At 40.8% G+C, this 56,053-nt stretch overlaps 5 protein-coding genes and 1 long non-coding RNA gene across 9 annotated transcripts; 2 read left to right on the top strand and 4 right to left on the bottom strand.

Moving 5' to 3' along the window:
• Positions 1 to 10,167: 10,167 nt before the first annotated feature.
• On the top strand, positions 10,168 to 11,998 carry LOC104426310. The gene is made up of 3 exons (XM_010039310.3): positions 10,168 to 10,430; positions 10,571 to 10,637; positions 10,810 to 11,998. The coding sequence occupies exons 1-3, from the start codon at positions 10,353 to 10,355 to the stop codon at positions 11,682 to 11,684; spliced, it is 1,020 nt and encodes a 339-aa protein (XP_010037612.2). The 5' UTR covers positions 10,168 to 10,352; the 3' UTR covers positions 11,685 to 11,998.
• Positions 11,999 to 16,245: 4,247 nt separating this feature from the next.
• On the bottom strand, positions 16,246 to 18,739 carry LOC104426311 (protein EDS1L). 4 transcript variants are annotated; one of them, XR_005547749.1, is made up of 4 exons: positions 18,358 to 18,739; positions 17,517 to 18,000; positions 17,242 to 17,427; positions 16,246 to 17,115 (listed from the first exon to the last, which is right to left on the bottom strand). XR_005547749.1 is itself a non-coding variant. In XM_010039311.3 (3 exons), the coding sequence occupies exons 1-3, from the start codon at positions 18,482 to 18,484 to the stop codon at positions 17,023 to 17,025; spliced, it is 996 nt and encodes a 331-aa protein (XP_010037613.2). In that variant the 5' UTR covers positions 18,485 to 18,739; the 3' UTR covers positions 16,246 to 17,022. The 4 variants fall into 3 exon arrangements, 3 of the variants coding, with proteins under 3 accessions (XP_010037613.2, XP_039160813.1, XP_039160812.1); XM_010039311.3 differs by having other exon boundaries at positions 17,242 to 18,000; positions 18,341 to 18,739; XM_039304878.1 differs by having other exon boundaries at positions 17,242 to 18,000.
• An 8,335-nt stretch (positions 18,740 to 27,074) lies between these two features.
• LOC104426309 (protein EDS1L) lies at positions 27,075 to 30,041 on the bottom strand. The gene is made up of 3 exons (XM_010039309.3): positions 29,629 to 30,041; positions 28,137 to 28,913; positions 27,075 to 28,031 (listed from the first exon to the last, which is right to left on the bottom strand). Exons 1-3 carry the CDS (start codon positions 29,962 to 29,964, stop codon positions 27,315 to 27,317), a joined length of 1,830 nt encoding a protein of 609 aa, XP_010037611.2. The 5' UTR covers positions 29,965 to 30,041; the 3' UTR covers positions 27,075 to 27,314.
• A 6,858-nt stretch (positions 30,042 to 36,899) lies between these two features.
• On the top strand, positions 36,900 to 38,137 carry LOC104426308. The gene is made up of 3 exons (XR_721836.3): positions 36,900 to 37,091; positions 37,226 to 37,476; positions 37,601 to 38,137. It is a non-coding gene; the product is annotated as an uncharacterized LOC104426308 (long non-coding RNA).
• A 1,057-nt stretch (positions 38,138 to 39,194) lies between these two features.
• On the bottom strand, positions 39,195 to 42,130 carry LOC104426306 (protein EDS1L). Its single transcript, XM_010039305.3, has 3 exons — positions 41,688 to 42,130; positions 40,376 to 41,122; positions 39,195 to 40,255 (listed from the first exon to the last, which is right to left on the bottom strand). The coding sequence occupies exons 1-3, from the start codon at positions 41,994 to 41,996 to the stop codon at positions 39,524 to 39,526; spliced, it is 1,788 nt and encodes a 595-aa protein (XP_010037607.2). The 5' UTR covers positions 41,997 to 42,130; the 3' UTR covers positions 39,195 to 39,523.
• Positions 42,131 to 52,085: 9,955 nt separating this feature from the next.
• Positions 52,086 to 55,192, bottom strand: LOC108956299 (protein EDS1). Its single transcript, XM_018865520.2, has 3 exons — positions 54,782 to 55,192; positions 53,416 to 54,162; positions 52,086 to 52,981 (listed from the first exon to the last, which is right to left on the bottom strand). The coding sequence occupies exons 1-3, from the start codon at positions 55,100 to 55,102 to the stop codon at positions 52,247 to 52,249; spliced, it is 1,803 nt and encodes a 600-aa protein (XP_018721065.2). The 5' UTR covers positions 55,103 to 55,192; the 3' UTR covers positions 52,086 to 52,246.
• Between the last annotated feature and the right edge of the window lie 861 nt (positions 55,193 to 56,053).

Below are 56,053 nucleotides of genomic sequence, written 5' to 3'. Positions count from 1 at the left end.
TTCTCTTTTCCATCGGTGATGGTAGCGGCGCGCATATAAGAAGAAGGATCGATTCTTCCTTAAGGTGGGAATCGACTGTCTAGTCAATATCTTGGCAACCCAGAACTCATTTTCGCTTACCTTTTTCCACCTTTCTCGTCTCTCCAAGGGATGAATGATTTCTCTTGACTTAGGATTCAAGAAAAGGCGCAGAAGATACCGCCTCGTCGCAGCTGGAACGGGGACCATCGCGCCATGTGGTGGACCCTCGTCATCAAGCACGGAGAGTAAATAAAACGCCGCATGTACACGGCTCCGTCGAAGCTGCGATCAGATCGTGTGGGCTGTTAGAAATTTGTGGAAAACCAAAATCCCAATTATCAGGATCAACTATGAAAACGTGTAAGTATTGACTTCCAATTTTTGATGAAGTCGAGAATGGATATGTTGAGCTAAAATAGACACTTCTAACCAATTACCCTCTCAATGTTGATGATGTGTTCTCTGATTACTAACTAATCATAATAATCATAAGGTTTAGCTTTGATTACAAATTTATATCCCTATTCGAATTCTTGCAGATAATGTCTCACATCAAGATAGTTATCTTTAATTGGACGATCACCATAGTTATTAGAATTTGATTAGAATAATAAAATGTCAATGAAATTTCATGTGGGCAATATTACACTAGATGTGGGATCATATTAATAATATTTTAACCTGGGTCCCACTTGAAGTTTTCGCTATTTAATAATTAAGATGGAGGGAGCTGACATATCTTAATGTCTTCTACTATTGCGAAATTGGGACCTTAATCTTTTTTTCTTTTTTTTTTGGGTTCTAGATCAGAACTTAATTTTATCAATTTAGTCCCGCTCTTACTCTTTTTTTATTCTCATTCTTCGTCACGACGCTATAGTCTTCCCATGTTGAGCATCGTGGTTGGTGTGTCGCATGCTAATTAGTCTTTTGATCGTCCTCCATAATTCCCACATGCAAGCCTCAAGAGGCTGAAAGCAATTTTTGTCTCATTGGTCCCGTCTCCCCTCCAATCGTATTTTGTCGTTTTTGTAATTTTCAATCCTTTCGTGCATCTAACAGAATTCGGTTTAAACTAAGCATTTTCATGGATTTCACCAAATTTGACCTAACCATCATTCTCCAAGTTTTCTTACCAATCTCTTTCTCGTTTCAACTTTAGTCCTCGTTGAAGCGATTGCTACGTTAATTCCACCATTTTCAAGGTCACCATATGTTAGAATCGAGGTCTAATGATGGGGTAAGTGATTAGTCATGGTGAAGATAGCTACTCTTTTCCAAATAAGTCACCTTTCATTCCTAATTATTTCCACGTAAAATCACTCTCATGTATAGATGTAGTCTGTCCTTGTTAGCTAGGGATGGTAATTGATCCAGTTATATGGAATTTGGGGCTAGCTTATTTTATATAGACTAATAATAGGTTTTGATTTACAAACAAATCTAGGGTACTAAAACCCAAAATGCAACCGAGCACGTCAGCATTGTATCGTCTTTTGTCTTACACTTACCTAGATTATTGAAGTCATTATAACATTTATGTGTCTATTTTTTTATTTTTTTTTCTGAAGCATAAAGCTTTTGGGGTTCGAGTTCTCATTCACTTAATCGGGTTCGGTAGAAGACTCGATTTAGATATTCCTTTCAGGGTTTTGGATGCATTCGGGATTTGGCGCGAACGAACTCGACCCTGCATTCATGGCACCTGTTCGGGGAGGGAGCTCCTTGAACTCTCTCCTCGGATACCAAAGGAAACGAACCAAAAGAAACTTCCAACAGACAAAGCAAAAGAACGACACGGAAAAACAAGAATTCAAATTTCAAGCACGAAACCTGCAAGTTGCGGAAGACAAAGAAAGAGGAATATCGACCAAAGCTAACGAGAAGTTGGCGCGCAGCAGATCTGGTGGGGTTGGTCGTCCGCCTGCTGCCGCTGAGCGCCACGGCATTGCAAGTCAATGAGGCTCTTTTGAAGTTTCAAATTTGGGAAAGTGACATTTCCGGGTCCATTCCCTTCTTTCGTCTTTTGCATTTATGGCCCTCAGATTCATTCCCGAACCGTGTTTCTTTACGTGTTGTCAGCGTACCATCCGCATACGTTAGTATATATTACATGAACTATTAAATCATGTGAGTCCCACGTGGATCCCACCTGATCTAACGATTCATGTAAAGCGACCTAACACAAAAGCCGTCGCCATCTGATAATTTACTCATTTCTAAATGTCTTGACCGTGCTAGTCAGAGCTATTAGGTTAGCACATTCTACATTAATCTATTTTCATCAAGAGAGATGAGAGAATAGTTCAGTGAAGAAACACACGGTGGGGGAGACATCTCCTCCTATGTCTCTATGGTTGGTGGAGCAGTTCTTTCTTCTTGCCTTCTCTTTTCTCACGCAAGCCCCGCTGGTCGCACACGAAACGCATGTCTTGCGACCAATGTCCCTGTGCAGAAATCGTCGCGTGACGCGTTGGATCTAAATACGAACCCATCAAGGATGGTAGGTGAAGGCAACATGGTGAGTCTTTGAGGGCTCTAGTGGGGGATGAGAGGCATGACCTTTCGTTCGGGCACGTATTGGATGAGCTCTCCTGGACCAAAGCATGAAGTGATGGCCCAAAAGTTGAAACTGGGCCTGTTAACGCGTGGCCTGTTTGTGAACTTTTTTTCGGTCGTAGTATTATTATAACTTGATGAGGCAAGAAATTTTCTCTTTTGGTTTAATACCCTATAAAACCACCTAAAATTAAGGGTTTTTTATGTGACAAAAAAATTGTGGTAGAATTGGGACTGGACCTAGAGTTGGAGGTTTTTTATGAGACAAAAGGTAAAATTGAGACAAAAGCTAAAGTTTAAGGTTTTTTAAGGGTATTAAGGCTCCATTATTTCACAAAAATAACTCTTAGGAAAATGTTTTTTGAATTTTCTGGTGTTCATTTTATGGAAAATGAATTAGTTGATGAGAACATTTTTCATGAAAAGAAAAATGTTTTCTAAGATAGGGGAAAATGTTTTGCACTTTTGAAAAAGAGGAAAACATTCTCCTCAATTACTTTCTCTTATCTCACACATATATTAACCTTTTTATGTGTCTTTTTCTTTAAAAAAAAGAATTTTTAATTCTTTTTCTTTTTCTTTTTTCACCTTTTCTTTCTTCTTCTTCTTTTTTTTTTTTTTTTTTTTTAGTCTATCTTGGTCGGTCGCCAGTGATAGGCCACAGGTGAGACTCAAGCTCACCGGCCTAGGGGCAAGCTCAAGGCTTGTTGTTCACTCGATTGATGGTGAGCCAAGCGAGTGGTAAGCTCGAGCCCTAGCTCACTGCTTACTTGATTGGCAATGAGCTCAAGCTCTAGCTCACTACTCACTTGATTGATGACGAGCTAGGGCTCCAAGCTTGTTGATCTAGCTTACCGATCTAGCAAGCGACGAGCTCAAGCTCGCTCACTAGTGTAGGGCAAGCTCGAGCTTGCCTTCGGCTGGTCGCCAATGTCACCATAGCCGGCGACCGGCTGAAGAAGAAGAAGAAGACGAACAAAGAAAAGGAAAGGAAAAAGAAAACTATAAAATAAAAAATAAAAAATCAATTTTAAAAATAAAATAATAAAAAAATATTGAAAAAGAGTGTATGAAAGAGAAAATTATCCCTACTTGATAGTGGAAAATATTTTCTGCTTTATTTTTTTATTAGATTTTGGCCGAATACCAAAAAGAATTAAATTTTCCTAAAAATGGCTTCCTAAAAATATTTTCCGTAAACGTCACATTTTTTGCAAAATGAACGGAAAGCCTTTTTATATTTATGAAAAAGACTAAAGTTGAGTAAAAAAAAAATTAATGTCGTAAATTTACTATCTCTATTTTATCATTTAATAAAACAAGAAGTGACTTGTCCTTTTCCATCTTGGCACCCTTCCACTTGCTATGGCGTGTTGTCATTTTTAGTGTAAGTTTTGGTGCCGAGATCTCTTTTTGTATAGTTGGTTAAAGCTCAAATATTTCTTACTTTACCCAAAAATAAAAATAAATGAAGCAACTTTATAGGAGGTAATGAAAAGAAATTAGTATCCAAGCATTTGTCAATTCCAAGATTAGCCTGCTAGCTAGTAGTGTGATTTCCTTCCCAAAAGTTATGTTGCACTTTAAATGTGAGAGTGCATCAATCTTATGATATCTTTAAGCAAAGTTAAGGACTAAAAAGATCAGTGATGATGGCTATAGAGTCGATTCAATAAGCCCATTCGTTTCTTAATAAATTTCTTTTTAACGCCTCATCAGTAATTAGTCTAATCCACCTGGAATGTGGAGGACCTCACCTCATCTAACCAAAATTGGAGAAATACAAGAAATTTAAAGAGCAAGAAACGTTGTTTTCTATAAGTTGACGGATTTCACATGCAACAAAGCTAGATCTATGGTAGGAAAAAAAAGTACTTGCAGTGACAGATTCAACATCGAAAGTCCAAAATCAAAGGATAAAAATCTGCGCTAAGTGTACTGATCCGTGATGTCATGGAAACAATCATGAGAAAGAAACTTCGACGACTTCCTCAGACCCATTTCGCTTAGCCGTGATCTCCATGGGGATTGGCCACGAACGAACGAAAGGTTTCCAAGATCAATGGGTCGTCATGAAACAGCTTCTTCGTCTGCGGCAAAGCGAAGCATGCAGAATTTGAATGAATTGCACAGATCGATACAGTAGGACGACTAGAGTTTAACTGGGTTTCATCGTAAAATTACCTCGTCTTCGAACTCTTCGAAGGTTATTGATTCATTCTGATAGCAGCAGAATACACAGAGAAAGCGATCCTTAACCTCGTCCTTGCACCGTCTCTGATGCACCCAGAAATGAAGCAATGAGGGGATTAAGTTTAGATTGAGGTCTAAGAAACCGAAGTGCGGATACTGAAAGAAGGATTCTCATGTGAGACTCCAGACTATAACCTTAACGATGTCGGCGAATTTGGTAGCCCAAAGCTCGCGGTTTCTTTCTTGAATTGCCTTCGCCGCTGCATGTTGCATTATGGTCCGGAGCTTGGGTCCGATATCGTCGTTCCATCGCCTGAAAAATTGAGGTTTCTCCTCCAACGATTCCGCAACCTTCGAAAGTCTCTCTTCGATATAATTACTGCACATGATTCAGAATCCGGGGTAAAATTAGAGGAACAGGTATATACACTTTTCTTCCCGAAGAAGGAAACGATGTATTGCTCATCGTATAATTCTATGTATATTACTCCCTTAAACCCTAGAGCATCGTGAACATGTTAATCCAAAATGATGGATACGCACGAGCTTAAACCCTAGAGACACGCCAGGAAAGCAATAGACGTAAGAAGTTCAAGAACTCACGGTGCATTCTCGTCACCGACGCGATTCGCCTCCAAGAACGCGGCGAAGAACCTGTTGTACCTGTCTGGTTCGTTCTTGAACGCACTGCGCGCTTCATCGTCGACGAATCTGATGACATCCTTGCTCATCGAGTCTGGACCTCCCTCGCCGGATTCACCGGACCTAACAAATAAGGCGACAAACTCGAGCCATCAATCCAACTGCACTCGCGGGTGAACTTGGACTGAGAGAACGATAGATTACTGACCTCGGGTCGCAGAGATCTGGATTGGGGTTGTGCATGATGGGATTCCTTCTCTTGGCGATGAGCGATGCTCAAGAATGCGCAGTGATCAAGAAGAAAGTTTCAGGAAGAAGAAGAAGAAGATAACGGATATATATACATCCATGCAGTTTAGTTTGAAGAGGCGGTCGATGCACTGTTTGGATGCAGAAGTATCCATTTTCCGGAATCGCTGTAAATAATTTTTTTTTTTTTTTTGGTCAGAGCTGTAAATAATAAAAAATCCACTTGAAATTTCTCTTTACCTGCACATATTATGCAATATATCTATCTAATGATTTTTATGACTAGCATATGAATTTTTAACTGTGGTACGTAAAAAAAAAAAAGCATTGAAATCAGAGCATTTAGATTCGGAAACTAGCAGGTGCAAGCTATATTTTAGAGAAAATTTCGAGAATGGTTTTTTTGATTATCATATGAGTTTTTTTAGTCTAGTTCAAACAAAGAGTATTTTCACGACACCTTCTTATTCCGTAATATTTTCTTATGACGATCCCCTCAATTCAAACAAATAATTCATTCAAGGTGTCAGATTTTTCCAAAAAATTATGCCTAAGGTAATCTGTGAGAATTTTATGTGTCGCAATATTTGAACGTAAGTCTCTCTAGAACCTTCCTTATTCCCCCGTGAGAAACCTTCTATCTCATAGAAACTTTGATAAAGATTATCGTACCAACTTGATATATACTACTCAAAGTCTAATTAAACAAAACATGTTTGGTACTTGAATCAAATAGAATGCTAAATATATTTATCAAAGTAGGATTTTAACATGAATTTAATTTAAGATCCAAATGGTTTGCGTGGAATCCATTGGAAAAACTTTGAGATTGATACGATCTTTGAGTTTTGCTTTTGGAAAAATCTCAAATAAGGATTCGAAGTGGCATTTTTTCTTAAAAGATAATCTGAAATGGAGTCTGTCTCAAATAGGGACCCAAATGAATCATTTAGTCTCAAAAAATGACCTGACTTGCTAGCTAGTGAACTAATGTGTCTCCAATGCATATTCCCATGGCCTGGTTAGAGGTATTTTCTTCCAAAAAACTATTCTCTTTTCGTTTTTCTTTTCACATGTTCATCTTCTCCATATCCGAGTAAACCTCCAATATTTCACTGGTGAAGTAATTGCCAGCGAGGTCAAGTGGCTTCACCTTCTTTAGCCCCGCTACCCCTGGTGATAGTAGCCTCGTTAACTTGTTGTTGCCCAAGTCAAGTTCTTCGAGCTAGGTCATCGCTTGCAAGACTCCGTTGAGGAAGACCTTGAAGAGGAGGTCGATGGAGAGGTTAAGGAACCGGAGGGAGGTGAGGTTCTCGAGCTTTGGCGAGAGGGTCTCAGTGAGGTTGTCAATGGCAAACTTGAGGTTGACGAGGTCGCGGAGAAGGCCGATTTCAGGTGGGATGTAGCTTGAGAGGCTGAAGAAGGTGATGTTGAGAGAGACGACCCGTAAGCCAGTCTCGCATGTGACTCCGGTGAAGAAGCAATGGTGAAAAGGGCGGTGGTGATGAGGAGGAGGAGTCAACCCAGTTGTTGAGGGCGGCAGAGGGAGGCCTGACCATGGTGGTTTTTAGCTTTAGGAGCACATCCTGATCGCCCTATGCGAGGGAAGCCGAGACAAGGAGGCGGAAGAAGAAGACACCATTACAAGGTGGTTTCGTCTATAGCGAGCCATTTTGTCTATAATGAGGGTGGCCTCACCCACTATCAGCAAGGGCTTGTTGACCTCGCCGACCATTGGTAAGGGTGGGCGAGGGCTTGCAGGCCTATGCTTGCTACCAGCGATGGGTGTCGAGCCTTCACTGGCCCTAGGTAAAGCCAACCCTCACCATATTTGATTGCTGACCTTGCCAGCCACTGGTAAGGGTGGGTGAGGGCTTGCAGGCCTTCGCCTGCTACCAGCGATGGGCGTTGAGCCCTCGCTGGCCCTAGGTAAAGCCAACCCTCACCATTTTGGTGGCCTCGCTAGGCCTGCAATCTTCATTGGCCCTTCCTCACTTTTCGGTGTTCTTGATTTAGGCAATGCCTATCTTCAACATTGATGAAGAAGATGATGAATTGGGACAACCATGAGAGGATCAAGAAAGAAGATGAACAAGAGAAGGAAAAAAAAAAAGAATTTATTTTAGACGAAAGTACCCCTATTAGGCCATCGGAATACACATCGAAAATGTATCAATTCGCCAGCTGGCGAGTTAGGTCCTTCTTTGATACTAGATGACTATTTTGGGTCCTAAGACAGACTCCACTTTAAGTTCTCTTTTGAGAAAAGAAGATCACTTCGGGTTTCTATTTGAAATTTTCCCTTAGCTTTATTCCACAGAGATTTATGAGGTGTTCATTAAATCACTCGAATTTAAATACGCGTTCAATTTCATTTTGGACCAATGGCAAATCGGACGCATGCGAAAAGATTGCTTTCATGGGCCTCTTCTATGGGCTTAATTAGCTCAAATTGCTTGCAATAATTGCTCCCGTCTTGGGCCTGGGAGTGGGATCCATGAGTGAAGCCCCATCCACCTGGACTTTTCAAACTCTCTTTCTCTCTCCCCTCCTCCAACTACTTTTCTTAAAATTTTAGTTCAAAAATTTTAATTTTTTATAAATTTTCATATTTTGCAGAAAAATGAACAAGTTTGTGTAATTCTTAAATCACTTATGCTTCATTTGTTTTGTGAAAAAAAATTCCGAAAAACATTTTACGACATTCGATTAGCATAGAAGAATAGTCAATGGAAATGGTTTTCCTATAAAAGCTTAAATTTAGGAAAATAATTTTCTTTTTCAAAATCGGAAATCATTTTTCAAAATATAACTAGATATCGGTGTTTGGACCAAAAACTCCGTGCAAAGGCACAAGAACATCAACGCTCATTCTAGGGCCCTTGGCAAAGGGCCAAGTCCATCAAGGCCGAGCTCAAGACTGTAGTGCCCTGGTCTAGGTCCATCTAGGTTGTGCCCGAGACCCCAACAACCTCTTTTTCCTTAATTAAGGCTGGGCCCAAGACATTGGTGCTTGCGCTCAGAAGCCAAACCTAGTAATATTGAGGTCGAGTTCAGATCCATCGAGGCCAAAAATTTTTAAAACATTCTTGATTTTTTTTTTATGTTATTGTTTCCTTTTAAATTTCATTCATTCATTCATTTTTTTCCTTCTTCTAGTGCCGTTGGTTCTCAACTATGATCGGTGACCGGCCATAGGCATAGGGTAGCAGGCTCAAGCTTCGAGGCTTGACAATTGGCGATGAAGAGGGAAAAAGAAAAGAAAAGAATAAAATAAAGAATTATTAAAAAATCAATTAAAAAAATAAATTGTTCATGTTGGCACAACCATATCGAGTAAGATGGCCAATGTTCACGCCAATAATTTTCGACCGAATAAGATTTTCTTTGCCAAACAATGAGAAATATTTTTCTATTCATTTTTAGGTTTCAGCCAAATATCGAATTTTTTTTTACATTTTTCTAAAAAATGACCTATATGGAGAAAAAAAAAATCGCAAAACAAAGAAAGCCTTAATTTAGTTTTGGCGCACCATTACTTGCCTATAGCTGTCTAGATCGGTTTCATGGGAAAACAAGGATTTTTCATTAATGTAAACTTAAATTCTGTGGTTTCCCTTGTGTTGCATCCTCGGGGAAGTATTTAATACGATAACTCTAAGCATGCAATTGCAATTCAATGCCCTTGCCCTTTATTTCGTAACAATCGCCCTAACAAATCTTATATTTAATAAGGTGTAATTGGATTAGGACGAAGATTAAAAGAATAGATAAAATAAATCACACAGCCTAAATGCTAGCCAATAAATGCGCTAAACGTAACCATGATTGCACGGGTTTCACGTGCCTCGAAAACGCTTCCCCTCGATAATCCGACCGTGTTAACGCAATTAACTAGTATTTCGGGTAATTTATTCTTGCTAAATTCAAAAGTGTACGAAGATTTTAATGGAACCTAACAATTTTGGAAAAGAAAAAGAACAAAATGCAATCTACATCTAGAAAATGCATAATCATCACCATAATTACAAATGTACTGAAAAAAAAATTCTTGATTTTCTAGTTGAAAGAGTCAAGAAGAAAATTCGCCGATATAAATATTAAAGTCGTCGTTCGATAGGAACAAATGCGAATTACTTTTAGCTTATTGTGTGAACGATGCACGGATTTTCTTTTTTAAGTCGAACAAGTATAAACATTAAAAATTTAGAATTTTACGAAAGTCAAACCAAACAAGCATTTTCGTGCACTTATTTTGCAGAACCGAAATCCACCCCAGAAATCTTCGTCCGGCCACGCGGGAAAACGACAGCGTTCGATGGGCACGAATGCGATGTATGTCGCTAGGGAGGGGCCGCGTCAGCCGGCGGTACCGAGAAATAAAAATCAGCGCTGCAGGAGCAGCTCGCGTTACGCCTCTCCCGGGGCAGGACCGTAAATAAAGAGAGTGGGGCGGGGCATTTCCGTAAAACAAGGGGGCGGCTGCCATATAATCTCCACCCTCACCTCCTCGTGGATGGGGGTCTGAAAAAACCGAGCGAGCGAAGCAGAGGAGTTTCCGTTATCCTATCCCTCTCTCTCTCTAACCAATTTCTCTCTCTAGAAATCTCCTCTCCCTCTCCGTGCGTGCGCGAGGACGAGTTAGGGTTCTTCTGCGGGATCGATTCGGGCGAGGGGAGCGAGCGGCCATGGTTTCGGATTCGATCGCCAATGCCTCCGCCGCCAATTCGGCGCCGAACGCGAGGGATTTCGCCAAGAAGAAGCGGGTACGGTCGCCCCGTTTCCTGTGTCCGAGAGCGTTCCGCCCCGCTCGTCCTTCCGCGACAATGCGCGGCGGGGCGTGGGATGGCTCGATTTGGCGATTCCTATTCGCTTTCCTCTAAGAATCCCTGGTTGTTTTGTGCAGGCCAACAGGTCGGCGAAGCTGAAGCAGTGCAAGCTGGACGCCCGCCGCGAGCAGTGGCTTTCGCAGGGTACGCGATCGATTTGTTCTCGTGTGTTATTAATCAGCGTCCCGCGCTTTTGTTGTGATGATTGCGCTTGTTGTTTTCGGTTGTGTTTATTGATTTTTTTTTTTTTTTGCTTTTAATATGGATGATCTGCGTTTCCTGTGTTGATTTTTGGTTCTGCTGTGAATATATCCAGTCAAGAATAAGGGGAGCGGGGAGGATTCGAGAGGCGAGAGTCGGCAGCGGAGCGGGGGCGGCCACCAGTCGCTGGAGAATTTGGAGACGAGGAGGCGGAGGGATGACGAGAACGGATCTGTCCACCAGGACAGTGATTCCGAGTCTCCGTCGGTCAGTCCGATTGGTCTCACCGGCGTGTTGAGCGGCAATCATTCGAGTGGCAATTGTACTGGTAGCAGCAGCAGCTGTAGCAGCGGTAGCAGCACCGGGTGCTTCTCAGGGAGTACTACGGAAGAAGAGGAGGGAGGAGATGATGGGTGCTTGGATGATTGGGAAGCCGTGGCTGATGCCTTGGCCGCCGATGAAGAGCCCCAGAATCCGCCTTTTGATCCTCCTCCTGAGGGCGAAATGGTTGGCGGGGTACAGTCTCGAGGAGAGCACGGGAAACAGTCGGTGGTTCCAGATAATTCGAGATCCGAGTGCGTTAAAAGGCCTCCAAGAACTGCCAGTGCGAACAACCAAGCATGGAGGCCCGACGATGCTTTTCGCCCCCAAAGTCTGCCCAATTTGTCTAAGCAGTACAGTTTCCCCAACACAAACCGGCATTATGGTGGTGGAGCCATCCCTTGGGGGTGTAGTAAGGCTATATCCGTGCCCTCATCATGCCCCATATGCTTTGAGGATTTGGACAAGACAGATTCTAGCTTCTTGCCATGCCTGTGTGGGTTCAGGCTCTGCCTTTTCTGCCACAAGAGGATCCTTGAGGAAGATGGACGCTGCCCTGGTTGCAGAAAGCCATATGAACATGAGTGCAGCGAGGCAGAGCCAAGTCTGCTTGAAGGGAGTCTGACATTCCGGCTGACTCGCTCTCACAGCATGATAACCAGGGCATAGGATGTCTTATGTTGCAAAGAGTTCTGTATGTCTGGTCTCTCTCTTTTTGACGTTTGTGTGGAGGGTCTTGCTCGTTTTGATGGAGTCATATGTGATCATAGGACAATGTTTTACAGCACCTGATTTGAACTGTTTCTCTGATGAGTCTGGTTCTGAACAGTGTGAATTCTTAGCCAATGTAGAGAACTCCTGTTGCTATGTGAATAGATAAATGGTATAGAATCTACTATTGAGAAAGAATAAGATGACAAGTTTCCTGTCTTTCTTTCCTCGTGCCCTCTTGGACCAGCTTAATACCAGAAATAGCTTTGTCATGGCTTTCATCTTGTCTTTTCTATGATGCGTAAACTCAAATTCATTTGTCCAATTAGTGGACTGCCCTACTGGAATATGTCCTTATCAATTCTTCTGAAATTGGATATATGAGTTATATCTCCAAGGTTTATCTGGTTAATTCCTTGACTTGTATATGTGATGAGTTTCCTGGGTAACAAAGTAATCGAATGGCAAATGACCTTTTTCAAGGGAGAATTTTAAGTATTGAAGAACATCTTCCTGCTAACTATTCACAAATGCTTTGACACAATTTTGGGGTTGAGGGCAGTATCTGGACTTGCTCATTGAGGGTTATACAGAAATTGGTCTTGAGGGAATATTCCGGAATTTCTTACTGAGACAAGCAGAGAAGCTATCATCAAGTATTTTCTATGTATCAATGTGTATGATTGTGGACACGATCTCAGATTTTACCTTCCCCTAACTTTTACTTAATTCAGAGTCAATTACCCCGAGATAATCTGGAACTTGGCTTTGCTTGATGCCTATACTGCACCAAGGAATACTTTTAGTTATAGACTTGCTCTTAGGGAGATCTGTCCATCCATTGTTTTGAAGTTGGGTGAATGAATCATGATAAAGGAGGGCGAGGTTGCTCGCTGCAATCATACATGATGACATCACTGCTTGCTTTCTGTGCTGGCACAACTTTTTGACAAATGATTCTTAGTAAAGTGAGGTATTATATAGATCCTAAGCTATGAAATAAAAATCTTTATGCTGAATGCCATCATATATGAACTTCCTGATGGTATTAAAACTAGGCAAGGTAGAGTAAGACCTCAAATTTTAAGCGAAATGGATTTCTTGCTTTTAGAGAATTGTTTAGCTAATTGACCTTTTCTTCTTAATATGCCTGACCAGATAAATGAGTGATCTCTAAGTTTGTAAGTCTAAACTTTCTTGCCAAGAGTTTCTTTTTAAGCCCAAATGAGAAATTAATATTCTCCTCTTTTACATAGATTATGTTTCATTTTAATGGAAAACATAAATTACTTTCTGTTTATCAATTTAGCTGCAGTTTGGAAAAACGCAGAAGCCAAACCCAAATCGGATAAATCAGTTCTGTCTTTTTCTTCAATGAACTGCACACCTGTAAACTGAAATTTGAGTTTTGAGGATTAGGTTTTTTTTGCTCAGTTTAAATTCATTTTCATACACCTGCCTTATTGATTTAGCTTCAGCTTGGAAATATGCAAAACAAACGCATATCAGATTAACTTGTTCAATGTTTTCTTAGATTAAATCAAACAGGTAAGGAAAAAACCCGTGCGTGGGATATCATGTTTGGATTTTTGTTTTCGTTTTCATGTATTCCTTTTTCTTTTCAAGCACCTAGTTTTTGTTGCTCTGCTATATCATTGGAAATGAATTTTAGCCTAGCGAGTTGTGCCTGGGAGTGTTCAACCTCTTCTAGAGAATGTTGTTACAAACCATATTCTTTGTTACTTGTTGCGATGACATCAGTAGTTGCTTTCATTTTTAATTGGTGAAAGAGGCTTAACATGATGAGGTATTATAGACCCTTTGCTTGAAATATGGACGTCATGCCAAGATTGTCTAGAAAGAATCCTGGCGGTTGATATCAAACTTCGCATGTATCCTCTTCTATCCATCTCTTTTCTGGTCGGTGTTCAGTTTCTGTTGGAGAGAGAGAACCTTCTTCACCTGTACAAGTGCTAGGAAATGATCTGTATATTTTTCTCTTTTTATAAGTTGATTTATCAAGCTACAATGTGGTGGATCTGGGAGAAATCTGGGACTTTTAATATCTCGAGTTTGTTTTATCCACCAGTGTGCAGTTTTTTTAGTACTTCCTTAAATTAAAGTGACTTCTCGTGGCATTTCATAGTCATAGGTATACTGGTTAAAGAACTTCAACTTTGTTATCAACTACTTTCAGTGGCAAATGCATGTGCATGTGATGAGTGATGACTTTTGCTCTCAAGTCAACAATCTATTCTATTATACCATATAGATTAATGTATTTATGTAAAATTATGATGCTATCATTGAACACTCTTCAAGTGTCTTTGGTTGATTGTCTTTAACATAGGATGTCTAAGTGGAGTAGTTTAGCTTAACTGGATTCTTTGTGTGAACAGTTTATGCCTTCTAGAATGTGCATTTCAAGTAGGTTGCATGTGATTAGGAATGCCGATTTTGAGATGGAATTCTCGTTGTGGTTTGTGATGGTAGCTTGTAACTTTTCTCTGTCTTGATTATTATTAGTGGCATCGCCTTTTCAAGGTGAGACAGCTAGTCAAAGTCTTTTGCTGTTTTATTGCTGATATCACGTTCCGAGTGATAGCAATTATGTAATATGCCGGTTGGGCATAGCTGCATGTAATTAACTGCCATTTTTTTTTCCCATCAATTCTCAGAAAAACAGTGTCATGGCATAAATAGGTGAGACAAAGCTTGGGTATTGTTGTTGTTATTGTTCTTGCATTTTGAGGTTCTGGTCAGTCATGGATGTGCAGGATATTTAGAACAAGATAGCCCTCCCCATTTACCATATATTTGTATGCGCCCGCACGTGTGTACACTTACGAACACACACACACTCAGAATTGAACCTACGACTCTCTCTAGTATCCATCCCCTCTGCCACTGGGCTGAAGGCCTGGTGGTCAAGACTCAAGTTTGTGTAGTTTACTAGAAGGTAAATCATATCTTTTCAGAAGTTCTATTATGAAGTCAAATAGTTCTGATTTGACAGCTAGAGACTGTCTTTATTTTAGTTTTCTTCTCTAATTTGCAATCTTTGTTAGTAGCTAGTATATTTGGAATAGGCCAGATGTAGCATGGCCCAACGTGTATCCATTCATTTGGTTTGAACTCTACCCTCTGGAGCTATCTGTATTATGTAAATCGTGAAAGTTACATCAGACTTATGTTCTGTAAGATCGATGCTGAAGATTTTTGTAAAGAGCATGCCCATTCTCAAGTGTGAACAGATTTTTCCTGGAGGCAAAATCACATCTGTAGAAAGGCTTGAAATGTCATGGAACAATTGTAGGAGGCAGTTTATGCTTCTCCTCATAGGACCTGTATTTCAGCTGGAAGTACATAAAATCAGGCTGTTCAAGTGAAAAATTCTACACCGCTCTTATTACCATGTTGAGATACAATTATGGCGGTTGGCCCAGTGGTCATGGGTGTGGGGGCTTTTGGACATGTAGCTTAGGGTTGAGGGGTTGACCCCTTGAGAAAGATGAAAGAAAAATTATTGAAATCCATTTGGGAACTTTGTTAGTAAGGACTATATGCATTTCTAATTGTAATTACTTATTTTGGTGGAGTTTCCTCATAATACAATCTCTGTGTTGGAAATAAAAAGCTTTGGGTATCTAGCTGGTACTTTGAAGCTATTAATTTAGTTCCCTGTTCAACAATGTATTCGATCTGGCTTAAATGTTGCAGTTACTTAGGAGATTGATGAAGCATGCAGGAATTGGTGGCCAGGTTTGCCTCTATCTTAGGAATTATTCTAGCTTTGAAGCACATGACTATGCACTTGTTTGGTAGTAATTGGAATTCAGGTAAGCAAATGCGAAATGTACTTTCATTCAGTAAGGTTGGATATATCTAATGTCATACAAAGAGGTGGTTCTGTTTTCCTCTTTCTTTTTTTGATTTCTTTCCATAGTGAACAATCTTATGCACTGTTTCTTACGCTGGAAGTTCAGGTGACGTCTTTTAGTAACTGAATCTCGAGTCTCTGCCTCTATTTCATCATCCTCACTTACTTGCATGCACTCATGCATTTGGACATGTGGAGATATGACACTTTCTTGTTCTTACAATGGGCAAACTATTTTTCTTGAGCTTAGGATTCACTCTAATCTTTGCTGTGCCTTTTTTCTCCTTTCTTCCCTTGTACATCATTGTTTCGCCTGTTCTTTCCTGTCTCTGCTTGGCAATTAAAAAAAAGTTTCTGTTTCCATTTTGTGTGGTGGACTTAGCCGTCACAGTCATACAAAGGAAGTTGAAATGTTTTAGATGCAAAAATCTGGTTTGTGTCCATTTGGATAGTCTTTGAAAACCAAATTAGAGAAGGCCTGCTATCTGATTTTACAGCGATGCTATTGGTTAGTTCTGCAATCTGTTTTAGTGTTTTTCTCTATATTGTTGAGTCTAATAAGAATACCAAGGAATTCTACACTTATCTTCACTGGATCAATTTTATTGATTCTTTCATCTTTTTTCCAATTGTGTGTTTAGGATCTTCAGGGACATGAAGAAGATTTCAGAGATTCGCTCCTGTTTTTTGAAGGGTAATTTATTTCATTGAAAACATCTACTGTAAAGAGAAAATAACTGAAAACGGGAAGGACTCCTCTTTAGTCGATGCCAGCCTGTTGCTGGGTCTGGCTTTTCAAGCTTGGAATGAGTTCTTTGATGCAGGAATTTGCCTTATGGTAATCAGGAAGAGTATGCCACCACTTTACCAGTGTGCTCTTTTCTAAGAACACATCCTTATCCACCTCCTTTTTATCATACCATTTTCTTAGGTTCTTCTCCAAAGTCAAAACCCTGTTCTCTATTTCTTTCCATGGTTTCTTGTTGGCAATTGCAACGTTGAGCTCCTCCACCTCGGCCCAAAAGCAGGATTCACCACTTGAATCCCTCTCTAATTGCTCAGCATGTTCTCGCCATCTTTGTGGATAGTGGTACCGTCTTGGCCTTCCTTTGGTCATGTAAGGACCTGCATCTTCATTCTTCAAGTGTCGATAGTAGTTGGCTATGTCTATTGGCTCCACAAGTCGGCGAAACTGCGTGCTGAGCTCCAACCATTCTCTCTCTGCCTCAAATTTATCTGGGAGCTGCTCTTGTCTTATCATTTCGATAATCTCATCCCACATGGCTGCCAGTTCGAGTCTCTTTACATTGGCCTTGAAATCTTCCTCCTCCTCTTGCATCTTGAAAGCATCATAATATCCCATGCCATCAGTCTTGCATGTGGTCCGATAGTCGTCTAGTTTTCTGAGAGCCTTCTTTATGGCATCCTTCTTGCATAAGACCTTTGGTTATCCGCTTTGTGCTTCTCTGACTCTCCAGCAGCACGAAGACACAGCCTTGCCGGTATGCACTATAATCACAACATTATATATTGTGAATATTCGAGTATCTTTCTTAATAAAGTAAAGAATATTAGCGAATTAGGGTTTATTTTCCATAGAAAATCCTTGGACTTAGATAAGATATGGGCTAATACCAGATTGAGGTCGCTTAATGCGGCACCAATATCTGTAGTATTGTCTGAGCTGAGAGGTAATTCTGGGAGGTTCTCCAAACAAACTACATTGTACATGTCCGAGCTTTTACGTAATGTATCTTTATATCTCCAGTGTGCCTTCAAGCTTGCCACTGCTGTGTCCTGAAGCTCCGTGTCAGACCCAATCTGTAAAGAGTGAAACAACATTTGAAGAACCGCGTCTGGGTTCTTCACGACCACCAACCTGTCGGTCTCAGTGCAAAAGACGTACTTACCGCATGGTCTGTAAGGGCTTAGCTTGATAAATCTAGACATGGTGTCAAATAACGTATGTTTGCTTTCCGTCAGTGCGCAAGCTGCATGGCTTGCAACGCATGATGCATTCTTCATCACATTCGCAAATAACAAAGCCAATTTTGCCTTGTCGGCTTTGTGATGCGGGTTGGAGAAACGGGGAATTTCTTGCAGCAACTCTGCTGCGGAATAGTGAAGAGCGAGTAGAATCCTGGGAACGATGTCAAGTTTCATAACGAAGTGGACAAAGCAATCAAACCAACCCTCACGCCGGATGGCATGGCAAAAGGTGAGATCGGTTGTAAGCGGGGATGCGAATGTCAAACAGAGAGGACGGGAAGTCTGCTTCTTGTTTGATCTAGCATATTCCTCAAGAAACCAAACAGTTGCGTACATCGCGATTGGACCACCCAACGAATGGCCTGCAAATATTATTTGCTTATTCTTCTCCGTCGCCTTTGTCACCTGAAAATCAAAGACAAATACAGATTCATTTCCGACTATTCATTTCTTGCTTCGATACTCGGTTAATGATGAACATCCCTTTTATTGCTAAGGGCAGGATGAGAGGGATTTAGACCGAACCATCTATGCTATTGTTATCATTATCTAATAGCGAACGCTTGGAGGTTCTTCAAATTCCGACCAATTGGAGACATTACGTATAAAAAAGGCGTAGACAAACTTCATATGGTCATATATACCGACTAGCTAAAAACCCTTAAAACGGTAAATTGCAAACGGGAGCAAACAAGCTCTAGTTTCCGATCTATGGTGTTCCGGTGACTTCATCGTTTGAGAATACCTCTGCGCGGAACGTACTTCTGTCATCCAGAATGCGTAGGAATCTTGCCATGAATGCCTCGCTGACCGTGGCGACCACATCCTTGCCGATGCTTTTGAGAGACCGGAACCTTTTGGTGTCGATCTTGGTCTCTCCGAAAGGCATGGCTTCGCTGTCTCCGACGAACCAGTCGTCCAGAGACCAAGATCCAGGGAAGGCCACGATGACCTGCGAAGGGCTACCGGGGACCTTCCTTTCAACGAGACACGGCTTCCCAGGCTCTTATGAGCTTCGATGGATACAGACACGGCTTTCTTGATCACTTGCGGTTTGATGCCGACATATCTCTCCATGATCTGAAGTGTATATGGGTAGGCTCTTCCGCGGGAGCTTTACCCCCTGCAGAAATTTGCTTGTTGACCGGTTGGCTGGGGGAGGAAAAGATATAGGGATAAATGCGGTAAAAGTCTTAAAACTTATCACGAAAATATAATTGAGTCATAAAACTTGAAAAAAATGCAATCAAATTCTAAAACTTGTTAAAATGGTTCAATTGAATCCTAAAGTTAATACCATTAGTTTTATTGACGGAAAATGCTTGACATGACATTTTAAATGATTTTTTATTTTCCATCGGCTATTTAAATAATTTTTTTATTCATTTAAAAAAAAAATTATATTTAAAATTAAAATTCATTTTTAAAACTGTTAAAAAAGAAAAACAAGAAAAGGGCAGCTCCTCCACTACCCATCGTCGGAGGGATTGGCGACGTCGCTGACCGTGGTAAGGCCTCACCGGCACTAGGTGAGGCCTCGTCGGCCCCAAGCGAGGGTCGACGACCCTCGTCAATGCGGGCGAGGGTGCCTAGACTTGGGCATGCCGACCTTCACGGGGAGCTAGCGATCGTCGCCACCCAGGTGAGGCCTCGGTGGCCCTCGGTTGGGGGCCGGTAACCATCGCCAACCTTGGGTGAGGCCTCGGCGCCCTCGCTTGGGGCCGACGGGGCTCACCCGTTTGGGCAGCTTGGATTGGGCGATGAGGCCTCGCCTAGGGTAGATGACGGTGAGGGCCAGCATGCCCCGGATCTAGGTGGGCGCACCCGCGCCCTCGCCTAGGGCGACGGTCGCCGGCCTAGTTGAGTGGTGGCGGCGACGGTCGCCGGCCTCTCTGGCGATGGGTGGCGACGGCGGCGGAGGAGTTGCCCTTTTCTTTTTTTTCTTTTTTTAATAGTTTTAAAAAAAATGAATTTTAGTTTTTAAATATAATTTTCTGAAAAATTGAATTAAAACTTATTTTAAAAAGCCAAGTGGAAAATAAAAATTATTTAAAATGTTACGTCATGCCACGTAAGCATTTTCCGTCAATAAGATTAACTGTGTTAACTTTAGGACTTAATTGGATCATTTTGATAAGTTTTAAGACTTGATTACACTTTTTATAAATTTTAGGACTTAATTGCATTTTCGTGATAAGTTTTAAAAGTTCTATACTACTCATCCCAAAGAAAAATACAGGCCAAACAGAGGGGGTTGAATTTTTGCTTAAACGCCCCTTTATTGATGATTGTTTGGTGGGGGCAAGGGCACGCAAAGATGAAAATGATCACGATCGTCGGATCGCGTGAATCCCTCGCGAGTCTCAATGTCGAGCGGCTGGGATCGGTGCTGGCGTTTTGGGCGATGGAGCGCTCTTTGTTGACTCGTCTTCGATGGGGGCTGGCTGGGTCAATGAAGGAAAAGACAAGCACATATTCCTTCCTTCGCAAATGGTAAACACGCAAGGGATGGAGAATTTTTTGTAATAGAAGCTAAGTTATCTCTTGGGTAGCCGGGAGACGATTCGCTTTTTCCTTAGACATCAAGGTAGGGTTGCTAGAGAGTAAAAGGTTGGGGATTGCCTCTCTTTCCCAACTTTTCCCTACCTAAGAATACCAAAATATATGATGATTTCATATGATCTTAAGTGGGCGGCTTTTGATAAAAGTCCCGTTTCAAATTCAAAAATATAAACATAGAATAATAGAAGTGACTTAATTTCAAATCAAGGCATAGGAAGGCATTTAATTTGATGAATACATCACGTGATATGATAAATTGTGTAACTGAACATTTAAAAGTAAGGTACATATACACATGGAAACAAGTATTATGAAATTCATAACATGCGAACAATGGTGATGAGTCAATTATACAATATTGTCATTGCCAAATGATATAATCCATTGTGTTAATATTTTCTCCTTTACGCAAGATAATTTGGGTTCTACTTGGAGATATCAAGTGAGGTCAAGCTGGAGTAGGCGATCACTAGGGGTGAGCATCGGTCCAGGGTCAACCTTGGACCGACCCTGGACCGGCCCAACCTTGCTGGTCCTGGTCCGGTTTCCAAGGAGACTGGGTTGGTCCTTAGTTCTAGAATTCCTGGACAAACACTATGCAGGTTGGTCTTTAGTCCTGAGAGTTCCGAATTGGTTGAATCCGGACCAACCCTAACTATATATATATTTTATATATTTATAATTTTTTAATATAGAGAAAACCTTAAAATAAACGACGTCAATAACATTAAACAACTCTTTAATGAGGAGTTCAAGTAATTTTATATTATTCTTTAATAACTTGGGTTTTTAATATCTTTTTACGGTGTCAATAGTTATAATTTACGAAGGAGGAAAATGTTTTTGTGAGGAGTTCTCATGACGTCCAAAAAGGCACCTTATGGCATCATTCTCTAGTATTCGTTATCTTCTATCTTATTTGTTCTCTTAGTCTTCAATTTGCTAAAATCAAAAAAATAACTTCTTCGTTCGCTACTCAACACTCATCTCGCTCACTTTGGGTCACTCGTGCTACTCGCCGCTCGATACTCACTTGGCTTGTTGCTCCCCGCTCGACATTCGATACTCATTCTGTTCGATGCTCAACCCAGTTGACCCTAACCGCTTGTCTTTCTTAGCTGACCTTACTCATTATTGAACCCATTGGGTCGGTACGGTTCTCGGTTGCTCTTTCGAGCAATACAAAAAATTAAATAAAAATTATTAGTTAGTCTTAAGTTGACCTTGAAATTGGACCGAACTCATTGAGTCAGTTTGATCCTCAATTGTTTTTTTAAAGAGTACAAAAAATGAAATGAAAAATTATCAGTTAGTCTCGAGTTGACCCTAGATACGGACCGAACTCTTGGAATTGGACTAAACTCATTGGGTCCGGTTCTCGGTCCTAAGCTCAATAGGTTCGGTCATCAGTCCAAAAAATTTAAGACCAGCACTGTGCGGGTTAATCTTAGGGTTAGAGAGTGTACCGGCTCAATCCGAACCATGCTCACCCTTAGCGATCACCTATCACTATCTAGTATTTGTCAATTTTACTCTTTAAATTAAAAAAAAATAAAATATTGGGGATTGCCTTCCTTTAGCAACTAAAAATATCGTGTTTTTTTTATATGATTTGCAAAAATCTAGATGTTGAACTTTTCAAATATTCATAAAGAAAATTAAAACCTTTCGAATTCATAAGTATCCTATCAACACTGCCCCTCCACGGGGGGATGGCCAACAGACTTTGTCAAGTCGGCAACACATTCCCAGGAAACACTCGGGTTAGACGAATGTCTAGTACGGACCTTTTCTTTCTTTTGATGGACGCGTGGAGCAATCTTAGGACCTATGAAGAAAAGGGATTCCTTACCGCATGACTTGACAGTTGGTTGAATGGATGATAGCATCAAGACCGTCCAATTTCATGGCCCTGAGCCTATGCAATCCTATTGGGGCTAATCTTGATTGGTGCAAGCACCTGTAGCTTATGATGCTCTGGTGGTATATAAAGCTTTTTGGGAACGAATTTCAGCCTAGCAAGTTGGGCCCGGGAATGTCCAACCTCTTCTAAAGCATGTTGTTACTGGAGCTGAAGCATATTCTTTGTCAATTGGTACAGAAGATATCGGTGGCTGCTTTACTTTCGGTGTTGCATTTAATTGACGGAAGAGGCTCAACCTGACAAGGCATTATATACCCTTGCTTCAAATATGCATGTCATGTCGAGGTTGTCTTGAAACAATCCTGGCGGTTGATTTCAAACTTCGCATGTGTTTGCTTGGGTCCTTTCCTTTTCCGTGTTCTCAAGAACGATTCTGTACGGTAGGCTTGCTGGGAAAAATTTACCCTCTTGCATCTCTTGATATATGCTGTGCTTTTTTCTTCTTCTTTTTTTTTTTTTCATTCATTTTTTCGTTCTTTTTCCTTGGATCATACATTTGAAACTTGTCTTGGCATATACCTTCACCTGTACAGCTGCTGGGAAATGATCTCTGCGAGGCTCCCCTGTTTTACGTTTGATTTATCAAGCTACAATGAGGGAGGATCTGGGAGAATTCTGGTGCTGTTACTTTCTCGAGTTTGATTCATCCACCAGCGTGCATTTGTCTTGGTGCTCCCATAGATTGAAGTGACTTCTCGTGGCATTATGCATCGTGGAGTCATAGCTATCTTGGTTAAAGAACTTCCTAACTTAGTAATCAACTAGTTTCGGGGGCAATTGCATGTGCATGTGATGAGTCATGACTTTGTTGCTCTCAGATAAACAATATGTTCTGTTCTACCATAAAGATCGATGCTGTCATTGAAAGCTCTGGTTAAATGTCTGTAACATAGGATGTCTAGTTGTAGTGGTTTTTTTAGGTGAATAGTGTATGCCATCTTTAACGTGTCTTTCAAGTGGGTTGCATGTGACTAGCGTACTGATTTTGAGATGGAATTCTTTTAGTGGCTCGTGATGGTGGGATGGAACACTTTTTCTTTCTTGATAATGATTAGTTGCATTGACTTTTCAAGGTGAGACATTTGGTGTCAGAGCCTTTTGTTATTTTATTACTCATATCACATTCTGAGTGCTAGCAATTATGTAATATGCTGGTTGGGCAGAGTTGCATGCAATTAATTGCCACTTTCTCTGCGTTAGTGGACAGAAAACAGAGTGTCGTGGCATATCTTTACAGAAGTCCTCCACGATAAAGTCGCATATTCCGGACCTAACATGGCTAGCGTGTACCTATTTATTTAATTTGAATAGTCTCATCTGCAGCAATCTCTATTACGTAAATTATGAGAATTTCGTCAGACTAATATTCTGTAAGATCAACCCCAGGGATCTTTTTAAGGGCAAACTTATAGTGAAGTGGGAACTGATCTTTCCTAGAAGTAAAATCACATCATTATGAAAGGTTGGAATTGTCACCGAACAATCATAGGAGGCGGTTCATGTTTCTCCTCAAAAGACCAGTAATTCTCCCGAAAGTATGTAAAACAGGTTCTTCAAGTGAAAATTTCTATACCGCTCCCATCAATATGTTGGAATGCAATTATGGCGAGTGGCCTAGTGGTCACTGGCGGCTTAGGACATGTAACTTCGGGCTGAGGGTGTGATCCCTTGAGAAAGATGAAAGGAAAAAAAAAAATAGAAATCCATTTGTGAACTTCTGTTTGTGTGGATTCTATGCATTTCTAATTGTAATTACTTGTTTGGATGGAGTTTCCCCATAATTCAATCTCTGTATGATAAGTAATAAGCTTTAAGTATCTAGTCGCACTCTAAAGCTATTGGTTTGGTTACTTGTTCAGCAATATATCGATCTGGCTTATCGTTGCAATTCCTTGAGAGGTTGATAGAGTGATGCTGGAATTGGTGGCTAGACTTGCCTGTACTTAAGGAATTATTCTAGCTTTGAAGCACATCTATTGCACAAATTTGGTAGTAATTGATGTTCAAGTAAGCAGATGGGAAATGTTCTTTCATTCAGTAAGGCTGAATGTGTCACAATCGAGCAACCATAGCTCATTGAGTAATAAATCTTAAGCAGATTGAGCATCCACAATACACATATATAAAACATTACTAGAAACTCATAATCTAAACCCAAGATATAATATATGCACTAACTCAAATATGAGTTGTATTGTTTCAATAGAGCTTTATACACATTAGAAATACTTAATTAACCATCACAAATTAAACATCAATGGTTGAATCCATTGATCAATCTCTATCAAATTATACATTAATAATCTATTTCATTATGCAATCTATTACTCAATATTAAATTATGGTCACATCATAACGCCTAGCGACAAGGCAACCAAGGTTCCTCCTTTGGCAATCAGTCAATCGCTCGACCCAAAAGAATATTCTAAAATTAGCATATATACCCAAAAATCCCTAATCGAGTTCATTGCGACAATAGGCATAATATCATTGTCCTCCAATAATCCACAAAACCAACTAACAATCCATATCATAAATTGGATTACATTTCACAAATCAAAACATAATCTTTCGCAACTTAGTTCATCAATCATAATACTGTATGTAAAGCATTTTTCATATCATTTCATAAACTAGGTTCGGAAAGCAATACAGGTAACAACATTTCACATTCCCAAACCATTTGTAAATAATCAAAGAGTAGTAAATGCTTGTCCCACATTTTATGTAACAAAAATGTTTTTCATGACTCATATATATCCATATTACTTTTGTAATATGAGTTTGCAAACTTGAACAAGACTAGCTTGAGAAAGCCCAAAACCAAACAACAAAGATTACTTGAACCATCCAACTTGCAATCCTTTCAAATAAGTAGGAAACAATATCAAAAGCAAGTAAAACATTAGCTCAATTATGAATAAACTAAACTAAGTTTAATCGCTGATAAAACGAGTCACGCGCTCTTCTCTTGTCCATAGCGCTCTCTTTTCAAGGTGAGAATTGGTATGCGCTGTTTTCTAACCTAGAAGTTCAGGTAGTACGTATTTTGTAATTAATTCTCGAGTCTCTGCCTCCACTTCATCATCCTCACTTCCTCGCACGTGCTTATGCATCTGGAGCTTAGGCAAATTGTATTTCCTGAGCTGTGCCTCTTTCCTCCTTTCTTCCCTTGCAAATCAATGTTTTGCCCCTTTATTTCTCTCTGCTTGGCAATTCTGTTTTTGTCTCCATTTCGCGGGGGTGGACTTAGCCAGTTAGCCTGACACAGTTACACATAGGAAGTTGAAGTCTTTAATGCAATACTCTAGCTAGTTTACATTCGGTTACTCTTTGACCACCAATTATTATAGAAGGCATGCGTTGTGATTTTACAGCGATGTTATCGGCTAGTCCTGCAATCAGTTTTGCTCTCTCTCTCTCTCCGGAGCAATGGCTTATCTTCTCCGGAGCAATTATCGATTCTTTCATCTTTTTTCCTTTTATGTATTTAGGATCTTCAAGAGGACTTTAGAGTTTCTCTTTTGTTTCTTCAAGGGTAGTGTTGCGTAAAATGCCTATCAAAGATGCACCAATCTAAGAACAAGTAGTAAAAAATGAAAGAAAATCAAAATCACATGAGACCCAAGAGTTACGTGAAAAATCCAAAATGAGAAAAGCCATGAAAAGGAGAGGGGTTTCAGTATCTTTAACAAAAAACACTAGAGTATAGTCCAAAAAAAGAGAAAAGTACACTACAAGTGCCATAAATTTGTCCAAAGAGACACTTAAGTGCCACAACTTATGAAAGATATACTTAAGTGCCACATTTGAAGAAAAGTGAGACACATGAGTGTCATCTTTGGCGAAGCCAATCGAAAATCATACGTGGCATTTAAATATTAATATTTTTCGGCGAGGTGGCTCGCCGGAGAGCTGAGTCAGCTCTAATTCACTCCAAACGACGTCGTTTCGAGTGTTGGCCAAAATGGAACCCTTAAATCGGCCAAAACGACGTCGTTTTTGCATAATTTAAATTTCAATATAATATAAAATTAATTAAATTAAATTTAAAATAAAATAATAAAATAATTTATATTTCTTAAAAAAAAAAAAAAGAAACGGAGGAGGAGGAAGGCACCCGACGGCCGAGGGCTAAGCCCTCGCCACCCGCCTCCCCGCCATCGTCGGAAGGTGGGGGAGGGTCGGCCCTCGATCGGCCGACCGGCGGTGACAGCCCGCATGCCCTCGCCCCGATCTCGGGCGAGGGCACGCAGGCCCTCACCGTAGGTAGGATGGGGTTGCCGGCCCTCGCCTAGGGCTCGGCGGCCCCGGCCCTCGCCGCCGGCTACCTCCCTCCTCCTCCTTCCCCCTCCCTTTTTTCTTCCTCCTCCTCGGTAGCCGACGGTTGCTTCCCCACCCCCCCCCTGAATCTAGGTGAGGGCCACAAGCCCTCGCCGCCACGGCCGATCGAGGTTGCCGGCCCCTAGCCGGGGCTTGGCGACCCCCCGACCCTCCCTCCATCGCCAGCCCTTCTCGGCAACGGTGGGGAGGCGGCAATGGTGGCCGAGGGCCGAGCCCCGCTGCCTCCCCATTTTTTTAAATATTTTTTAATTTTAAAATTATTATTTTTAAATATTGTAACTAAATTTAATTTTATCAATTTTTATATTATTTTTTATCACATCAACTCAAAATGACGTCGTTTTTGCATTATTTGGCCATGTCAACGTGCAAAATGGCGTCGTTTTGCACTCGTTTCGCCGAAAAAATGACACGTATGCAATTTCGCTGGATTGGCACTTAAGTGAGCAATTTTGCTCCGATTTGGGCATTTAGGTGTACCTTTCGTTAGTTATAGCACTTAAGTGTCCATTTCTACAAAGTTATGGCACTCTAGGGGTCCGTGTTTCTCCAAAAAACTCTAAATCCACTTGGTGAGCCACAAGATCTAAATATCCAAAAAGAAGATAAGAAAAAAAAACAGAAAATAATATAGAGGCTAGGTTGGAGATGTGTTATTATACGCATTCCTTTTATAGTCTCTCTTCAAAGATCCCTAAAATAAATGTGCATGATCTAAAATACCCTTGTATCTTAATTTGAAAGTCAAAACTCAAATGGCAGTTCATTTCATTAACAACGTTTATTTTACGGAGAGAATCAACTGAAAAGGGGAATGACTGGACTTTGAATGATGCCAGCCTGTTACTGGGTCTAGCTTTTCAAGCAAATTTGCAGCAGTGAGGAATTTTCAGCTTGGCATGAGTCCTTTGATGCAGGAATTTGCCTTATGGTCGTCCGGGAGAGATCGCCACCACTTGACGAGTGTGCTATCTTCTAAGAACACATCCTTCTCCACCTCCTCTTTATCATACCATTTTCTCAGGTTCTTCTCCAAAGTCAAAACCCTGTTCTCTATTTCTTTCCATGGCCTCTTGTTAGTAACTTCATCCTCGAGCTCCTCCACCTCAGCCCAAAAGCAGGATTCGCCACTTGAATCTCTATCCAACTGCTCAGCATTTTCTCGCCATCTTTGCGGATAATGGTACCGACTTGGCCTTCCTCTGATCATATAAGGACCTGCGTCTTCATTCTTCTTGTGCCGATAGTAGTTGGCTATGTCTATTGGCTCCACAAGTCGGCGAAACTGCGTGCCGAGGTCCACCCATTCTTTCTCTGCCTCAAACTCATCAGGGAGCTGCCCGTGTCTTACCATTTCGATAATCTCGTCCCAAATAGTTGCCAGTTCAAGTCTCTTCACGTTGGCCTTGAAGTCTTGTTCTTTCTTTTGCATCTTGAAAGCATCATAATATCCCACGCCATCATTCCTGCACGTGGTCCGATACTCTTCTAATGCTTTGAGGGTTTTGTTTATCGCATCTTTGTTGCCTTTGACGGTGTTTCTGTTATGCTCTTTCTGCTTCTCAAACTCTCCAGCAGCACGAAGGCACAGCCTCGCCAGTTCGCTCTATCATCAGAAAATTATATATAGTGAATATTCGATTATCTAATCTCAATAAATGAAAGATTACGAACTGGAGAGTTCATTTTCCAGAAAAATTATGGACAATACCAGGTTAAGGTCATTCAGCGCAGCACCAATCGTCTTGACCTGAATGTCTACAGGATCGTCGGAGCTGAGAGGTAATTCTCGGAGCTTCTCTAAACGAACTACATTGTGCCTGGCCAAGCTTTTATCTAATGCATCTTTATACGTCCAATGTGCCTTTAAGCTTGCCACTGCTCTCTTCTGAAGCTCTGTTTCAGACTCGATCTGTAAGGAGTAAAACAACAGTTGAAGAACCGCATCTGGGTTCTTCACAATCACCAACCTTCCAGTCTCGGTGCAAAAAACATACTTCCCGCACGGTCTGTAAGGGCTTAGCTTGATGAATCTAGACATGGTTTCAGATAATGTATGCTTGCTTCCCTTTAGTGTACAAGCTGCACTGTTTGCAACACATGACACACTCTTCATCACACTCGCAAATAAGGAAGCCATTTTTTTTTCATCGGCTTTGTGATGTGGGTCGATGAAAGGGGGAATTTCTAGTAGCAACTCTGTTGCAGAAGAGCGAGGAGCGAATAGAATCCTAGGAACAATGTCGAGTTTTGTAACAAAGTGGATGAAGCAATCAGACCAACCCTCACGCTGGACGGCATGGCAAAAGGTGCGGTCAGAGGTAAGTGGGGATGCAAATGTTAAACAGAGCGGGGGACGGGAAGTCTGCTTCTCGTTTGATCTTATGTACTTCTCAAGGAACCAAACAGTCGCGTATATCGCGATTGGACCGCCTGATGAATGGCCTGAAAATACTAATTGCTTATCATTCTCCACCGCCTTTGTCACCTGTACATCAAAGACAAATCCAGGTTTGCTTCTGACTCTACGCTCGGTCGATATTGAAATTCCCTTTTGCCGCTAACGGGTAGAATGAGAGAGATCTAAACTGAACTCATTGATGTCATTTAATAGCGAACACTTGGGAAGTGTTCTTTAAGCTCCAACCAACGGAGACTACAAGTGTAGAAAAGTCTAGACAAATGACCTTGTACGGTAGATTGTAAATTAAGGAAACTAGATCGTGCTTGTTACGTTATCTATATACCTAAATCTTGGGAAAATGACAACAAGTGATTCTTAAATTTTGACCAATTATGCAATATGATCCTTAAACTTTAACTTAATTTGCAACATAATCCCTAAAATTTTAAATAATTCAATGTGATTCGGAATCAATGTGATCTCTGGATGAACTACAAATATAGAATTGGACGAGAGCTTCAATGATAGAGGGTGGTGTGGCTGTGAGGAAATACTTGCGCAAGCTCTAGTTTCTGATCTATTGGGTTGCAGTGAGAGTTTATATGGGACTGAATCGGACATGGCAAGGCAGGCCTTGAAGCTGAAAGTAGGCACTACTCGAGTTTTCTTAGCTTCGGCACGAAACTTGACAAACAAACACTAGAAATGGCCTTACAAATGCTGTCTGAGAAATACTACGACTCTTCGGCACATTGAGACAACGACGAAAATAGAGCATCGTTCGAGATTCAAGAGATACCTCCTTGCAAAACGTTTGATTGCTATCCTCCAGAATCCGCAGGAACCGTGCCATGAATGCCTCGTTGACCTTGGCAAACCCCTCGACCCTGAGGCTCCTGAGGGAAGGCAACTTCTTGTCGTTAATCTTGGTCTCTCCGAAAGAATTCGCTTCGCCGTCGCCTGCGAACCAGTCATTGGGAGACCATGATCCAGGGAAGGCCACGACGACCTGCGAAGGGCTACTGTCGACCTTCCTTACAACGAAAGGCAGCTCCTTTGGATTCGCGCAAGCTTCCAAGGATGCAGACAAGGCTGTCTTGATCACTTCATCTTCGACACCGAGATTGTTGTCCATCGTCTGCGTGTAAACGTGCTGCGTTCTTCTGCAAAATGTGCTCGTCTGCGGTTTTTGGTAAAGTTTCCTCAATTGTCCTTTCAATTGTTGTTTGATGGGGGCAACGAAACATCGTCCATCACCTGGGTGGGTCCCCCCATGTTTTTAGCATTGAGCGGCTGTGATTGGTTGGTGGAATAGTGGGTGATGCCGGTGCGGGGTGACTCGGATTATCATTGCCTTGCCTTGGAAAGTGGGCGAGTCAATGGTTAAAAAAACAAGCATATTCTTTTCTTTTTTATTGGTTAACACAAGTTAGTTAAAGAAATTATGTAATAGAAGCTAAAGTTATCTCTTGAGTAGGCATGAGACTATTCGGGTTCTCGTTGGAGTCATCAGGAAGGGGTCGCGTGGGAGTGGAGGATTATAACATTAAAACACTTCAATATATGTTCGTTATAACGTATTGACTCTATACTTTTTTTTTGTCATATCAGAAATCCCATAGTATGTCAATTGTAATACATTTATCTTTAGTTTTTTTTGTGACATAAAAATCTAAAATTCCTCTTTCATTTCATTTACATGTCAACACTATTAAAAATCTTGATGGAAAGTAAAATGTCTTATAAATATAAATTTGGAAATTTTTATATTAAAAAAAGTTAACAGTAAATATGGTATAATAGGCATAATTTAGGGTTTTTGTGGTTTTTTCTCTCTCTTTTTTAAATGTGATTTCCTTTCTTTTCCAACTTAATAATTAATATATGAAAAGATAACGATAAGAATGCATATGATTTCATACAACTTTAGGTGTTCGACTTTTGATAAAGTCAAGTTGCAAACTATTTAAAAAAAAAATGACTTACTTTTTAATCAAGACATTAGAAGGAATTTTAATTGACGGATATATCATGTGATGATGACACATGATACAACTAACCAATTAAGAATAAGATGTATACATGCATATTGTCAAGTAAGATGAGCTTCGTAAAACGGGAGCAACGGCGATCAACTGGTTACGCAACACTGTCACTGCCTCGTGATACAATCGTCGCACTAAATGTTTTCTCCTAATGTGAGAAAATTGGGGTTATGCTTGGAGACATCGTGGTGGGGGCCACACTGGAGTAGGTAATCACATATTGCTAACTAGTATTCATTGTTTTTGTTCTTTAATTTATATATAAGAAAATGTTGAGGATTGCTTTTCTTTAATATCTTAAAATACCAAAAAAAAATTATGATTTTGTATAACAAATATTTGCGTGCTTTCCAAAACTTTAGGCGGTTGGACCTTCGATAAAAGTCAAATTTCAGACTTTTCATAAAGAAAAAGGAAGAAAATAAAAACTAAAATGTAAAAATTGTTAGATTCTGTAAGACTATTGACTATCGTTTTGAAAATTTAAGTTATTGGATGAACTTGTGGTTAACAATTAAATAGTCCGGTCTTTGTGCCTAGTATTATATATTAATTGGGGAGGTAAATGAGAAATAGAAATATTTGAAGTTGAGATTTTCTACTTCAATACTATATTAGATTTGTGGAATAATAGTCAATTGTTCTAAAAGTTTAAACTATTAGATGAAAGTATAGTTTAAAATATAAATATACTATAATGCACATGTGTATTCTTCAACAGCAAAAACACAAAAAGATTGGGTATTCCTTTTAGTCTCGTTCTCCACCCTAAAGGTTGAGTAAGTTCCCAACGACCGGATGACCCCAAGCATTTTTTCAGGTCAACAAGACATTTGCCCGGAAACGATCCTCGGGTTAAACAAATGTCTGGCTTTAATTTTTGTCTTTTGATGCACATGCGAGGGAATCTTAGAGGACTAGGGGAAACTTAAATAAAGTAAAAAGAACAAAAAGAAAGGAGAAAAGGGATTTGTTTTATCACATGACAATTAATTGAAGTGGACACTGGCATCGAGAACGTCAATGACGACAAATTTATGCTCAAATTCGAATGGCGATGAGCCTATCACGGTGTTCCGATTGGGGCTAATCTCGATTGTGCAGAGAATGCCACAATGACCAGCGAAGAGCTACTGCGAATCCTCTGCCCATGGTCCGTGAGCAAATGCGTATGCTCTTCTCCGTGAGCTTTTCTCTCAGCAAAATGTGCCTGTTCGACGGTTTAGCTTTGGGGGAAGGGAAGATACAGGCCGAATGGAGTTCGGTTGAAATTGACTCGAATGATCACGATCGTCGGATCACATGAATCCCTCTTGATCCTCAATGTCGAGCCGCTGCGATTGGTGTGGCATAGGGAGTGAGATGCCAGGCGACGGGTGCTTTGGGCAATAATGCGCTTGTTAACTAGACTTACTATTGACTTGCTCTTGGATTGTGGTTGGGTCCATGGAATAATAGACAAGCTCATGGTCTTTTCTCTTTAATTTGCGCATACATGTTAGATAGAGAAACATTATGTAGTAAGAGTTTAAGTTCTCTCTGGGGTAGGCTGTAGGCATGAGACAATTCGAGCTAGGTATTAGTAGCTCGACATATGAATGATTTTATGTAATTTTACATGCTCAACTTTTGATCAAAGTCACACTTCAAAACTCTTCGAAAATAAAGAGAAAGCAAATCGAAAAGTAATATATTTTGAGTCAAGATATAAGAAGGTATTTTACGTGATAGATACATCATATGACAATGATACGCAGTGTAATCAATTATTTAAAAGCTCAAGATACGTTTGCACATCCACCAAATAAGATGAGATTCATAGCATGTGAATTATGATGATTGATCGATTTACAATATTGTCACTACCATAGTTGGGGTTACGCTAGGGGACATCGAGGTGGGGGTCATCCATTCCCAAACCTCGGTGATGGCCGGTGAGGACCGTCCTCACCGATGGCTTTGACCTCCACTAGCCGTCACCGCTACCCTAGCTAGCGAGGGAAATAGGAAAAAAATAAAATAATAAAAAAGAATAATAGGAACAAAAGGCGGGGGAAGAGAGAGTTATTAAAATTTAAAATAAAAATTTGTAAAAATTGTCAACATCAACACATGTGTCATATAAGACGACCAATATCTATTATTTTCAAACAAAATTCGGAACCATCCATTCCCAAACCCGATGAATTAGGCATTCATGTCAATGATTTCTAACCACAATTCAAAACCATCCATTCCCAAACCCGATTCAACCAGTTCATTGGCCGACTTTGCAACCTTCCTCCGACAAATATTTGAATGAGCAAATGGCAAAATTACGTCCATGGCACGATATAGCTCTGTGGCTGCAAAAGCCGAAAAGAGTACTTGAAAAATTTCACTTTCTATATCTATGTGCGAATGGCTTACATTCAATTAATTTCAAGTCTTGAAGCCCAGATTGCCGGGGGGAAAAAAAGAAATGTAATCAATACATTAATTTCTCTACCAGCTGCTAATGAACTCCTATGAATTTATACGGTATCATACAATGGCATATTGATGGATATGACTACAAGACTGAACCACTTGTTTAATGTCAGTCGCCACGCCAAATTGAGGCAAGCCATTCGGCTACGCATTCGGAGGAGCCACCCCCACAGCGTGGCCAGCAGCGAATTTCCGTGTGGCCGGGCAAGGCGCCCCGCCGGCCCCTGTGTAGGAGCACCCTTCTCCAGGGGGACGGACCGGACCCTTCTTTAGACCCTGTGGGAGGAGATTGCCTTGCCGGGCCCGCGCTTCCTCGCCGAGCAACCGGAATGCCTCGTTTTGTTGCACCATCATCGACCCCATGACGAATAGCATGATCACAGCCATGGAACCTGACCTTGGGAACCTCCCCCTCCTCATCAGCATCATCATCTCTCTCTCTCTCTCTCTCTCTCTCTCTCCCTCTCTCTCTGATATCGTCTTCTCGGTGGTGGACAACGTTAATGAGCACCAAAATAAGGATGAGAAGGTGTATGGGTCTGCATTCTGAGAGTGCTATTTATTGGCATTGGCAAACCCGAGGGTATTTGTGTGATTTCGAATGTCTCGATCGGATTTTTCCGTTTTTGCTTGGAGGGAAGTAAGAGATTAAAGCGCGTTTGGCTTTGAAAGAGAGGCAAGGGCAAGGCAAAAGCATTATGGGAAGGAAGAAGCTTTAACACTTCCCATGCATGACGAGCGTTTGGCTTTGAAAGAGAGGCAAGGGCAACGCAAAAGCATTATGGGAAGGAAGAAGCTATAACACTTCCCATGCATGACGAGCGTTTGGCTTTGAACGAGAGGCAAGGGCAACGCAAAAGCATTATGGGAAGGAAGACGCTATAACACTTCCCATGCATGACGAGATGTTGATTGAAGTTGGTAGAAAGGGTGCTCTCGTTTTCAATTTGACTTGTGAAGCATTTTCCGTTTTTGCTTGGAGGGAAGTAAGAGATTAAGCGCGTTTGGCTTTGAACGAGAGGCAAGGGCAACGCAAAAGCATTATGGGAAGGAAGAAGCTATAACACTTCCCATGCATGAAGAGAATGTTGATTGAAGTTGGTGGAAAGGATGCTCTCGTTTTCAATTTGACGTTGTATGATAAGATTTTCTTCGAGCAAAATATTTTATCGTTTAAGTGGTAATCTAAAGTTACCTATGAGAAATCCATATCAGTGTACACTTTTATCCGCATGATCACCGATTTACTTGTTGCTTATCAAGATGGGTGAGGCTCATCATCCTTCCAATCTTTTTGCTAGCTGAAGGCATGAAAAGTGAAGCTAAAGCTGAACAATTTATTAAGGAAAAAATACCAAAAAAGTCCTAAATCTATTACATTTGTACCAATTTAGTCATAAACCTTTTAATTTAACCAATTTAGTTACAAACATTTTTACATTGATACCAATTTAATCCAACCAACAATTTAGGCTAGAAATCGATGACATGAATGCTAGCAATCCTATGTGATATTAGTGGTACTGACGTTGACATTTTAAAATGATTTTTTTTACTAATTTTTTTATTATTTTAAAAAGAAATCCTTTTTTCTCCTTTCTTTGGATTGTGGCTAATACCGATCATTGTCAATGACTAGCCATAGGCGAGGGTCGCCCTCACAGATCTAGTGAGGGTGAGATCCTCATGGCTTGGGTGAGGGCAATCCTTGCCAAATTAGGCAAGGGCTCGACCCTCATCATTTAATGAGGGTTGCCCTTGCCAAATCTTGCAAGGACGAGACCCTCGCGGCCTAGGCAAAGGTGGCCCTTGTGACTCGGTGGGAGTGGCGAGGGTTGAGCCTTTGCTAAAGGCCGCAAGGGCAACTGTCGCCAAATCCAACAATGGTCTCTCCTCACTAGATTCGGCAAGGGTCATGATGCCCTCACCGGCACCTACCTGTGACCAATTGCTAGCCATGGCTAATAATAGCCATAGTTCAAAGAAAGGGAAAAAAAAGATTTTTTTTAATAATAATAAATCAAAAATTTAGTAAAAAATTATTTTCAAATGTTCAAGTCGGTGCCAATGATCCTATGCTGGTGATGCTACATTGGATCACCAGAGTCCATGTCATTGATTTTCGGCGTAAATTGATCCGGTGGACTAAATTTGTACTAATATGAAAATATTTATGACTAAATTGTACACATGTAATAGGTTTAGGACTTTTTTGGTACTTTTATTACGCTCCAATTGGGGCTAATCTTAATTGTGCGATATAAAAGCCCTAACTGAGAGACCCGCGAAGGGCCAATTGTGAATCTTCATCTCAACAGAGCATGGCTTCTCCAAGTTCTCACAAGCTTTGATGGTTTCTGACAAAAGCTTTGATGTTATCCTATGGTCTAGGGAAAAGTAACAAAAAAGTCTTAAACCCGTTGCATTATAAACCTTTCGATTAGATCAATTTAATTAAAAACATTTCCGCATTTGTATCGATTTAATCTATCCAGTCAATTTAGGTGGAAAAATGATAATGTGGATGCTAACTATCCAATGTAGCATGGTCAACACTGATGTAGATATTTTTAAATAATTTTTTTGATTTTTAAATTGTTTCTTATTTTTCCTTTTCTTTTTCCTTCCCTCTTTTTCCTTTTTTCCTTTTCTTTGACACAGACTGGCATCGACAAAGTCATGCCTTTGACAACATCAGTGTTTTTGCATAAATTCTCATCCCTTTTCTTTTTCCTTCCTTCTTTTTTCCTTTTCCCTTTTCTTTGACGCAAACTGGCATCGACAAAGTCATGCCTTTGACGACGAATTTATGCTCCAACTTCAATGGCGACCTTGTTGTGGTGCTCCAATTGAAAGTAATTACTAGGGATGAGAATGTTTCATAATATAATTTGAAACTTGAGAATCGGATAGGTTTCTATTGGAACATGGATCTTTTAACCTAGAACTTGAGATAAGTTTTCGTATTATTATTTTATTTTTTTTGGTCTATCTATATGCAATCTTACTATATTCCAAGACGTTTGATAATTAGTGTATAATTTGAAATCATTATTTTGAACTTTCATTTTATAATTGAGATTTTTATTTTGTTAATATTTCATATTTTATCCCGTGTCTGAATATAAGTTACGATCAGTAAATTGTAACAGCACATGATGATCATTAAAGATAATAATTTACTATAATCGTTTTAATAATACAAGTGGAAACAAAGTTTGGTACTTATAACAAGATAGATTCTAGATTCCAAGTCATGCAGGAAAGTTTCCAAATTCTCAAAAACAAGGAATCAATTCCGATGGGTCGGGTTCCAAATAAAATATTTACAAAATCTGGAACTTCACACTCCTAATAATCTCGATTTGTGCAGAGTAAAGGCCCCAACTCGGCCATCTTGTACCCGATTGGAGGCCCGCGAAAGTGCTCCTCTTCAAGATCCGAAATGGCTGATCGAGGGCCCTAACGAGACAGTCCAGCTCGTTCACATGGCCCAATAACCTCCCTTTCTGGTTCTTCTTCAACTCGCCCTCCGAAGTCGCCACTATTTGGGGGGAAGAGAGAGCAGCACGCTTGTTTTGCGGAGGAGCTGCGAAGGTGAAGAGAAAGTGGAGAGATCGCCCAAGTCGGAGGCGGCGGTCGGAGAAGAGGAATGCCGATTTTGAGATGGAATTCTCGTAGTGGTTTGTGATGGGAGCATGCAACTCTTTCCTCTCTTAATTATGATTAGTTGCTTTGCCTTCTCAAGGTGAGACATCTGGTGTTAGATCCTCTTGCCATTTTATTGCTGATATCACATTCAGAGTGCCAGTAATCATTGAATATGCTAGCTGGACAGAGTTGCATGTAATTAACTCCCACTTTCTTTGCATTAATGGACAGAAAACAGAGCGTCATTGCATGAAGAGGTGAGACAAGGCTTGGGTATCGTTGCTGCTGCTGCTGTTGTACATTAAGGGTCTGGCCAGTCATGAACTTACAGCATGTTTAAAACAAGATAGCCCGCCCCATTTACCATGTTCATATATGCACACGCGCTCCAGAATATACTTAGGACTTACCTCTAACTGATCCATCCACTCTGCCGACAGGCCCTGGTGGTCAAGACTCAAGAATATGTAGTTTACTAGAAGGTAAGTAGTACATTTTCAGAGGCTGTCTTTTACTTAGTTCTCTATTTTGCATCATTATTCCTTACATATATACTTTGGGTAGGCCAGACGTAGCATGGCTGACGTGTATCTATTCATTTGGCAGGAAAAATATTGTCTGGAGCTATCCATATCATGTGAATAATGAATATAACCTCAAGACTTATGTTCCTTAGGATCAACCCTTAAGATCTTTTTAATGAGTATACACATTTTGAAGTGGGAAAAGATTATTCTTGGAGGCAAAATCACATCAGATGAAAGATTCGAGATGTCGTGGAACAATTGTAGGAGGCGATTCATGTTTCTCTTTATAGTACTAGTATTTCATCTGGAGGTATGTAAAATAGGTTCTTCAAGTGAAGAATTCTGTACATCTCTCACTACTATGTGGAGAAACAATTATGGCAGTTAGCCTAGTGGTCATGGGTGGGTTGGGGGTTTGGACATGTGACATTGTAACTTAGGGTTGAGGGGTTGACCCCCGAGAAAGTCAAAAGAAAAATTATCGAAATCCATTTGTGAACCTTTGTTTGTATGGACTTTATGCACTTCTAATTGTCTTTGGATGGTGTTTCCCCATAATTCGATCTCTGTATTGTAAATAACAAGATTTGGGTATCTAGCTGGTGCTTTGAAGCTATTGGATTGGTTCCTTGTTCGACAATGTAGTTGATCTTACTTAAATGTTGCCATTACTTAATAGGTTGATTGAGTGATGCAAGAATTGCCTCTACTTCAGGAATTACTCTAGCTTTGAAGCACATCACTATGCACATGTTTGGTAGTTGTCGTAAGCATATGTGGAAATGCACTTTCATTCAGTACAGCCAGTTGTATCTAATGTCGTACCGGGAGGTGTTTTCTGTTTTTTCTTCTTTTGGTTTCAAATGATTCTCGACCATGCACTGTTTTTTAAGCTGGAAGTTCAGGTGGTACGTCTTTGGTAAATGATTCTCGACTTTCTGGCTCTCTTCCATCATCCTCACTTCCTTGGGTGTGCTTATGCATTTGGACATGTGGAGACATGGCATTATCGGGTTCTTACAATAGGCGACCCGTATTTCTCGTGCTTAGGCTTCCCTCAGGTCTTTGCTATTATGCCTTTGTTCTCCTTTCTTTTTCTTTTCTTTTGTTTTTTTTGGTCGGTGTTCTCCTTTCTTATCTTGCACAATGTTTTGCCTATTCCTTTCTGTCTCACCTTGGCAATTCAAAAATGTTTTTGTCTTCATTTTGTGCGGTGGACTTGGCTGATAGGCACTAATACATAGGAAGCTGATGTCTTTTAGATGCAAAACTCTGGCTAGTTTGTATTAAGGTACCGTATGACAACCAATTAGAGAAGGCATGTTATCTGATTTTACAGCGATGCTATCAGGTGGTTCTGCAATCAGCTCTGGTTTTTTTCTCTATATTGCAGAGTCTAATAAGAAACAAGGAGTTCTACATGGCTTAATAATGCACATCATTTGCATCAGCTCTTCACAGGAGCAACTCTATGGTTTCTTCCATCTTTTTGTCCTTTCGTGTGCTAAGGATCTTTGCAGACATGAAGAAGACTTCAGAGGTTCTCCTCTTGGTTTTTGAAGGTAATTTGTTTCATTGGCGACATTTCTCTTGCGGAGACAATCAACTGAAAAGGGGTATGACCCTCTTTGCATGATGCCAGTCAGTTGCTGGGTCTGGCTTCGCAAACAACATTTCAGCAGCAAGCGGAATTTTCAGCTTGGCATGTATTTCTGATGCAGAACTTCAGCTTAAGGTCTGCTAAAAATATGACAATTTCGCTAGAGTTATCTAGAATAATCTTTACAAATATTTTGTCAATAGAAGCAGTTGGAAATAGAGATAGAAAGGAGCCCACGTCATTATGCGCAGAAGAATCCAAGAAATAATCTCTCTATCAAGTGACTTGGATGATAGTCAGAGTGGGGATTAAATGGAAAACACCATCATAAGACTATGTCCGTGAAGAAACCCTATAAATAGCGAAGGTATTTTGCTACTCTGAGAATTAGCAATTCAAGTCTCACTCGACAGGTATCGGAAGTAGGTTGTGCAACTCAACATGGTCTTTACACAGAGCTTGCCACCACTCAACGAGCGTGCTCTTTTGTAAGAACACATCACTCTCCACCTCGTTGTTTTTGTACCATTCTTTAAGGCGGTTCCCCAGAACCGGAACCTCGTCCTTTATTGCTTCCCATGGTTCAATTCTGAGCTCCTCCACCTTGGCCCAAAAGCTGGATTCACCATAAAAATGTTTGAGCGACTGCTGCGACTGCTGCATCTGTGGCAACTGCTCCGCATATTCTCGCCATCTTTGAGGAAATTTGTACCGACTTGGCCTGTTTCCTTCCCTCATGTAATGACCTGAATCATCAGTCATAGAGAGTCGATAGTAGTTGGCTATGTCTAATGGCTCCACGAGTCGGCGAAACCGCGTGCCGAGATCCACCCATTCTTTATCTCCCTCGAATCCATCGGGGAGCTGCCTGTGTCTTAGCATTTCGATAATCTCGTCCCAGATGGCTGCCAGTTCAAGTCTCTTTACGTTAGCCTTGAAGTCTTCCTCCTTCCTTTGCAATTTGAAAGCATCGTAATATCCCACATCGTCCCCCTTGCTCGCGGTCCGGTACTTTTCTAATGCGTCGAGGTATCTCTCTATGTCGCCCTTCTTGCCTTCGATCTTTTTCTGGTTATCCTGTTTCCTCTTCTCCAACTCTCCAGCGGCACGAAGGTACAGCCTCACTGATGCGTCCTATAATCACAAGATCGGAATATACAATCATCTTTTCTCAATAATTTAAAAGATTATTAGGGAACTAGACAGTTCATTTTTCACATAAAATCCTTGAACCAGATAAAATATCGACCATACTAGGTTAAGGTCATTTAATGCGGCATCATCTGAGCTGAGAGGCAATTCTCGGAGGTTCTTCAAACAAACAACATTGTCCAGGGCCAGGCTTTGCTCTAATGCTTCTTTATATGTCCAATGTGCCTTCAAGCTTTTCTCTGCTATATTTGGAAGCTCTCTTTCGGACTCGATCTGTAAAGAGTAAAACAACAGTTGAAGGATCACATCCGGGTTCTTCACGACCACCAACCTGCCAGTCTCAGTGCAAAAGACATAATTCCCACTCGGTCGGTAAGGGCTTGGCTTGATGAATCTAGACATAGTGTCAAATAAGGTATTTTTGCTTCCTGTCAGTTGGCAAGCTGCATAGTTTGCAACACATGATGCATTCTTGAGCACATTCACGAAAAAGGAAGTCAAGTTGTCAATTGAAGCAGGTTTGTAACGTGGGTCAGAGGAAAGGTCGATTTCTTTTAGCAACTCCCCTGTAGAGGAGGGAGGAGCGAGTAGAATCCTGGGAACGATGTCGAGCTTCGTAACAAAGTGGACAAAGCAATCAGACCAACGCTCACGCTGGATGGCGTGGCAGAAGGTGTGGTCAGTGGCAAGTGGGGATCCGAATGTTAAACAGAAAAAGCGGGGAGTCTCCGTTTTCTTCAATCGTTTGTGCTCCTCAAGGAACCAAACAGTCGCGTAAATCGCGATTGGACCGCCCGACGAATGGCCTGTAAATATTATCTGCTCATTACCGCCCAACGCATTTGCCACCTGAAAATCAAAGACAAGTACAGGTTTATATCTGACTGTTTATTTTCTTGCCTTGATGATGCTCGGTCAATGATGAACATCCTTTTACTGCTAATGGTAGGTTGAGAGAAATTCAAACTAAACCATCTATCTTATTGCTATTGTCTAATAGACACGGAGGGAGTTGTTCTTCAAATTCCAAGTCGTGGAGACTACATTTATAAAGTAGTCTACCCAACTTGGGGATTTACTTTAACAAGGTAAGAAGCCGATAACCTGGTACGGTAAATTGCAAACTGAAAGCAAATCAGATCGTGCTTGTTATGCGATCATGAGTAAATTACTAGTGCAAGCTCTAGTTTCCAATCTATAGTGTTCCGGCAACAGTTTCTACGGACTGAACTGGACCCGGTAAGGCACGCCTGGAAGCTGAAAGTAGGCACAACTCGAGTTTCCTGATCTTCAAATAAAACTTGGTAAACTCTAGAAATGGCCTTAAAATTCCTGGGTGAGAATTACTGCCACCGACTCCTTGATGCGTTGAAACAACGGCCAAAACAGAGCATCATTCAAGATTCAAGAATACCTTGGAGCGGAGATCATCCAGAATACGTAGGAATCTCTCCATGAACGCCTTGTTGACCCTGGCGTCCTCATCCATGCCGATGTTCCTGAGAGAAGGGAACTTCTCACGGTCGATCCAGGTATCTCCAAAGGGCTCGGCCTTGCTGTCTTCAGGAAACCAGTCCTTGGGAGACCATGATCCTGGGAAGGCCACGATGACCTCCGAAGAGCTGCCGCGAATAGTCAGCTCCTGTCGATTGTCATGTGCTTCGATGGATGCAGAGAAGGCTGTCTTGATCACTTCAGCTTTGGTCCCAAGATTGCTGAACATGTCTATGGTCTGTGTGTAAATGTGCTATGCTCTTCTCTGTGAGCTTCTCTCTTTCTGCAAAATGTGCTTGTTTGGCGGTTTGGCTGGGAGAGGAAAGGTACAGGCACATGGAGTTCGGTTGAAGTTCCTCAAATGTCCCTTCGACAATCGTTCGGTGGAGGCGACGGAACACGAGCCTTAAATGATCTCAATCGTCCATCACGCGGGTGGGGCCCCCCCATGAGTCTTTGCGTCGAGTGGCTGTGATTGGTGGAATAGGATGCGAGGCTGGTGATGTTTTGGGCAATTGAGCGGTTATTGACTCGAATTATTCTTGACTTGTCTTTTGGATGGCGGCTGAGCCAATGGATAGAGATACGACCACAGTCGTGTTTTTAATTAGTTAATACAAGTTGGATAGAGTTATGTAATAGGAGCTGAAGTTATCCCTTGGGTAAGCACCATACAATTCACATTTTGATCGAGGAAATTAAAATGGAGCCACTTGAGAAGTGGGGATTACCTATTTGAAAAGGAAAAAAAAGTTGGGGATTGTAATTCTTTCCTAACTTAATGCTTAATACACCAAAAGATAACGATAAGAATGTATATGATTTCATGCGACTTTAGGTGTTCGGCTTTTGATAAGTAGCCATGTTCCCAAGTCTTCAAAAATAAAAAAATAAAATGTACCATAATTTTGAATCAAGAAGGTATTTACACACGATGAATCTATTACATAATAGTAGCATGTGGTGCAATATACCAATCAAGAATAAGATGTGTACAAACTATATACACATAGCATCAAGTAGGATAAGCTTCATAGCACGCGAGCAATGATAATCGATCGCCAAAGTCATCATCATCATTGGACAATCGGGATTATGCTACAAGACATCAGATTGGGAGTCACGTGAGAGTTAAGGATCGCATATTTTTAAATTTTAAAGAAAAAGTCGGGTATTGCCTTTCTTTTATAATTTGAAATGCTGAAGTTTCTTTTGTTAGTGATTCCATATTGCAAGTACTCATACCCTTCTAAAATTCTTTTGATTTTGATGGGAAGCCGTGTTTCAACTTTTCATTAAATAAAAATAAATAAACGAAAAGAAAATGCAGAAGTCTATTTCCTAAAATTTAATCAGTAACCCAATCAACAGAACCTGGTCCCCCAAACGTGTACTCTTCAATGAGAACGAAAAATTGCCGAGTCAACGAGATTAGCAAAGTCTTATGACAACCGGATGACCCAAGAGCAACGATTGTCGGTTCAACAAGATATCTGCCAGGAAACATCTCAGGTTGGACATGAACGCGTGTTTTTGCACGGGTTCGGGCCTTTTGATGAGCACGTGAAGCGATTCCAGAGAATCATATTCGAAAAAGTCAAAGATGGAGAACAAAAGGGATTCCTCATGGCGTGATGGTTAATCAAACGGACGGAGGCTGGCATCCACAACGTCACGCCTACGACGACGAATTTATGCTCCAATTTCAATGGCAACCCGCCTCTTATGGTGCTCCAATCGAAAGTAATTAATACAGTTGAGCATGGTTTCAGGATGGAATTTGGAACTTGAAAACCAAATAAAAATCCTCTAGGTTTTCATGTTTTTTTTTTTTGTCTATATCTATGCATGATTCTGTTGTATTTCATGACATTTGATGATAAGTATATAATCTGAAACCATTAATCTGAACTTCTATTTTATAATTGAGACTTTACCATGTTAATGTTGCATATTTTTTCATATATATAAATATAAGTTATGGTCAGTGAATTGTAGTGGCAAGTGATGGTCATTAAATGTCATAATTCACTATAATTGTTCAATTAATAATACAAGTGAAAATCGACTTTGAAACCTGTGACAAGGTAAATTTTAGGTTTCAAGTTAATATAAGTAAAAACCGACTTTACAACCTGTAACAAGGTAGGTTTTAGATTTCAAGTTATACATAAAAGTTTCAAGATTATAAAAAATGAGGAATCTGTTCCAATGGATAAATTCAAATACAATATTTACAAAATATGGAATCGCTCACTCCTAGTAATCTCGATTTGTGGAGAGTGGAGGCCCTGATTCGGGCCATCTTGTACCTGATTGGAGGCCCACGAACGTGCTCCTCTTCAAGATCCGAAATGGCTTATCCAGGGCCCTAACGAAACAGTCCAGCTCGCTCACATGGCCCAATACCCTCCCTTTCCGGTTCTTCTTCTTCTTCTGCAACTAAGTCCTTGTCTCAAAGAATCCAAATTGAGTTTCAACTAGTTAGGGGTGCATGACAACCATTCTGTTTCGAGAAATAGTTTCTGGAACAGAAATATATTTTTCTATTTCTATTTCTAGAATAGTTTCTAAGCAAAAATAACTATTTGATAACTTGAGACAAAATTTCTACTCTAAAAATAGAAATTCGTTTGATAACAACACAAAATTTCTTCATTTCCGAGTCGTCGGCCGGCGCGCAGTGACCGGCGACCGCACGGGCGGCGGCGGCGACCGCACAAAAGGCGGCGGCGGCCGACCGGCGGCGGCGGCGGGCGACGGTCAGCAGCGGCGGCGGCGGTCGGTCGGCGGGCGGCGGAGGAGGAGGAGGAGGAGGCAAGACGTCGTAGAGAAGATGAGAGTTACCGAAATTAGGGTTTGTGGAAGAAATTATTTCTAAAGTGGGAACATATTATTCTTGGAGGCAAAATCACATCTGATGAAAGATTCGAGATGTACTGGAACAATTGTAGGAGGCGATTCATGTTTCTCTTTATAGTACAAGTATTTCATCTGGAAGTAAGTAAAATAGGTTCTTCAAGTGAAGAATCCTGTACAGCTCTCATTACTATGTGGAGATTCAATTATGGCAGTTGGCCTAGTGGTCATGGGTGGGTTGGGGGTTTGGACATGTGACATTGTAACTTAGGGTTGAGGGGTCGATCCCCGAGAAAGTCGAAAGAAAAATTATCGAAATCCATTTGTGAACCTTCGTCTGTTTGGACTTTATGCACTTCTAATTGTATTTACTTTTTTGGATGGTGTTTCCCCATAATTCGATCTCTGTATTTTAAATAATAGGATTTGGGTATCTAGCTAGTGCTTTGAAGCTATTGGTTTGGTTCCTTGTTTGACAGTAGTCGATCTTACAACTGTTGCAGTTACTTAATAGGTTGATAGAGTGATGCAAGAATCGCCTCCACTTTAGGAATTACTCTAGTTTGAAGCACATGACCATGCACATGTTTGGTAGTCGTCGAAGTTCGGGTAAGCATATGGGAAATGTACTTTCATTCAGTACGGCCGGATGTATCTAATGACATACCAAGAGGTGTTTTCTGTTTTTCCTTTTTTTGGTTTCATTCTGGAGAGAATGATTCTTGACCATGCACTGTCTTTTAAGCTGGAAGTTCAGGTAGTACGTCTTTGGTAACTGATTCTCGACTCTCTTCCTCTCTTTCATCATCCTCACTCCCTTGCGCGTGCTTATGCATTTGGACACATGGAGATGTGGCATTTTTTGTGTTCTTCCAATAGGCAAACCCTTTTTTTTTTTTTTGCGCTAAGGATTCCCTCAGGTCTTTGCTGTGCCTTTGTTCCCCCATCTTATCTTGTACAGCAATGTTTTGCCTATTTTTTCTGCCTCTCCTTGGCAATTCAAAAATGTTTTTGTCTTCATTTTGTGCGGTGGACTTGGCTGATAGGCACTAATACATAGGAAGCTGATGTCTTTTGGATGCAAAACTCTGGTTAGTTTGTGAAGGATTTTGATGAACAGAACAATGAATGGAAGCAAGAAGGAAAGATGATTCAGAGAGTAAAATTCGTCTATTATTGAACTGAGTGCTCTGTTTCAATGAATAAGAAGGTACCTCCTCTTGCCTTTCTCTTATCAGCTTTTATATCTGCTGAAGTGCTCTAAACTGAATGAAAACTAACTAGCTTAACAAGTACTAACAAACTAACTGAATTAAAGAACGAGTTTGACTTTACAAATTGAAAATTGAAAACCGATTTCTAAAAGGTAAATCAATTTCACGAATTCTGTAATCTCTTTGTTAACTTCTCTGTTTTCATCAGCTTTCTTATTGCTGCTACTTTTGAACTCACTTTCACCTTCTTCATTTCCTCTTGTTCTTGAAGTCTTCTTTCTTCTTTCCTCTGTTTCTATCAGCACCCATATCTTGTGTTATACTCTTAACATCCCCCCTCAAATTGGTAGGAGGTAGTATACCGATACCCAATTTGATCCGTAGAGTAGAATGTGTGAGCCGTGTTAAGGCTTTAGTGAAAATGTCGGCAAGTTGACATTTGCTCGGAACATATTGAACTCGAAGAGAACCGAAAGAAACTTTCTCACGGACAAAGTGGAAGTCGACTTCAATATGTTTGGTGCGAGCATGGAGAACGGGATTTGCTTGTGAGTGAGATAGCGGTGATTGTCACAAAAGAGAAGAGTTGGAGAATGCAAAGGTTGGCCAATATCACGGAGAACAAAACTAATCCAAGTTAGATCGGGTAGCCGAGGCAAGTGCTCTATATTCGGCTTCGGTGGAGGAGCGAGAGACAGTAGATTGTTTCTTAGCTGCCCATGAAATGAGATTTGATCCAAGAAAGGTACAAGTAACCGATTATTGATCGTCGGGTCTCTACACCAGCCCGATCTCATCGAGAAGCCATATAAATGCATAGAGCTGTGGGAACGAATGAAGAGGCCAAGATGAATTGTGCCTTTAACATACCGAAGGACCCTTTTTAATCGATGAAGATCGCCTACAGTAGGCTGTTGCATTTTCTGGCATAATAGATTTGTGGCAAAAGCAAGATCAGGACGTGTTATAGTCAAATATTGTAATCCACCAACTAAACTTCGATATTCAACTTGGATTGGAGAAAGGGTGTGATCGGTTTGAGGATAACGGTTTGCGGGGACAAGGGAGTGGAGATTGGTTTCTGATCGACCATGTGTGCTCGTTTGAGTAGGTCAAGAGCATATTTAGTTTGACACAAAAACAGTTACGAGTGGTACGTTTTGCTTCAATTCTAAGAAGTAGTGAAGATGGCCAAGATCTTTCATATGAAAGTGAAGACGAGAGACCGAATCGAGACTATGTAGTAATGTGTCACGAGCTGCCGCCAAGATAATGTCGTCCACATATAATAGCAGCGGGACTATCTCTTGGCCATTTCTCAATATAAAGAGAGATGGATCTTGGTACTACGAAGAAACCAACTTCAAGGAGGAAGTTGCTGAACTTATCGAACCGGGCACGTGGTGCTTGGCGAAGCCCATAAAGGGACTTCTTAAGAAGACAGGACATCTTTGAGATTTGTGTGGATGAACAAAGCCGGGAGGGCTGCTTTGCATATAGACTTGTTTCATTCAAGTTGCCATGAAGAAATGCATTTTCACATCAAGTTGATGGATCTCACAGTTCTGTACTATTGCAACCGAGAGCACAATGCGGATAGTGGCATGCTTGACAACGGGGCTAAATGTTTCGCAAAATCCACTCCTTCTTCCCCGATGAAAGCCCTTGGCTACTAACCGAGCCTTTAGACGATCAAGGCGCCATCTGGTGCAAGTTTTGTCTTGTATACCCACTTGCAACCAATAACATTCATCGGCTAGTGCGAGGAACTAGTATCCAAGTCTGATTTTCATCTAATGCATCCATTTCATCTTTCATGGCTCTATACCAGCCTTGATCTGCTAGTGCGAGATTTAAGTGAGCGTGGCTCGGGGAGGCACTTGATATTCAGCTAAGCAGGCATATCGAGGATTGATCTTTACAATGCCAGATTTGGATCTAGTTTGCATAGGATGAGTAGATGATATGTGTGATGAGATAATTGGGGAAGAAGAAGTTCGAGCAACAGTAGGATCACCTGGTGATTCAGTGGTGGAGATAGAAGCTCCTAATTCTGCAGAGTTAGTTCGAGACAAATGATCCAAAGAAGAGGTTGAGGAGGATGCTGAATTTAAAGAATCAGCAGATGTTATGGGCAATGGAGATGAAGACAAGGCTGAATGTGATTCTGAACTAGGAGAGTCCCGTAAGTGAGCTGCATTGATGATGTTGTTGTTACGTAAATGGTTTGTACGTTCGAGATAATGTGGATTGTTTGCCTTCTTCATTTGGAGAGTTGAAGAATTGAGCTTCCTTTGTCCACGCTTGATATAGTTTTGTATGATGAGGATAGTCTGTGTCGGTTTCGAGTAAATGGAAAGAAACTTTCATCAAATACAACATGGCGACTAATGTATATATGACCAGTGGTGGGAATAAGACACCGATATCCCTTATGGCGATCAACTTTGTAACCTAAGAATACACAAGTAAGAGATCTTGGATCAAACTTGTTTTGTGCATAGGTCCGAGACATGGATAGCATGCACACCCAAAGATCCCGAGATGATCATAACTTGGTTGTTGGGCTGATATAGCATAGTGTAGGGCGACTTCATTTGTAACTTTGGAGTGGGAAGTAGATTAACCAAGTAGTTTGCTGTTATAAATGCATCAACCCAAAACTTTAAAGGAAGTCTTGCATGATAAAGCATAGCCGGACCAATCTCAATAATGTGTCGATGTTTTCTTTCGGATATGCCATTACGTTCGGGTGTGTAAGGACGGGACGGACGTTGTTGAATTCCACAATTACGTAGATGAGACTTGAATTTGTGGCTGATGAATTCTCCTCCACCATCACATTGGAAGACCTTGATTCTACAATCAAACTGATTTTCTACTAACTTCGAAACATGAGAAAGACATTATAGAAATCTGACTTTAGTTTCGGATAAAGCCAGCTAAATCGAGAGAAGTTGTCCACAAAAATCACATAATACTTGAAGTGCTGAAATGAATTAACTGGAGAAGGTCCCCGGATGTCACAATGAATCTGTTCTAAGGGTCTAGAAGCTACGAGTCGATAATGGGAAGGGTAAAGCAAGGTGCTCTTAGCTATTTTACAACTCCCGCATATAGATCGCAGCTTTGTATTGCAGTGAATTAACTGATTCTTCATGTACTCCAAGACCTTCAAGTTCGTGTGGGCTAAACGTTGGTGCCACACATCTTCTCCAACTGCCCCGTGTTTTTGAGTAAAGAGGACTTCAGAACACGAGGGTCTACTCGGTAGAGTCCATTAACTTTCCTTCCGAGCATCTTGATTCTCTGGATGAGTGATCCTTTATATATACACCGATTTTGTCAAAGACAAACGAGCAAGGATAATCATCAGTTAATTTTGAGACTGACAGAAGATTTTTCTTAATTTCTGGAACAATTAACACATCATTCAAAGGTAAAGTATCCACTGTAGTAGGTAGTAAGGCATCACCAATATGAGTAATAGGTAAGCATAAGCCATTACCAATCATAACAAATTATCATTACCAATGTGTTTAGAGGAATTGTGAAGAATACCAGCATTAGCGGTGATGTGAGCTGTTGCGCCAGGTGTCCGGATACCATTCACGCCACCTGGTTCTTCAAGATGCATTGCTTTGCTAGTGCTGTTGGTATTTCCTCAGCTTGATAAGAGTTGTCGAATCTATACCAACAAGAAGAGCATCATGTCCGGGACGTTTGCGGATCGACACTCTAATCGAGTGTTTTCTCGTCACTCTATTTTCCCTGCAGATTTTTATGAAGGGTTAGATTTGATGAGTTAGAGGGATATGTCTTGATATCTGGATTTCTTTGTGTGGAACCAGCATACGGTCTAAAACCTTGACCGGAACCAATGCCGGGGATAGTGTTGAATTGCTTGAACTGTTGTTCCCCTTGATCATAACTTGGATTATTCATGTCGTAGCTTATACTTCTACCCGGAATATCCATAGCTGCGATATCGATTATTAAATGGACGTCCTCTTCCATAACTCCTGCCTCCACGAATATATCCTCTTGGTCCTCCAAAACTGCATTTTGTGCTGGTTCTCTGTCAAAAACTTCTCTTTGTAGAAGTTCGGTTTTCCTTGGCCATAATAGGCTAGATTAGGATCGATCGATTTGACGAGTAGTTCTGTAATCTTGCTTCAAATCTCTCCAAATGTGATATCACCTCATCATATTCAGGTTGTGGTTTTAAGCAATATATTGTGGTCTTAAAACTTTCATACTCGGACCTAAACCTTCCAAAACTCCAAACAATTTTGTTATTTCATCAACGGTTTCCCTATGGCCTTGAGTTGATCACGGATAGACTTGTATTCCCTAAGATATATAGCCAAAGCTCGATCACGTTTCGACATCCTTGCAACTTCCTCTTAACTCAAATTCTCGGCCACATGACTTTTTGTGTGAATCGGTTAAGTAGTGTCGCCAAACTTCAAACGCAGTATCTAAACCAATTATTAGGCTAAGTATGTTCTCTCGAGACAGCACCACTAATCCATGACGACACAAGTTGATCTGTCTTAATCCAATCATTGTAATCGGGGTTTATAATTTCAGTACCCTGTTCTTCTCCTTCAATTTGCAATGATTTGGCGGGTGGTGGACTTTCTCCACTAACAAAACCCGAACAGATCTTGACTTCTTAAAAACCTATGAAACCGAGCTTGCCAAAGAAGAAAATTTTCTTCGGCTAATTTGATGGTAACAAAGTTTGAGATGTTAACATGAATAGGGAATGGATACTTCTGCATCCTTGCTACCATTTTCACACTCATTCTTGAGGATTCTTTATTACAAACTAATCCCCCCGATTTTGCGAAACGTAGAACGAGTTGTGATTCTATTACCGATGATGATAAGAACTTGATTTAGAAGAAGAAACAACTCACCTGTTCTTCTTTAGTATTGAAAACCGATTTCCGATCCTCAAATGACGAGTACATACCACCATCAACATCAGAAGACAGCAATCGATGAAGCTTCAATCTGTAGATTCATCATCTTTTCATTGAGAAGAAGATGGATTCATACTCTCGAGGAAGACTGCTCACCATCAACACCGGAAGACAGCAATCGATGAAGCTTCAATCTGCTGTAGATTCATCATCTTTTCATTGAGAAGAAGGTGGATTCATACCCTCAGGAAGACTGCTCTGATACCATGAAGGATTTTGATGAACAGAACAATGAATGGAAGCAAGAAGGAAAGATGATTCAGAGAGTAAAATTCGTCTATTATTGAACTGAGTGCTCTGTTTCAATGAATAAGAAGGTACCTCCTCTTGCCTTTCTCTTATCAGCTTTTATATCTCGCTGAAGTGCTCTAAACTAAATGAAAACTAACTAGCTTAACAAGACTAACAAACTAACTGAATTAAAGAACAGAGTTTGACTTTACAAATTGAAAATTGAAAACCGATTTCTAAAAGGTAAATCAATTTCACGAATTACATGTAATCTCTTTGTTAACTTCTCTCGTTTTCATCAGCTTTCTTATTGCTGCTACTGAACTCACTTTCACCTTCTTCATTTCCTCTGTTCTTGAAGTCTTCTTTCTTCTTTCCTCTGTTTCTATCAGCACCCATATCTTGTGTTATACTCTTAACAGTTTGCATTGAGGTACTGTTGGACAACCTATTAGAGAAGGCATGCCATTTGATTTTACAGCAAAGCTATCGGCTGGTTCTGCAATCAGTTCTAGTCTTTTTCTCTATATAGAAGAGTCTAATAGGAAACAAGGAATTCTACATGGCTCAATAATGTACATTATTTGTATCAGCTCTTCACTGGAGCAATTCTATGGTTTCTTCCATCTTTTTCTCCTTTCGTGTGCTCAGGATCTTCGGGGACGTGAAGAAGACTTCAGAGGGTGTCTTTTTTTTTTTTGACGGGTAATTTGTTTCAGTGACGACATTTCTTTTACAGAGACAATCAGCTGAAAAGGGGTATGAACGTCTTTGCAGTTTGCATGATGCCAGCCAGTTGCTGGGACTGGCTTCTCAAACAACATTTCAGCAGCAAGCGGAATTTTCAGCTTGGCATGTATTTCTGTTGCAGGACTTTAGCTTATGGTCTGTTAATAATATGATCAATTTTAAAAAAGAGTTATCTGGAATAATCTTTACAAATATTTTGTCTGAAGAAACAGGTGGAAATAGAGATAGGAAGGAGCCCACGTCATTGTGCGCAGGAGAATCCAAGAGATAATCTCTATGAAGTGACTTGGATAACAGTCAAAGAGCGTGGATTAAATGGAGGACACTTGATAAGACTATGTCCGCGAAGAAAGCCTATGAATAGGCATATCAAACATATATATTGTACGAATACTGAAGGTATCTCGCTACTTTGAGAAATAGCAATACAAGTCTCACTCGACAGCTGGTGTCGGAAGAACGCCGCGCAACTCAGGATGGTCTTCACAGAGTTTTTGCCACCACTCAACGAGCGTGCTCTTTTGTAAGAACACATCATCCTCCACCTCCTTGTTGTTGTGCCATTCTGTAAGGCGGTTCCCCAGAACCAAAACCTCGTCCTTTATTGCTTCCCATGGTTTAGTTTTGAGCTCCTCCACCTTGGCCCAAAAGCTGGTTTCACCATAAAAATGTTTGAGCGACTGCTGCGACCGCTGCATCGGCGGCAACTGGTACTTGTGTTCTCGCCATCTTTGAGGAAATTTGTACCGACTTGGCCTGTTTCCTTCCTTCATGTAATGACCTGCATCGTCCGTCCTGGAGTGTCGATAGAAGTTGGCTATGTCTAGTGGCTCCACAAGTCCGCGAAACCGCGTGCCGAGATCCACCCATTCTTTATCTACCTCAAATTCATCGGGGAGCTGCCTGAGTCTTAGCATTTCAACAATCTCGTCCCAAATAGCTGCCAGTTCAAGTCTCTTTACGTTGGCCTTGAAGTCTTCCTCCTTCTTTTGCAATTTGAAAGCATCGTAATATCCCACACCTTCGTCCTCGCTCGTGGTCCGGTACTTTTTTAATGCGTCGAGGTATCTCTCTATTTCGACCTTCTTCCCTTGGATCTTTTTCTGGTTATCCTGTTTCCTCTTCTCCAACTCTCCAGCGGCACGAAGGCACAGCCTCGCCGTTGCGTCCTGTGATCACATTATCATATATTGTCAAATATTCAATCACCTTTTCTCAATAATTTAAAAAGATTATTAGAGAACTAGACAGTTCATTTTTCACATAAAATCCTTGGACCAAATAAAATATCGACCACACCAGGTTAAGATCATTTAATGTGGCATAATCTGAGCTGAGAGACAATTCTCAGAGGTTCTTCAAATAAACACAGTAATTTAAAAGATTATTGGGGAACTAGACAATTCATTTTTCACATAAAATTCTTGGACTAGACAAAATATCAACCATACCAAGTTAAGTTCATTTAATGCGGCATCATCTGAGTTGAGAGGCAATTCTTGGAGATTCTTCAAATAAACACAATAATTTAAATGATTATTAGGGAACTAGACAATTCATTTTTCACATAAAATCCTTGGACCAAATAAAATATTGACTATACCAGGTTAAGGTCATTTAATGCGGCATCATTTGAGCTTAGAGGCAATTCTTGGAGGTTCTTCAAATAAACAACATTGGCCGGGGCCAGGCTTTGGTCTACTGCCTCTTTATATGTCCAATGTGCCCTTAAGCTTTTCTGTGCTATATTCAGAAGCTCTCTTTCGGACTCGATCTGTAAAGCGCAAAACAACAGTTGAAGGACCGCATCCGAGTTCTTTACGACCACCAACCTACCAATCTCGGTGCAAAAAACATAATTCCCACACGGTCGGTAAGGGCTTGGCTTGATGAAATTAGACATAGTGTCAAATAGGGTATGTTTGCTTCCTGTCAGTTGGCAAGCTGCATAGTTTGCAACACATGATGCATTCTTCACCACTTTCACAAAAAAGGAAGTCAAGTTGTCAATTGTAGCGGGTTTGTGATGCGGGTCAGAGAAAGAGGCGATTTCTTTTAGCAACTCCTTTGTAGAGGAGGAAGGAGCGAGTAGAATCCTGGGAACAATGTCGAGTTTCGTAACAAAGTGGACAAAGTGGTCAGACCAACGCTCACGCCGGATGGCGTGGCCAAAGGTGCGGTCGGTGGTAATTGGGGACCCGAATGTTAAACAGAAAGCATGGGGAGTCTCCACTTTCTTTGATTTTTTGTGCTCCTCAAGGAACCAAACAGTCGCGTAAATTGCGATTGGACCGCCCGATGAATGGCCTGTAAATATTATCTGCTTATTATCGTCCAACGCCTTTTTCACCTGAAAATCAAAGACAAGTTCAGGTTCATTTCTGACTGTTTATTTACCTGCTTCAATGATGCTCGGTCAATGATGAACGTCCCGTTACTGTTAATGGTAGGTTGAGAGAGACTTAAACTAAACCATCTATGTCATTGTTATTGTCCAATGGACTTGGAGAGAGTGTTCTTCAAATTCCAATTATTGGAGACAACATTTACAAAGTGGTCTGCACAACGCGGGGATTTACCTTCGCAAGGTAAAAAGTTGATGACTCCGCACGGTAAATTGCAAACTGAAGCACACCAGATCGTGCTTGTCATGTGATCTATGTACCTAAATTTTCGTCACATGCTATGACTTGAGGGAAAGTACAGAACAGGCTGAGAGTTTCAATGGTAGAGGATGTGTGGTAATGACTAAATTACTAGTGCAAGCTCTAGTTTCCGATCTACAGTGTTCCGTCCACAGTTTCTACGGAAGGCAAAAGTAGGCACTACTCGAGTTTCCTGATTTTCAAATCAAACTTTGTGAACTCTAGAAATGGCCTTAAAATTGCTGTCCGAGAATTATTACTTCCGACTCTTCGACGCATTGAAACAACGGCTAAAACAAAGCATCATTCGAGATTCGAGAATACCTCGGAGCGGAGCCTTCCGCTTCCATCATCCAGAATACGTAGGAATCTCTGCATGAACGCCTTGTTGACCCTGGCGTCCTCATCCTTGCCGATGCTCCTGAGAGAAGGGAACTTCTTGCGGTCGATCTGGTCATCTCCGAAGGGCTCGGCTTTGCTGTCTTTAGGGAACCAGTCCTCGGGAGACCATGATCCGGGGAAGGCCACGATGACCTCCGAAGAGCTGTTGCGAATGCTCAGCTCCTGTCGATCGTCACGAGCTTCGATGGATGCAGACAACGCTGCCTTGATCACTTCATCTCGGGTCCCAAGATTGCTGAACATGTCCGTGGTCTGTGTGTAAATGTGCTATGTTCTTCTATGTGAGCTTCTCTCTTTCTGCAAAATGTGCTTGTTTGGTGGCTGGGAGAGGAAAGGTACAGGCCACATGGAGTTTTGGTTGAAGTTTCCTCAAATGTCCCTTCGACAATCGTTCGGTTGGGGCGACGGAACACGAGCCTCAAATGATCTCAATCGTCCATCACGCGGGTGGGCCCCCCATGAGTCTTTGCATCGAGCGGCTGGGATTGGCGGAATAGGGTGCGAGGCTGGTGATGTTTTGGGCAATCGAGCGCTTATTGACTCGAATTATTCTTGACTTGTCTTTTGGATGATGGTTGAGCCAATGCATATACGACCTCAGTCTTGTTTTTAATTAGTAAATACAAGTTGCATAGAGTTATTTAATAGGAGTTAAAGTTATCTCTTGGGTAGGCACGATACAATTCGGGTTCTGATTAGAGAAATCAAAGTGGAGCCACTTGAGAAGTGGAGATTACCTATTTGGAAAAAGAAAAAAAAAGTTAGAGATTGTATTTCTTTCTTAACTTAATGCTTAATATACCAAAAGATAACGATAAGAATGTATATGCGACTTTAGGTGTTCAGCTTTGGATAAATGGCCATGTTCCCAACTCTTCAAAAATAAAAGAAAATAAAAAGTACCGTAATTTTGAATCAAGAAGGTATTTTCACGCGATGGATCTATCACATAGTGACATGTGGTGCAATTTACCAATCAAGAATAAGATGTGTACAAACTATACACACATGGCATCAAGTAGGATGAGATTCATAGCATGCGAGCAATGATAATCGATCGCCACATGAAGTCATCACTGTCATGGGACAATCGGGATTATGCTTCAAGATATCAGATTGGGAGTCACGTGAGAGTCAAGGATCGCCTATTTTTAACTTTTAAAGAAAAGGTTGGGTATTGCCTTTCTTTTATAA

Source organism: Eucalyptus grandis, chromosome 11 (assembly GCF_016545825.1).
Source record: "Eucalyptus grandis isolate ANBG69807.140 chromosome 11, ASM1654582v1, whole genome shotgun sequence".
NCBI lineage: Eukaryota > Viridiplantae > Streptophyta > Magnoliopsida > Myrtales > Myrtaceae > Eucalyptus > Eucalyptus grandis.
This window is presented reverse-complemented; position numbering and strand designations above follow the sequence as displayed.

Excerpts from the sequence above, each read along its gene's own strand:
- LOC104426306 (XM_010039305.3), bottom strand. The coding sequence starts at position 41,996 with ATGTTCAGCAATCTTGGGACCAAAGCTGAAGTGATCAAGACAGCCTTC. Across the intron at positions 41,123-41,687 it reads TGGATGATCTCCGCTCCAAG|GTGGCAAATGCGTTGGGCGG; the intron begins GTATTCTTGAAT and ends TTTGATTTTCAG. Across the intron at positions 40,256-40,375 it reads CATTAAATGACCTTAACCTA|GACGCATCAGTGAGGCTGTA; the intron begins GTATGGTCGATA and ends TTGTGATTATAG.
- LOC104426311 (XM_039304878.1), bottom strand. The coding sequence starts at position 18,672 with ATGGAGAGATATGTCGGCATCAAACCGCAAGTGATCAAGAAAGCCGTG. Across the intron at positions 18,001-18,357 it reads ACGCATTCTGGATGACAGAA|GTGACAAAGGCGACGGAGAA; the intron begins GTACGTTCCGCG and ends TTTGATTTTCAG. Across the intron at positions 17,116-17,241 it reads CATTAAGCGACCTCAATCTG|TGCATACCGGCAAGGCTGTG; the intron begins GTATTAGCCCAT and ends TTGTGATTATAG.
- LOC104426309 (XM_010039309.3), bottom strand. The coding sequence starts at position 29,964 with ATGGACAACAATCTCGGTGTCGAAGATGAAGTGATCAAGACAGCCTTG. Across the intron at positions 28,914-29,628 it reads ATCAAACGTTTTGCAAGGAG|GTGACAAAGGCGGTGGAGAA; the intron begins GTATCTCTTGAA and ends TTTGATGTACAG. Across the intron at positions 28,032-28,136 it reads CGCTGAATGACCTTAACCTG|AGCGAACTGGCGAGGCTGTG; the intron begins GTATTGTCCATA and ends TTCTGATGATAG.
- LOC104426310 (XM_010039310.3), top strand. The coding sequence starts at position 10,353 with ATGGTTTCGGATTCGATCGCCAATGCCTCCGCCGCCAATTCGGCGCCG. Across the intron at positions 10,431-10,570 it reads ATTTCGCCAAGAAGAAGCGG|GCCAACAGGTCGGCGAAGCT; the intron begins GTACGGTCGCCC and ends TGTTTTGTGCAG. Across the intron at positions 10,638-10,809 it reads CGAGCAGTGGCTTTCGCAGG|TCAAGAATAAGGGGAGCGGG; the intron begins GTACGCGATCGA and ends GAATATATCCAG.
- LOC108956299 (XM_018865520.2), bottom strand. The coding sequence starts at position 55,102 with ATGTTCAGCAATCTTGGGACCCGAGATGAAGTGATCAAGGCAGCGTTG. Across the intron at positions 54,163-54,781 it reads GCGGAAGGCTCCGCTCCGAG|GTGAAAAAGGCGTTGGACGA; the intron begins GTATTCTCGAAT and ends TTTGATTTTCAG. Across the intron at positions 52,982-53,415 it reads CATTAAATGACCTTAACCTG|GACGCAACGGCGAGGCTGTG; the intron begins GTATAGTCAATA and ends ATGTGATCACAG.